The 72,089-nt window shown below is 36.5% G+C and overlaps 5 protein-coding genes and 1 pseudogene across 5 annotated transcripts; 1 reads left to right on the top strand and 5 right to left on the bottom strand.

The window, feature by feature from the left end:
- Positions 1 to 2,792: 2,792 nt before the first annotated feature.
- LOC147906675 (uncharacterized) lies at positions 2,793 to 7,224 on the bottom strand. The gene is made up of 2 exons (XM_087416210.1): positions 6,440 to 7,224; positions 2,793 to 6,380 (listed from the first exon to the last, which is right to left on the bottom strand). The coding sequence occupies exons 1-2, from the start codon at positions 6,688 to 6,690 to the stop codon at positions 5,828 to 5,830; spliced, it is 804 nt and encodes a 267-aa protein (XP_087272336.1). The 5' UTR covers positions 6,691 to 7,224; the 3' UTR covers positions 2,793 to 5,827.
- A 488-nt stretch (positions 7,225 to 7,712) lies between these two features.
- On the bottom strand, positions 7,713 to 8,359 carry LOC147906676 (uncharacterized; annotated as a pseudogene).
- On the bottom strand, positions 8,349 to 9,026 carry LOC147906677 (uncharacterized). Its single transcript, XM_087416015.1, has one exon. The coding sequence runs from the start codon at positions 8,971 to 8,973 to the stop codon at positions 8,359 to 8,361; it is 615 nt and encodes a 204-aa protein (XP_087272141.1). The 5' UTR covers positions 8,974 to 9,026; the 3' UTR covers positions 8,349 to 8,358.
- Positions 9,027 to 10,285: 1,259 nt separating this feature from the next.
- On the top strand, positions 10,286 to 13,256 carry LOC147906678 (uncharacterized). Its single transcript, XM_087416124.1, has one exon. It carries the CDS (start codon positions 12,446 to 12,448, stop codon positions 13,163 to 13,165), a length of 720 nt encoding a protein of 239 aa, XP_087272250.1. The 5' UTR covers positions 10,286 to 12,445; the 3' UTR covers positions 13,166 to 13,256.
- Positions 13,257 to 14,342: 1,086 nt separating this feature from the next.
- Positions 14,343 to 15,787, bottom strand: LOC147906679 (uncharacterized). Its single transcript, XM_087416081.1, has one exon. It carries the CDS (start codon positions 15,785 to 15,787, stop codon positions 14,582 to 14,584), a length of 1,206 nt encoding a protein of 401 aa, XP_087272207.1. The 3' UTR covers positions 14,343 to 14,581.
- A 1,428-nt stretch (positions 15,788 to 17,215) lies between these two features.
- On the bottom strand, positions 17,216 to 18,697 carry LOC147906680 (uncharacterized). The gene has a single exon (XM_087416082.1). It carries the CDS (start codon positions 18,336 to 18,338, stop codon positions 17,241 to 17,243), a length of 1,098 nt encoding a protein of 365 aa, XP_087272208.1. The 5' UTR covers positions 18,339 to 18,697; the 3' UTR covers positions 17,216 to 17,240.
- Positions 18,698 to 72,089: the final 53,392 nt, after the last annotated feature.

Here is a 72,089-nt window from a genome sequence, read left to right on the forward strand (position 1 = left end):
TGAGACGAATCCTTCATAACGAACTCCAATTTCATCCGTACAAACTGACTGTTGTGCAGGAGTTGACTGGGACCACGATTTCGTCCGCCAAACTGCATGTGAAGTTCTCCTTCAAAGCCTTCCCCACGACGCGGTAACGTTCTTCAGCGACGAGGCTCACTTTCACCTTTCCGACTGTGTCAACAAACAGAACATGCGCTACTGGAATGCTGAAAATCCACATGAACTTCACCAAACCCCTCTCCATTGTGAACGTGTGTTATCGTTTGGTGCGCAATTTCGTCGGTCGGGATCATTGGTCCTTATTTTTTTGAGGAAAACGAGCGCGCTGTCACGGTGAATGCAACTCGATACAGGGAGATGATCGAAGAATTTTTCCTTCCACATCTGGAAGAAATGGACGTTGGGGATGTGTGATTTCAACAAGACGGAGCCACGGCCCACACAGCACGGGCCTCGATGGAATTGTTGAGGGAACACTTCCCTGACCGCCTCATCTCTCTCAGAGGCGATCTCCCTTGGCCGGCGCGCTCTCCAGATTTGGCTCCATGCGACTTCTTCCTATAGGGTTATTTGAAGTCTATCGTTTACAACGATCGACCACAGACCCTAGCTCACCTGAAGACAAACATTCAGAACGCCATCGCCGAAATACCGATGGACATGCTTCAGAGAGTGACGCGAAACTTCAGAAATCGACTCAATCAGTGCATAGACAACGGCGACCGTCATTTGATAGAGGTAATTTTCAAAAGTGCATGAAAAAAAATTTGATGAGGTGATCTGTAAGAGGAAAAAAGAATTATACTGATATCTGCAATAATTTCGTTTTTATTAACCTTTAAAAAAAGTAAGTTTCTCTGCCGCACCCTGTAACAAGCGACTAGTAGAGAGAGCGAGAGAGAGAGAGAGAGAGAGAGAGAGAGAGAGAGAGAGCACTCTATTCGCTCTATTACTCGCTTGTGTTTACAAGTTATTAATGGAGCGAGAAGGATGGGTTCTCTCTCGCTATCTCGTTCGTTCTCGCGTAGCGGCGAAGTCGGCCGACTCGATGTCAGTAGATGTCTACCTAGTGGGAATGTCTAGAAATGGTGAGGCTGGTTTTTTGTGGTGTCGGGAGCTAAATATGCACCACTGCTTGGAGGAATCTGGACGGACGTTACTAGTCCTGGGGATCGTACGTTATTCTCCTTGGTAAATCAAAAAAAGACTTACCAAGGAAACTACGATACGTATGATTAATATGATAAAGATAAAATGTCTCGCTGAGAAATGGGGATCTAAAAGAGATCTAGAGGTCTCCATTGCCCGAGAGCGAATAGAAGCACCAAATTAATGATTATCCTTTCTAAAATAAATATTGTTGGTTATGGCAGAAACTGATTTTATCTAAAATTGTAACGAAGACGGAAAGATCTGAATGTCGCTGTCTCCCTGGTTATGGGATGGCTGTAGAATATTCGCAAATTAGTTGATTTCGAAAAGTTAAATCCGAAATGGATAGAGCTTGTTAACGTTTGTTAACTCTGACACCAGAAAGTCCAGAAGCTGTAGAATGTAAGATCCAAAGAAAAGTGCATGGTATTGACTATAAAATTCCAACCAACAACGCAGAGCGTTAGAACATTAATTATTGGATCTGTATAGTTAAATTTGATAAAGAGGCCAGTCCGGTTGGAGTCGCTGCTGATGGCATTAAATATCTCAGTCGACTGATAGAAGATACAAAAACAGTATTGCGGTTGTAACTAAAAGATGAGGTCATTAGTCTCTTTGCTGTCTCTACGTGAATGAATGGCAATATAGAATTGATCTTACAATGGTGTAACGACACTAGTTATAATAATATAACTCTTTAGCTTTACCTTTTGCCTCAGTACCCAATTTATCTTATTAATCTCGATGAAATGGGAAACTGGAAGGATTCGCATCTATTAATGTAGGGTAACGCTCTGATGTTGACAATTCTCATGATCTTACAATCGCACATGATCTTTATCTGAAATAGGTTCTCAACTGAAATTGCCTGCTTTAATTCTAATGGCTTGAATTAGAATCGGGGCAGGTTTGCATTATTTAAAATCCTGTTAGAGGTGAACGAAGATCCATGATCGCCGGCCAGACTTGTTAATCCTAATCAGGTGAAGCGGTTTTGTCTCTCACAAATGTTCCAGAGTATATGAAACCATATTGTATAGTAAGCATACTGAAAAGAGGGAACCGATTGCGAATGCTCGAAAACGACATCTTTGATTCACTCTATAGAGATTTAACGTATCCATTCAAATGAAGTAAAACGACTATTATTTGTAAATCATCCATCGGCAAGACGTATGGCCATCTTAGAACCCTCTTGGGATATAGTCAACGCTTGGGATGGTACAAACGCTTTGAAGCGTTTTTTAAGGTTTTTTGCAAAATTTTTTCTTTCAATTGATCCATTAAACACTTCATAGCGTTTGTAGCGAGACTTTGATCACAGCCTTGATGAGGTAATAAGTTATTTAATGTCGTATTATTGCATAAAAAAGAGTAGACTTTATTGGGGAATTCAGTTCTTTAAGCACAGGGATGCCGCCACTCTTGGAAATAGTTATCAAGCCCTGTCGATAATGCGATAATTTGCATGTCAGATATTTTTTTTATTCGGCCGGAGAGTATATTACAATATTTTAAGTATTTTAAAACTTATGAAAAGAAGATCTTAAAATAACCACCGCACAAGATATTATTTGTGATATTTAATTATCATTACATTAATAAAACATTAGACGTTTTCGGCCACAATCTAGCCATCTTCAGTAAATTCACAATATTCTTAAAACGCAAAATTACATATATCTAACATTAAATTTAACCGTCGTGTAATATAACTATGTATAAACGTGTTCTTTCATCATGTGAAGGTGCATCGTACAACAATGTTGCAGCGCCAATTGTCATATTACGAATTATGTAGAACAAGAATTTCCAGATTCTAATTTAAAAAATTAACTTCTCATTAATATCTTCTAGTCGAAATGTATGAGAATAAAATCGTTACCTGTTTTACAGCAAAAAATGATGAATCTCAAGTACATCCTTTACACAGATGGAAATTTGTCGTGACATTGTGTGTTATTATTTGTCATATCATACATATATGTTACCACTATTTATATATATGTGTCAAAAGTTTCGATTGTTCTAGAATTATTTATTAAGTGTGAGAGAGATTTTTCTTTAGAAAAGGCAGATAAATATCGAGCAAACCTTCAGTGACACTTTGCTTATTGATACTATTTATTTGGCTTTTTATGTATATCATTTCAGAAATTCTTCTTTTCATTAATGATTGTTCTGTGTTTAAAATTCTGATATTATCCCAATCCAATTCGTGCATCTCATTCAACTGGTGACGTGAAACCACTGACATCTCCGAGGTGGATCTTCTTATGTCCTATGTTCTTTTATTCGAGTTTTTAATTTCCTTTTTGTTTGGCCAACATAAAAAGACACAATTTAAACAATTTATTTTATAAACCACTTCACAATGGTCCTCTTTACGCAGAAGATTTTTTCCAGTTTTAATAAATCTATTCATTTTATTTATAGGTTTGTAAGCGATATTAAAGTCCTGAATATCTGATAGTTTTTTAAATTTTTCCGATACTTTACTTAAATATGATATTATAAAAAACTTTTTCTTTAAATTAAAATTAGAGTCGCTTTCGTTATTGTTGTGCTTACTATTTTTATCTAAAATCATTCTATTTTCTAAAGTTTTAATTCTATTTTTTATTGTTGGAAAGATAAAGATTTAAGAGGATAACCATTTATTAACAGAGTGTGAATTAAGTCAGAAATGTTTTTTTCCTGAAATTTTGGATGGGATAAAAGCAATATTCTATCTAATTGCCCGACGATTACACCCTTTAGTATTTTAATACCATTGTATACTTCCATTGAAAACTCCCTTAAGTATTTTATTACCATTGTATACTTCCATTGAAAATGATGATGAAATAGATGATGAACAAGTAGTTTTAAAGGAAATTTAGTGACAGATTTAATTAAGAAAAAATGTATCAAACTGAAAAATATTTGGTCTTTTTCTAATAAAAAAGACAGAAAATCCCATATTGTTAAAAAAATATCATTCCGAATTTTAAAAGTTAAAAAAATCTTGTTTTAAAATCTCTAAATGTTCCATTCTCTGCAATAAATTCAGACATGCTATTTACTGCGGGGAACGTTCATATAGAAAATCGAAACGGGGTGCTAATTTCACATCTAAAATTAGCATCGAATCGTTCTGAATAGTCTATTTGAGTATTTTTTGTTGTAATAAGAACTCTATTACTTGTTAAAAGACATCGAATGGATATCTTTTAACTAGTATTCAGAACTATTTGTTATGCTAATGTTGATGTGAAGTTAGCACCTCCAGTTTTTGAAGTCTCTTTTGTGGCAATTATTTTTTAATTGTTAAAAAAAAAATTTTAAAATTTAAAAAAATAATATTGATTTTTTTTCGGAAAATCGACGTTCTGACAAGAGTTCTGATAGCCTCATCAAGAGTTCTAAAGATTATCCTTAATAATCAATGCGCTCCCCCTTGTAGGGCACGGCCTTGCCGTGGCGAGGGGGCTCCCCTGGGGAAATCCTAGGGGTCTAACTGTATCCCGTGCGGATCCCCCTGTTATGGAGTGGACCCGCATATCGGGTTCGACACCCCAAGGGGGAGGGGTCCCTCAGTAATGAGGTGCCTCTGGTAGGCCTGCTCTTCGAAGCGGCGAAGAAGCTGCGATCATAGACTCCCCCTATCGCAGAGACTCAAGACACCCTCTTCCTCGACGAGATGGTGTCCTCTTCCCCACAAGGAGAGAGAAATCTCGAAGAGTGTTGACCCGCCCGAGGGATGGACCGAGGAGCTGGGCGTCACCAGGAGGGAGATGGCGAAAGCCTTCGCTCGCCTAAAGGGTAGACCTAGAGCCCCGGAGCCGGACGGCGTGCCCGACGGCGTACAGGCCGATATGGCTGCTGGACGATGTGGACAAACTGTTGGAGCGAGTAGTAGGTATACTAGGCGGGTTCTAACCCAGGGGCTAGAGGGGAATGCGGGGTGCGGGGAAGTACTTGTAGGCGCGGGGGATACCTAACGCGGGGGAAAGAGGGGGAAAGGTCTAGGCTCCTATACAATAGGGCTTCTTTTTTTGTTATCAAAATTTGATCATGTTTTTCTTTAAAAATGCATTGATAATAAAGGTTTGAATTTGACCATGACATATTTTTCTTTTCTTTAAAAATGTATCGATAATAAAGGCTTGCATGTTAGAGAAAGATAGAGCGCGCGTGCTATGAGTGAAGAAAGGATGGAAGAATTAATAGAGTACGAGTTTCTTTTGTATGATACAGTTTTTTCAATTTTTATGGTTTTTCCTGGCGCGTCAAGGCAAAGGATGGGAAGTAAAAGACAATACACATGAAATAAGGCTAACAAAAAATGTTTTATTTACATCTTATTACATCGGTTTTCGTACTTATTAAAAACTAAAGCTAATAGTTCGCAATCGATTAGTTGATGTCCATTGAAGATGTCGCTATCACATATAATGTTCTCAGATGCGATGTTGGAGAATCGCTTATAATAAAGGCTTGCATGTTAGAGAAAGATAGAGCGCGCGTGCTATGAGTGAAGAAAGGATGGAAGAATTAATTTATTTAGAGTACGAGTTTCTTTTGTATGATACAGTTTTTTCAATTTCTATGGTTTTTCCTGGTGCGTCGAGGCAAAGGATGGGAAGTAAAAGACAATACACATGAAATAAGGCTAACAAAAAATGTTTTATTTACATCTTATTACACCGTTTTCATACTTATTAAAAACTAAAGCTAATAATTCACAATCAATGAGCTGCTGTCCATTGAAGATGTCGCTATCACATATAGTGTTCTCAGATGCGATGTTGGAGAATCGCGTATACTTGGTATCTACCGTATCGACGAGTCGAGCTAATCGTTTGAACGTTACATCGATACACCCGTTAAAATCAAACATACGGCGTAGCGTCGTTTCGGTTATCATAATGCGTATGAATGAAGAATCGAGACGTACGACCGTAGCATAGTTCAGCATGAAAACACTGACGATTAGCGATCCAACGATTATAAAATTATCCTTGTATTCATTTCGAAACAGCTTGTAAATATTTCCTCGCTGCTCGTAGAGGCTCTTCCACGTTTCGAGAGATAGCGATAGTTCGTGTCCGCGATGATCTCCAAGGACGATCTCCATGTAACTCGGTGGGCCAACATTGATGCCAATTTCCAAAAATTTGTAGCCCGTATTCGTCAGATCGTAACGTCTGCTCAGTAAACGCACTGCACGATGCTCCGTACTGTGTACATACATAATGTTAAAAAATGTTTCTTTTATGTATAGAACGTTGGAACTTACATGTTATATTCCTTCTTCACATCGTACGATGCACTGTTCTCTTTAGCGTACATTTTTTCAACCGTTCGTACAAGCGGGTATCGTAAGACTGATTGCATCCGTGTAAATGGTAATACTTTTGGAATCGATGAGAGAAGATAGGTTCTCCCCTCCTCTTTTTCAAGAATTTCGAACATGTTTGCGAGATGTTTGAGATCGATAATTCGAAAGAAAAGAAAGAATTCTTTCAGTCGACCGACAGTAATTGTCATTGAACGCACGCATAAAGTGAGCTCGTGATGTCATCTCGAGCATGATCTTAATCCTCGTTAAAAATCAGCCATTTGGCGTTCTTTGTTCTTTTTAAAAACAATTCGTTACACGCAAACAGGCACCGGTAACGGACACTCGAAAGTTCTAGAACAATTCAATTCGCGCACGCGAGCGCCGCGCTCCGACGAATACGTCATGCGCTGTCACCAATCCCACGTACGGATTTTCTGCCGCGCATGACTGTTACGTTGAACGTCGTTAGAAAAGAATCCAAAGCGCCAATCAATTTTGTACACCTAATGCCACGTAATAATTACGATTGTGGCAAAATTTTATTGGATTTTTCCCAAGAAGAAAGCCCAGGCCGAAAGCAATAAATGCTTCGATCTCGCCGGCCTCCTTCTTAGAGTCAAAAAAGTTCTTAGAGTTCTTAGAGTTCTTAGAGTCATAGTCTCGCTACTATATCGCTTCGTAAAACCGCCGTGCTAACCGCTTAGTGAAAACCGCTATAAAACGAATCTTTTCGAGAAGTGCCGAGAAAATCGCCGAGATTTTCCATCACCGCGATTGCAACTACAATTTGGCAAAGGTGACCGCATGTAATATTCTGTTAATCTAATATTTAATTAATTATATATTTTGAATTTGTAACTGTGCATATTAGAGAAAATTCTTTTGTTAAATTACAAAGAAACGGAGTTCTCTTTACTGTCGTGTATCATATCAACCGTGTGCCGTTCTCTCACTCGAATCTTTCCGCGCGGTGCATTCCCGCACATTTTCTGGTCCTTCGAGCCGAATGTGATTCGCAAGAAATATCGTTAGACAAACGCCGCATCGCTTTAAAAATTTCACGTCAGCGCTCTCGCTCTGATTCGCTCTCGCACACGACACGTTTTATCAAGTCTATCTATGTATTTTCTTTGTCACAAATTTATACATACGTTTATACATACGTTTATACACACGTACATACATACATAAGTTTATACATGCGTTTATACATACGTACATACGTTTATACACACGTACGTATGTTTATACATACGTTTATACATTACAAAGGAATGGAAAAGAAATACATAATAAATACGTTAATGTATTTTTATTTAAAAAATTCTTTTGCAACCACCAGTTATATATTTTCAATACATTTTGTAACGCGCAATTCTTAACATGTTGTCCACATCGTATAATATTAGTAACATCTAGATTAGATAAAGATTCCATGTCTTCGTAAACTGCATCCAGGGTCTCAATGTAAATGTGTTCTCGCTCATCGTCCAGAAGCAAATTCCGCAGCCACGTTCGTTTCTCGCATCCCTTGACATACACGACAGCATCATCTTCAAATACAGCCATCGTAATTAGACGTTTTGCCTCGTTGTACGGGATCGTCCCGTCCTCCCATTGCAATCCATGGTGATAAGCAATCAACCAGGAGGCGCAAAATTTGTCGGATCTTGTCAAAAATTTCCATGGCACGGCACTCGTAAAAATGTAATGCGTGAGAACGGTCCCCTATTTCAGCACCGCCACTTCCTTTACGATAAATTTCTTATTAACGATGAGTCCTTGCAGATCCACGAACGTTGGCACGAGCATGTTGTCGAGAAGACTGCAGTCGATTGCGACGTATCGTAGATCTTATCATGTTAGAGGTACACTTAGGTGATTTTGCGCACAACGTTGGTCAATGGATTATATTGAATCACGCGATCGTGTATGATGAGACAATAGGCTGTTGTATTTGCAGGTACATCCTCTTTACATTCAAAGTCTAATCGCACGTCCACGGTGCCACTCTTGATTGATTCGTTCTGTCGAGAGCAATCGATGATCATGAATGGACCATAACGTAAAAAAGTTGTAAAGGTGAGACTCGGCTCGAGATACTCGTATCCGTAGTAGCCCTTGCAGAAACGCGCGTACAATTCGTACAGAATCGCACATCTGTTTTTGTCAAAATCCAGATTCAAGTCATCGTACGGATAACATTCCGAATTCAGGTAAAGTTTCGCATTGATTAATTTGCAGTCGTCGAATCGATTTACATCCTCGGACATGATGTTTTTTCGACCTGTTTGCATAGCGAAAATAACGTAGCGCGGCTTCTCGAGCTGAGTAGCCGTCTTGATGGCCCACGAATGCTTGGTTGTGCTCTGCAAGAGTGGAAATTCGTACAAATCCCACGAGCGAAAAGCCATGCTCAGATATCGTCCGCTCTCCAAAGCGCGCAGCATCGACAGCTTATTTATCTCGCTCAATAACACATGCGGCATTCGCCACTGTACTTTGAATAATTCGAGCGTTGGCTCTACCGCCGGATCTCCCTCAGACAATTGTTGTCGTTGCGCGCTCGTATTAAAATCAACTCGTGACGAGCGTTAATCACCACGCGTTTGTAATCTTCGTAAAATCCCAGCAGTACGTAGAGCGGTACACAGAAATTAAAATATCCGGCTGCAGTAGTCTGCGCATCCCAGCCGGCATTCCGTAGAATCACGCTTCTGTCGGATGACACTGTTACATAGTTTTTGAGCGTGCTAGTTATATCCACATTTCTATTATGATCAATCTCCACACCATTGAGTTCATATCGAATCTCATCGAATATGAAAGCGACACAGTTATTTCCCAATGCCACATGAGCATCCTGGACCGCTTTGTTCTTCGTCAGTTTTCCCTCGACATATAGAAAGCTTTCGTACGGCAGTGTGTACAGATCCTGTTGCTGTATGGGTATTCTTATTTCGACACTGTACCCGAATGTTGTATTAGCGAACGGATTGTACGTGTGAGTCTCAATCTTGACGATGCGATCGTCAAAGATCGGCTCATCTTTAATGTTTAAGATATCAGTCATCTTAAAAGCGCACCACGAATCCTAAAGATTGTAAAAATTTAACGTTCGACGCACTGAGCTTCTTCTTGCTGACGCAGTTGGATGAGCGAGCGTTATCGAGCGGTGATGTTACCAGCTTTGTAATGAATGAGTTATCTCTCTGCGTGCGTTCCGCTCCGTTCAATACGAGCATCTCACGCTCGCTGTCGCTGTCGCACGTGCAATTTGACGGTGATCTCCTCTCCGCGAAAATCGAGCAATCGTCCGTTCTGGTCGACGATGCGTATCGTTAGATCCGTAATGCTCCGTACCGTGATCGGCAGGTAAATGATCTGTGTCGGCCTCTCCGATATCTTATATCCTGGTTGCACGCTCGGCGAAAATTTGTGTATCGTGTGCGCGCTTTTGCTGTTGCTGTACGCGTCCGCAGTCACGTTACACTCTACGCGGATAACGTTTACATTCATTATGTTGATCGACATGTTCGATTCGTGCCATCTTCGCGGTCGCAGCAAACGCTTCGACGAGAATCCCAGCAGCAATCCAATGCTGTTGGGCTTGTCAAAGTTTATTCTGTATGCACATTTAATCTCGCATCTCATCGTGTTGTAGTTTGCGCGGAGCGTAATTGGGTATTCTCCACCATCACAATTATCATCATCAGTGTCATTGTTGATGTTGTTGTTGTTGTTGTTGTTGTTGTTGTTGTTGTCACCACGCACTATGTCAACGGTTTCAAGTGCGTTGCGGTGCAAACGTTTCCGTAAAATCATACGTTTCAAAAATTCATTTATGTCTCGCACTTCGTACGAACCCTCGGGAATTGTAATTTCTGCATCGTCTTTACCAAAATAAAATTTATTGTTCGATTCGTTTACATTCGGTATCGTGTGATAAATCTCAAAAATCGCCAGACCGAGCTCGTAATCGCCGTCACTCAAATCTATGAAGGGAAAGTAGTTCGCCGCGAGGACGGTGCTCTTCCCGCTCAGCGTAAGTATCAGCGACATGACGGAAAAAGCGTTCGACTAATACTGAGATTTTACAGCATCTCGCCGAGCTTCTTAAATTCACGCGCGTCTATCGTGCGTTTGTAGAAACCGCAGACACATTTGACCACAGAAGCTCTGATCGTACGTCTGATAGGACGTACGATTGTACTCTATCGTCGTAGCACCGTTCTCGAAATATCGCACCAGTTCCTCGGGCGGTCGAAGATCACCGAAATTGTCAAAGTATACGCTCTCTCGCTCAGAGCCGAATCTCTCGCGGTGACACGTTTCCGCGCCTCCTTGGCGAGTACTTTGTCTGCCGCGTGTCTATCGGTGAGATCGTTGCTCCGAGAATATGCGATGTCGTGTTCTCGGCACGCCGCGTCCAGCGGATTTATGCCCACGTCACCTCTGGCTAATCGCTTCGTAAGCCGAGTGCCCGGGCCGCAAAACTGGTAGCCCGGAATATGTAACTCGAAAGGAAGCGCGTTTATCGTTCGATTCTACAGACTGCCGCCCGACGCTGACATTCGTTACAGTCCTTTATCTTAAGTGCGGGACCGTCGATGTGCGTCCTCTGCCACGGCTGATTGTAGTGCTCGTCGCAGCGACGATACGTTTGAACCTCCGAATCCGCCTTCACGTGTTCCGGAAGCTTGTCCCACACGTAGTCAATATAGTCACCGTACACGCGTAAGAGTACAACCTTCGGTATATAATGCAGCTGCTCAGCGTTCAAGTCCTGAATGTCGAAAGGATGGACACAGCGCGAGATACATTTTGCTACTGCGCGACTCGTAAATTCGCGCGCCTTTAAATAGTCGTTCGAGAGCGCGTAGCCTTAGTGTGAGCATGAAATTCGTGCCGCAACCGTTGTCGATACGCGTTCACGAACTGCGACGCGAAATCGCAAATGATGGGAGGCAGCGTGGAGAAGCGCAAGCACGGCGAAATGCTGCCGAATACTATACGCGCGATAATTTGCGGCCCATCGAATTGTAAAACCAACGTTCTCATAAGCTTACTCGAGAGCCCGAACGGCGTGCGTTTCGAAAACGTGTACGTCTACTCGAAATCGTTGCAACAGCCAAAGTATCGATATCTCGAAAATTTGTTTACGTCTATCGACGAAATCGGCTACTTTACGTTCTCCAACAACAGCGACATCGTTCCACCGAGCGAGGCGCATCCAAATTCTATTTTTATCTTTGATGACGTGACAAGCAGGATGCGGTGAGAGAATACTTTTCGATGGGTCGCCACGCGAACGTCGACTGCTATCTCTGTCAGACATACGCGAGGATACCTAAACATCTGATACGTGACAACGCGAACCTGCTGATCCTGTTCACACAGGACGGTACCAACTTGAAACACGTTTACAACGATCATGTGAATACTGACATGTCGTATGATGAATTTTGCACGTTGTGCCGCGACTGTTGGCAACAAAAATATGGATTTCTAGTGATAGACAAAGACAGTGGGCTCACAAACGGACGATATAGTAAAGGATTTCGCGTGACCAGTCGTTACCGATACTTAGCCAGAAACGAACATGGCGGATGTGCGCGAGCGTGAAAAAATCGCGAGGGAGATCGAGAAGACGAGCGAGTCGATCCGCAAGAAACATCGCGCTCTGAAAACCGATAGAATCGAGGAGGGCATCGCGTTGGACAGACATTTTAAACCTCTTATCGAACCGCTGCGACTTTTCGTCGACAACCCCAGCATGCGCGCTACAAAAAGAGAGTTGCGCGAAGATGCAACGTCTGCCTCTAAACGTGAGAGGAAGGAGGAAGAGGAACAAGAGAAGGAGGAGGGAGAAGAAGCGAATGAGACGTTCGAGCGTTCCACGACTCTTCATAAATCCAATGATCGATCGCACGATCGCGCACAGCCGATAACCTCCACACCATGTGCCAAAATCGTACCGACGATAGATTCGTTGGAGAATGTTTTCGAAACGACGGAAGACTCGCTAGCGACGAAGATTCAAAATCAGCTGCAAACGTCGGAAGGTTGAGAGGCGTTACGAGCCGGCTTGGGCCACTGGGGCAAAAGTATGTCGAGGCTGTCCTGAGGGGAGTGCAAGATAAAGAGAGCGGTATAGATCACGTGTACGGCATTTACCTACACAAGGATGGACTGATGTTTGGCAATAAACGTTTCGACGTGGATGACGCGGACAACATAATTATCGATGGCGTACGATACGTCGGTACACCTGGTCTTTACGAGTTGATTTTCAAGAGAATTCCCGACGATACTCTCTACACGGAAGACGATATGCACAAGTACAAGAGCATGCTGTTGGTGACGAACGCGCACAAACACAAGTACCATTCGCAGGGTCGATTATTGAGCAACAGAGGATACAAGTACAAACACGTAATCGCACCGTTGATGTCGATCACACCCAAGAAACAGAAAAAGAAATTTGGAAAGGGATTACCTCATGCAATGATGACATTGAATGACAACGCGATCGATTACGAGCACTGGAATGATCCCAACGAGCTGGTGGATCGTCTAAGATTGCTCGACGCTTCGCACCGAGCAGGCAACAACGCTCACGACAACGAGATGCTGTCGATCATCGAGGAACTTCGCGAAGCTGGTCTTATTATAAATTAAATCGCGTAGCCATGAAACGATTCAGTTGAATAACATCAGTGAGAAAAAATACATTATTTTCTCGTACTCAGTGTATTACGCGTCGAATCATGAAAAAAAAATCTGAGAAAAAGAGAGAGAAAATTATCTCCGAGAGACGTCGACTCATTGAGGAATTGCACGCTCCTGCGAGAAGAAATTTTCCGCGAAGGCGCGTCATAGTTCGGGGATACGACAATCTGTGGCAGGTTGATGTCGTTGAGATGTGTCCGTACTCAGGTTTCAACAGAGGCCACCATTACATACTCACCGTCATCGATGTGTTGAGCAAATACGCGTGGGCCGTACCACTCAAGAGCAAGGGTGGAAGCGAGACGGCTAACGCTATCGCTGAGATCGTTCGAGAGAGTAGATGTTCAAAAAATTTACAAACGGATATGGGGAAAGAGTTTTACAACGCCGATGTGCAGAAAATCTTGAAAAAACACAATGTTAATCATTATTCCACGTATTCGACGTTGAAAGCGTCAGTAGTCGAGCGGTTCAATCGCACGCTCAAGAACGACATGTGGAAGATGTTTACGCTCAACGGCAATTATAAGTGGATCGACGAGCTGCCGCGTCTCCTGTCAGATTACAACGCGCGCAAGCATCGCACCATCGGCATGCGACCCGCCGAAGTAACTCCCGCGATCGCCGAAAGACTCTTGGACATGGTGTACAGCGCGATAAAGATCGCGGGTTCTGCAAAATTCAAAATAGGCGATTCGCGTGAGCAAGTACAAAACGATTTTTGAGAAGGGTTACACGTCAAATTGGACCACCGAAGTGTTTACGATCGTTAAGGTGCAGCGTACCAATCCTGTAACCTATTTACTCGAGGATTATTGCAGAAAATCCGTCGCTGGAGCGTTCTACGAGTATGAGTTGCATCGCGCTACTCATCCAGACGTGTATCTCGTGGAGAAAGTACTGCGCAGGAAGGGAGACAAGGTGTACGTCAAGTGGCTGGGATTTGATGAATCACACAATTCATGGAATCATTCACAAAAACAATGTTATTTGATAAAAATTTTGATTCATATTTTATTTCTACATATAAAAAATATATCAATATAAGTATATAAACTAAGTATATTTTTTATTATTTCCTATTCATCTTCGTTTTGCAGTATACAGATATAAAATACGTATATAAATGTATAATACATGAAATGAAAATAATAGTAATACATAATAAATGATACTACATAAAACGTAATAGTAATACTTATATAAATATAAAAAAATGTATTATGTGTAAATTATAATGATAATAGTAACATGTACACTGTATGAAAATGTAGAAAAAACATAATAGTGATATAAATGTTGATACACACACACACACACACACACACACACACACACACATACACACACACACATATACATATATTACAAAGGTATCCGCCAATGCCCCCACGGTAACGTCTCCGTCGAGTCTGGTACGACGTATCGTTTGTCATCGTATGGACTCAGAGCGATTTTCGATTCGGATATCGTGTACATATCGTGCAGTTTAGATCGTATACACGATTGACGACGAGTCATTTCGATCTCTTCATTCAAACACCGCGTGTAATCGTCGAACGTTATCGTTCGCGCTACGATATTACCCTTTACGCCTTTTGCTTTTTTAGTTTCTCTCTTGCCGTCCACCCTCATCGCGTACATCTTCGCTCTGAAACTAACGAATTCGGTCATTATCACACCGTTATTTTCGTCTTTCATCAGACCAGGTACTTTTTTGTTCGCGAGAGGCATACCGTACGCGTTGTCCATCGGATAATCACTCGTGTCGAATCTAGCGATATCACGTTTCATAGTCTCGTAAACGTTCTCGTACTCGACGCTGTATACAAGACTGTCCGTGTCGGTGTACATAATTTTACATTTGTCGCGAAACAGTGGTAACATATACTCGTGATGAAATTCGTACAAGCAGACTTTCGATATGTCGAGTATACACATACCCACGTAAATCGGCTTGTTGAACTTCATCTCGAGTTTGCGCAGTTCGACGGCGATCAAATTTTCTGCAAAGATACTACGGCTGTGGAAATTCGGTTTCGCGATCATTGCCTCCGCACCGTACCGTCCGTCCCATTTTGTTAATAATTTTACGTCAACGTGGTTGCGCACATTCTCCATAGTTTTACCGAATACCGCGTTGTTCATTAATTTATATAAATTTTTCTCGAAATCATTTTTAGCGCGAATTCTGAAATTTGTATTGAGTTCAATATAATCGCGAAGCCATGGAGATTGCGCGAATTGTAGTACTCGATGAATCTTTGTTACGCGAAGACCGTGACGAGTACATTGTTGCAGGTTGCGGTAGTGGATGACGTAACGCTGTTTATCATACAGCGTCGCTAAAAGTTTAGCCTCGCGCTTGCCGGGCGGCTTATCGCGCGTCGGACAGAACGGCATGTCTGTGTGCAGATCGTGTAGATGTTGTGGATACTCGAGATCGACTTCGAGAATGTAACCGATGGATGAATCCAGAGCGATCGCGCTCACATCAAAATTCGCAGAGTCTTCGACCCATCGAAATTCGGCGTATGGCAATGGTCGCCCATTCGTATAAATTGTTAACATCGTAGTACATCAAGTACGACGATGGTTTCGATGAGTCGTACGAACGCATGTACTTGTTATTAGCCTGTGCGTATCTACCGGAACATTGACTGAGACTACCGCATATACCGCGCTCGATGAACATGACCATATCGATGTCGGTGAGTAACTCGAATCTTATACGCGTATGTTTTAGCATCGCGTCCCACGTGAAACCAGGCAATGTATAGCGCGGGATCGAGACCGTAACTCGCGACATAACTTTCGAGGAAATTTTCGAAAATGTCGGCCAATAACAAGATATCGGTTTTCAAGTACAGATCACTGTACTCGCCGAGCGTTTGAATGGAGAATCGCTTCCAGACGTTCGCGGCGTGAGCGTAATCGCTCTCGGATACTATATCGCTTGTCAACGAACTTAAAAATAATTCGCGCGGTGGTAAGCGCGTGTCCTGCAATTTTTCGACGCGATCAATGTACTCGTACGGAAAGACATCTTTTCGTGTGAGTAATTCAAATTCTTCATCTGATAATGTTGAAAATTCGGAACGTATAATTTTTAATTTGTCTCTGCTTAAAAACGACGTCAATTTATCGAGACTTGCGTTTAGAAATTTTAAAGAATCGATAAATCGTAATTTTATGCAATTTTTCCGAAAATTCTTTTCATTTGTGTCTTTGGTGCTATCGACATTTTTAGTGAATGAAATATATTTTTCTTTAGTTATCCGTAGTATATTTACATGTCCTTCGAACGCGGTAGCAATTTCTTTAATTATAAAATGCGCGTCGTAGCCTGATAAATTGTGAAAAACGATCGGAATATAAAATGAATTTTTATAATTAAAATTACAATTTGCATGCGCTGGACCACGGAATCTACCGGTGAGATGACAATGATCGCGGACCCGCGTATCGTCCGGCGCGAACGGTTTCTCGCAAATGTGGCAACGCGTCGCGCTACGGTACGCCTCCAATTGTTCTTTCGACAACGTTTCCATGGATACGTTAGCGGATACTATATTTTTCACTTGATGCGCCAAATCGTTGAGTTGTCGCGCGAACCACGTTATGCAATCTTCATCGCGACGGAACCGATACAATGATAACGCGTCGTTGTACGAACATCGCACGTAGTATCCTATACTAAATACCTCGTGCTGTTGATGCGTGTACGACGATGACGATGCATTTTCTCTTTCAAGTTCAATCTTCCGTAGAACGCACTCCAAATCGTAGACGATGAATGGGGCGCTCTGCTTATTGCAGTGGTTCTCAAATTCGAGCCACTTGTCGTCCACGCTCGGCAGTTTGATAGCGAAGTCGTTCATCTTCTCGCAGTCCATTACGTGCGATTGCAATTTTTCGTTGGTATTGAAGTAGTGCAAGCATCTGAAAAAAAAGAAAAAAAATTATAACTATTACCATTATTTTATTAGTGAAACGAAAAATTATAATAATTTTTCATGTATATTTACCGATCGCAGAAAAATTTCTTGTTCTTTTTTCCACTAATCTGCGAACTCACAAGACGGGATAGGTTTTTTATCCACGCAAAATGTCCAATACCATCGTTGCGTGGATCTTGCACGTACAGCATGTTGACGTGTTTCTCCTTCTTTTCATTGGTGAGTCGCAGAGGAAGGATCTGTTTATTCTCGATGCCATACACGTTGATCGACACCGCGTTCAACCGTTCGAATTTATAAATATCTTTTAAAGTCATTGGAAATTCATTGTTTGCGAGATTTAGTACTGTTGTATAATGCGGATATGACGATTCCCGATTTACATGTCTTTCTGCGGGATACAGAGCGGCGACCACTGACCACGCGAAATATGCATTGTCTGCTGAATAAATACTGATCACCCGTTTCGTCACTATTTCTCGTGGCACTTCGATATGACATCCCGCGTGCATTGGATTATGCTTATTCACATTCATTATCAAATTGAGGATTCGCGATAATGCCCACCCGCTGTCGCGTTCCTGGAATTCTTCGAGCGATGCTAGGATAGGCTCGACGACGTGTCGCTCGTACCACTCGTGCATATCGGTGCAACGATATATCTCGCTGTTCTTTGTAATTATGTTCTTATTGGCACGTTTATCCTTCGTTGCAAATTCGCCATTGAACGCAGTATTCACTTTTGCGCTATCGTGTCTTTCTACTGCGTCTCGCACACGCTTGAACACTATTTCCTTCGCGTCTTCCAAAAACCGTCGCGGCTCAATGTGATTAGAGTTTATCACAGCACATGTCGATACACGGTTTTCAAACGCGACGTCGATCTCTCGCCAGATGAGAGATCTTTCGTCGCGATTCGCGTACTCGCCACCAATGTGCACGAAACGTTGCTCCAATTGCACTTTTGCACCCGCGAGTCGCGCGATCCTCGCCACCATGGATTGTCTGTGTCCAATGGCGAGACGCGGACGCTTGGCACGACAAAGTTCTTCAAGCTGCTCGATGCACTCGTCGCATCGTTGCAGCCACGCGAAATATTCCACCAGAGTAGCGACCTGGCCGCACTGTTCCAACAATTCGCGTACTCGCTCATGATTTTCCATGTCTTTTTTTTACAGTCAGATCACACTCTTCTACGGAGCACTTGCACGTGATTCATTCACAATGCTATTCGCAATAGTTTTTTCATTGTGTGCACTGTGGGCACTTGTTGCATGGAAATATAAGGTATGTTGGTAGTTTGCAATTTGTGCAAGACTGACCGCTTAGCGCGTAACCGAAAAACATTGGCGCTTCTATTAACATGTGGCGACATGTCACCGATCTGATAGTATGTATATATATATATATATATATATATATATATATATATATGCCTCGACGCGCCAGGAAAAACCATAAAAATTGAAAAAATCATACAAAAGAAACTCGTACTCTATTAAATCTTCCATCCTGTCTTCACTCATAGCACGCGCGCTCTATCTTTCTCTAACAGGCAAGCCTTTATTATCGATGGAATTTTAAAGAAAAACATGATCAAATTTTGATAACAAAAAAAGGAGCCCTATTGTGTAGGAGCCCTATTGTGTAGGAGCCTAGACCTTTCCCCCTCTTTCCCCCTCTTTCCCCCGCATTAGGTATCCCCCGCGCCTACAAGTACTTCCCCGCACCCCGCATTCCCCTCTAGCCTCTGGGTTAGAACCTGCCTAGTATACCTACTGCGAGTCATTGAGGCCCGCATCGTCTAGTATCTGTCCCGGGGTGATCCGAACTTGTCCTGCGGTCAATATGACTTCCGGCAGGGGCGATTCACTGCTATTAAGCAAGTCCGTGCCCTCTCAGAACAGTTGACCGCGGGCGGGGAAGTGGCATTGGCGGTGTAACTAGATATAGTTTGCCGTGGGCCGGGTGGAGCCGTTGAGGGAGCACCTCCCTCCTACCTGATCGAGGACTACTTCTGGGACAGACAGCTGGAGTTCCATGATAAAATGAGAGTCTAGCAGCAGAGAGACGTGTCGTGTGGCGTTCCGCAGGGATCCATCCTAGGCCCCCTGCTGTGGAACGTCGCATACGATGCCGTCCCTCCGCACAGCCCTGCCCCTCCACTGCTACGTCGTCTGCTACGCGGACGACACGCTCGTGGTGAGGGGCGCGATCTGGGAGAGAACCGTTGCGATGGCGAACATCGCGGCTTGCGTCGTCGGCGTGATAAGAGAACTGAGTCTGAGGGTGGCCCTCGCCAAGTCGGAAGCTATCTTCTTCCACGATAGGACAGGCGGGGCGCCCCCTCGGGCCTCGGTAGTGGACTACCGCATCCCGGTGGGACCCAACTTGAAGTATCTGGATCTTATCTTGGATGGTCATTGGAATTTTTTCGATCACTTCAACAAGATAGCGCTACGATTGAGCCGTCGGGCTGACGCTCTACTCGACCTGATGTCCAACCTTCGTGATCCGGGTGAGGCGGGCATACATGCACCCATAGCCATTCGCATGGCCAGCCGCTTCTGCACACTGCGCAAATTCTGCCTAATTCGGCGGTTGGCTCCCCAATCCAAACCGGGGCCCTGTAACAAGACCCGCCTCACTCCATCCCTCCCTTGCCTGGAAGAATGGATGGGTAGGGGGGTGGACTGTCGTTCCGCCTGACACACCGGCACTGTGCTCACCGGCCACGGGTGTTTCGGTAAGTACCTGTATAGTATCGGGAAGCAGCCGACGACGCAATGCCACCATTGCGACGCAGCTCGGGACACCGCACAGCACACGCTGGAATTTTGTCCGATGTGGGCTGGAGAGCGCGGTGTCCTCCCTGAGGGAGGAGGTTGGGGACGACCTCTCCCTGCCGGCAGTTGTCAAGGCAATGGTCGGCGGGGAGGGGTCGTGAAAGGCTGTCTCTTTCTTCTGCGAGCAGGTAATGCAGCATAAGAAGGAGGCAAAGAGGGAGAGAGAGGGGGCCAGAAGAGACGACCTTCCTCCGCCGCCGGGCGGTGGCGATAATAGTGACGGTAGACGGGGGTAGAGGAGGGAGACGAGCGGCGGGGGGCCGCGGGAGATCACGCGGGCGCCAGCCTCAGCCGGATCGCTCGTGGCCCCGGGCCCTCCCCGCATGCTCGCGTCGCCGGATGCTCTACTCGGGACGCAGACGGCGGCGGCCTCCCTCCCAAAAGAAGAGGAAGGCGAAGAGGAGGACGACGAGGATGCGCACGGGGGGAGGAGGGTCGATGGCCCCTCCTCACCATCGCGGACCCCGCGTCTAGGACGCAGGGGGTTGCGAAGTGGCGGCGGGTTGCGACTCCTCCGCTAATCAGGATATAATCCTCCGCGCGCACACAGGGTGGGGGCTCTGGAGTCGCCCCATTAAACGATTGACCAGGTCCGGGCGACCGCGTGCGGAAGACTCGTCGCGACAGCGTGGCGTTAAGAGATGGATGGCGTCCACTTCCGCGCCCGAATCAGGCAGTCTGCGCCCTGCGCTTCCCGGAACCATCCCTATCGACGACCCCGAGCGGGATCGATTCGGCAGCAGCCGATTGACCAGAGAGGTTCCCAAAAGTATGCTGCTTCCTGAGAGTCCCTTAGCTATGGCCCGGTTAGGATATCCGGAGGGGTTTTAGTGAATGCAAGCCCCACATAACCCCGGGTTCTTCCCCGAGGCCCGGGGTATGCATCAGGTATTTCCTCTCCATTACAAAAAAAAAATAATCAATGCCCTAAAATAAATAATTAAAAAGTAATAGAATTTTGAATTTTAAGTTTCTGAATTTTTCCAAGTGCACACAGGACAAAATTTTTTTTTGGAAATTCGACATTCTGAAAAAGTTTTGGTAACTTCGCTAAGAGTTCTAATGATTATTCTTAATAATTAATGCACTGAAATCAATAATTAGTCATAGAACTTTGAAGTTTTAGTTGTCCAATTTTTCTAAGTCCACACAGGTTAAAATTTTTTTTTAGAAATCTGTCAAGGCGTTCTGTCAAGAGTTCCGGCAGCCCCGCCAAAAGTTCTAACGATTATCCTTAATAATTGATGAGCTAAAATGAATAATTAAAAAAAAATAAAATTGTAGAACTTTAGAAAATGGTGAGTTTTTAAATTTTTTCAAGTCCACGCAAGTCAAAAATTTTTTTTGGAAATCTAGCATTCTGACAAGAGTTCTAATGATTTTATATGTTAATAGTATGTAGATCGGTATTAGAAAGAATCCATTTCTAAAATTGTAATTTTGTATAAGATCTATTTGTCATGTATATACCAAATGGATTTGATTGTAACCTTAAAAGGCCGATTCTGTAATTCTTAACGACAATCGTTGATGTCATTGCGCAACTTATTTATTCTATATAATGTCTATGCAACAATATCAACGATTATCGTTAAGAGTTTAGAGAATCGGCCCCTTACTATATTTTTTATAATCAATTTTAACCCTAGCAAGTCATTCATAAGTTCAACGTATGCTACATTTATACACGTACTCTATGCTAACATTTACATTGCTGTAACTTTTTTATAATATAATTTGAGATCCAGATTGAGACTGAAAAAATATTTTAACTGTCCATAAATATGATAAGTCTGCAAGGATATTGTTTTTTGCGTTATTCTCAACGTGAGAATGCATGAAAGTTCAAAGAGGATACTTGGGACCCACACGTGACCAGCTTGTAAGCTTTCAGCGTTTCGGGTATCCCTTAATTTTTTGTTAAATTTTATTGAGTTTCGGTAGTATAAAAGTAAGTACACGAAAATGTAAAATTTGAAAAAATTGTTTCAATATAATAAATAATAGAAATTTTATAATCTCTGTCAGTCTTCGAAAATCGCTTGGCCGTTATATTGCTTTAGAACGAGTGTTGCATCTTCTAAACTAAATCTTAATAAACTTAATTATATATACTAATTATATAAACTTAATTATATATAGTAATATTTATACATGTATAATCTTTTATCTATCATTTTATATTGTTCAAATAATAAAAAATTTTATTTATTAATTGTAAATTTCTAATATATAAATTTTTCAAAATGTCGATTTTTGATATTTCAAATAATTATTTTTTTTTAAACGATTTATATCACACTATTTTTTTTGTTAGTCCAAAAGGTCAACTAAAAAAATCCTACAGGTTTTTGCTTGAACATTAAATTTAAAAATTTGAGAATATTTTATCCAAAGTAATCATTTTTTGTGAATTTTTCCAATCAAATTTCTCTGAAGCATTGTAATAAATTAAAAATAAAATATTTATTTCATTCATATTTGTCTGTTTTTGTCTGATTTCGAGATATAAATTTCACACGTTTTGAGCTAAAAAAATACATACTCAGTCAAGATATAGCGTGACAAAGTTGCAAGGTTTCACAACTCTTATATGATCGGGAAGGTAATCAAAAATAACAATGACTTACTAGAGTTAATAGTAGCACTTAGTCATACACTAAGTTTCGATTCTGGCAAATCACTCCCACCGGAAAAACAATTTGAATACCTTAATAAAGAAATTTCGTTGTTAAAGAGATGCCAAATGATAAAATTTACAATGATAATGACAATGAAATAGAACAAGCGGAAAATAAGAAAATTGAGGAAGATAAGAGAATTTTCAACAGTAATGTCCTGAAGCATAGGTCTACAAATACTTACGAACAAGCTTCAAGCATTGCATCTCAATGTGTTTCTGGCGAAACATTAAATGCGTATTATAATGCTGAAGTTGCCGAAAATATAAAACGCTTATTGTACTATTCTTCCTCTTTGGATCGGTATACCATTTTTTGGCATAGAAAATCGCGTTGCTACATCTTCTGGCGTCGCCAGCGGATTCGCTAACATCAAAACACCAACTTTTGGAAACGAACTATCTCAAAGAGCCGAGAAGTTCATTTTTCGTCACAGAAGATTGCGTTTGCTATTTAATAGAATCGACCAATTGCGGTTGACAGTTAATCACGATGAAGCTTCATCGGCGTTAGTGAAACGGCCCTAGAAATCAGTTTGAGATCTCAGACAGAGAAGGAATTAACAAATCACATGACCATTGTTTCTTCATCCAAAGTCATAATTTTTAGCATCATGGACACAAGGCTATAGACAAAGACGGCGGAGATTTAGAGAGAAATATCAACTGAGCACACTATGGCTGATATTCATAGACTGATCTTACATTTAATCTTAAGTATAGTCTTAAAATGTCATGAACTAAATAGAAGGACGCATTAGTGATTTAAGACATTACTTAAAATTGGTTTTACATTAGTTGCAAGCTGATCGTAAGATTGTTGCGACAATCAATTTAAAGCTAGGGTTTTGGAATCAAAGTTTCATATTGGCTGTCATAACAAACTTGCGATCAGCATGCAACTAATATAGAATCGACTTAAGACGGTTAAAATAAGAACTATGAATACCGGTCCAAGGAGAGAATGGCAAATTGCATCATGTGAATGACAACGTCCAATCAGGATCACATGATTAGTTTTCTCCAATCTCTCCCACTTCCATGTCTATGAAGTTTTGATGACCGTGCCCAATTAGAGGATCAGAGGAGATGAATCACGTGATGCATTTTGTTACTCTCTCTTTGAGATTCTCTATTCGCCATTCTCTCTTTATTCTCCTCTCCGACTTCTCGTGTTTCTCGTTGGCGGGAATTCAATTTTTGGATTTTTGGATTTTGGAAAATGTAATCGAGTTTAAAAAAGCGCATTTACAATAATAAGTATATTATATTATATCTGGAGACGAAAATGACTCGGCATGTTATTTTTCATCGCATAAGCGGCATTTTGGTCATCTAGCTGGAGTTGCCACCATTATTACCATTACCAGTGGCGAGGTATCAATCTGTTAAACTGTTAAATCAGTTAATTAATCTGCGGGGCCAAAAGAAGAAAAAATTTTGATGAACTTGCTGCAAGTTAACCAAAAAATATAAGTATTTATTTATCATGGATATTCTTATATTCAACCCAATTAAAATAGTAGTTTTAATTTTTTTTCAAGGATATTCTTTGTTGAAGATCTTCTTATTCCAACCCAAGTAATGGCAACTTTATCTGCCAAAAATTATTACGCTTCGAAAAAAATTAATGTATGAAATGAAAAATTAAAACCTAGATGCTACAATCTTAACTAATCAAGTTAAATTCTATCAAATTAAAAAGTAAAACACAAATGGTACTGTCTCTTGTTATTTATACAAACTTATCTTTTCAAAAAAAGGTAAAGAAGCACTAAGCTTTTCGTAAAGAATCACTTGGATCGGTTTCATCGTTTGCTGTTTAGTAGATTTGACCACTTATGGTTGATAGTTAATCACCGATTCGGCTTACTCCAGTTGGTGAAACGGGTCCTTTGTATATGATATGAAATATCCAATCCAATTAATAGTAGTTTTAATTCTTTTTCCAGAATATTCTTATTGAAGATCTTATTCCAATCTAAGTAATGACAACTTTAATTTTCTGTCAAAAATTATTACTATTTAAAAAATTAATGTATCAAATAAAAAATTAAAACCCAGATGCTACAATCTTAGCCAATCAAATTAAATTCTATCAAATTAAAAAGTAAAATACAAATGATATTATCTCTTGTTAATCATTTAATTCTAATGATATGTATCATTCATATAAAAGATTTGATATCAATAAAATTGAGTCCATCAAGTCCATGTAATTCAGATATCAAATTAAATAAATAATATTGATTAAATTTAATGATATGTGTCATTCCTACGAAGGATTTGATATCAAAAACCGACGCCAAGTTAAATCTCATTTCTTTGTACCATGCCAAATTAAATAAATAATGAATTTTAATCTAATGATATGTATCATTTGTATAAAAAATTTGATATCAACAATTTGCGCCAAATTAAATTCTTCTTCTATCAAAATAAAAAATAAAACCCAAGTACTATCTTTATTATTTACTTAATCCAAATGATATTATCTTTAATTTGTATACAATAAAACATAAGTATACAAGTATATATATTTTATTGAAGGATATTCCTATTCCAATCCAAATGGTTTAAATTCCTTTTAAATGAAATTACACCACAATTTATTCAAAGACATTTTTTCTTCTAACTAAAGTAGTAGTTATTTAATTCTCCTTCAAAATAATATATAAAGCATTATCACAAAATTACGTTACCTCGCTTAATTTAAATATTATCATAAAAAATTAAAGATTTAACTGTATAAAATAAAAAAATTTAATTTAAGTAAAAAAATTTTTCTTGTTAGAACACTTGGCGCTGCTAAATCGTGTAAGAAAAACTATAAAAACAATTTAAAATTAGAATGGTAATTAATAAAAATAAATATATAATAAAGGGTAACTATAATTTGAAAGTAATAATAAAGGTAATAATACATTTATTACATATGTGAAACAAATAAATCATTACATATTACATATGTGGTTTATAAAATTTGTTGTAAAGATTGCGATGCATCGTATGTGGGACAAACATGCAAGAACTTTCCAGCAGAATATCTGAACATCATAGATATATAAATTGGAACACTGATACTCATTTTGTAATTACTAAACATCGTATTGAATTTTCACAAGACTTCGATTGGAAGAACGTCCAAATTTTAGACAAGGAGAAATTTGTGAACAAAAAATTGATTTCAGAAATTGCATTCATACACATGCAAAGGAATCCTTAATTTACGTTCAGATACAGAAAGTCTGCATCATACTTATGCAGCGATGCTTGAAAATTTCTTCTGGCTGATGTTAGAAACCTTTTTAGATTTATAGTTTATTAATTTATTTTGACAAAGTTTTATTGATTGATGAATATGTAACAATTTTAATGAGATATATTTTATATTGAATTTTTTCTTTTTATTATGTAATTCTTTATTTTACAATTTTAATAATTTTGACAGTTTTTAATTCTTATACAATAATTTATTGCGGTTTTTATTTTATTTGCGTTTGACTTAACAATTATATACATGTGTTTTTCGTCATTTTGTTCGTTATATTTACAAATTTACCTTAATGTTTACTGTGTGACTTCTTACTTCGAGAATAGTTCATATGAATGACACATCGTCGTACACAGACATGCGTTCTAAAAATATGTGATCTTTATATTGATTTTAACAATTCTACTTTTTAAGTTTTAATATGTTCAACAAAACTTTAGTGCAGTGCTTCATGTTCTGTAATGGTAAGTTATTTGAATTGTTTATGCATGTATCACTGTAATAAGATTTGTAATAAGATTTGTTTTTAAAAAAATGTCAGATTAACAACGCCGCATTTTTGTCAATTTGCGAGTGACTTATACATTATGGACATGTGAGCTAATTATACTTGAGCTAATCATTCTTGCTGAGGAGGATTCCAAAGAGAGTCGAAACGTTCAAAATAAAGAAGACATCAATCCAATATTGATTGTTCACTAAATAATTGCGCCGTTTATCTGCATTGTTACTGACTCTCATTAGTCTATTATATTTATCTTTTTGTATTGATGAAAGTTAATATTATTTATTTAATTTGGTATCTGAACATTACAGTAGAGTCTCTCTAAATTTGACTTCTGTAATCTTTGCAATCTTTCCTCACACGTACTTTTACAAACACTAATGTTATGCCCCTTTCATGCCATAGTAGGTTGGATATGTGTGCGCGCGCATCTGCACCATTGTACTAGGTTCTCACAGTGTATGCAATGTAATTCCATAGGCAGATTATATATAACTATTTGTGTAATGTATTCTTTTGTGATACATAATATGTGATACATATGGACATATGACTGCTAAGATTATATACACTGTAGTGCACTTTGACAGGTTAGCATGCGCAATTGCGTTCGCACAAATACGCAATGATTGGTAGACTCGTGCTGTAGAGAGGGTATTCTATAATTTTGGCATTCCACTTATTGCCCCATAGGCTAAATTTAGAGAGACTCTGTATATGGAATTTAACTTGGCGCCAATTGTTGATATCAAATTTTTTATACAAATGATACATATCATTAGAGTTCAGTAAATAACAAGAGATATCATTTGTGTTTTACTTTTTAATTTGATAGAATTTAACTTAATTAGTTAAGATTGTAGCATCTGGGTTTTAATTTTTCATTTCATACATTAATTTTTTTCGAAGAGTAATAATTTTTGACAGAGAATTAAAGTTGCCATTACTTGGATTGGAATAAGAAGACCTTCAACAAAGAGTATCCTTGAAGAAAAATTAAAACTACTATTTTAATTAGTTTGAATATAAGAATATCCATGATAAATAAATACTTACATTTTTTGGTTAACTTGCAGCAAGTTCATCAAAATTTTTTCTTCTTTTGACCCCGTAGTTTAACTGATTAATTAACTAATTTAACAGTTTACCAGATTGATACGTCGCCACTGGTAATGGTAATAGTGGCGACAATCAGAGGACCAAAATGCCACTTATGCGTGAAAAATAACATGCCGAACCACTATCGTCTCCAGATATAATTTAATATATTGGGTCATCTAAAAAGTATCCGCGGTTTTTGTCACTAGATGGTGTTGACCATCAATACCATCCCAATACTTATTATTGTAAATGCGTGTTGAAACTGGTCACACTTTCCAAAATCAAAAAATTCAAAAATTTAATTCCCACCCACGAGAAACACGAGAGGTCGAAGAGGAGAATAAAGAGAGAATGGCGAATAGAGAATCTCAAAGAGAGAGTAGCAAACTGCATCACGTGATTCGTCTCCTCTGATCCTCTAATTAGGTCGATTCTTATTTTAATCGTCTTAAGCCGGTTCTACATTAGTTGCAAACTAATCGCAAGTTTGCGACAGCCAATATGAAACGTTGATTTCATAATCCAAGTTTCAGATTGGCTGTCACAACAAACTTGCGATCAGCTTGCAACTAATGTAGAACCGGCTTTAAGTAGTCTTAAGTCGCTAATGCGGCTAATTCATGATATCTTAAGATTACAAGATTAAATATAAGACTTAAGATTAAATATAAGATCCGTCTATAAATACCGGCCATGGGACCTTTGAACCAATTGCATATACGCAAGTAACAAGTTGCGAATGCTCGCAAAGAAAAATCCCTAGGTCTCTGTTCTTGAAATAGTGGCGTATACGCAAATATCAAATTGCGAATAATCGCAACAGAAAATGTCTAGAGCAGTATTCTTGACATTCGTAAATACTGTCGTACATGCAATTTATCATTTGTAATGCAACGAATGTGTTACTCCATACTCTATACTTTTCTCTCGAATCATATACGTTAATTACGTTATATTTAATTTGGTCCAGTTTCAGCTTTTGGGCTGACTAATATTTTGGAAGAAGAAGAAGAAGAAGAGAGACTGCATTGGAGACGAAGTGAGTAATGTTAATGTATGTGCACATCTTCATAGTTGATAAATAAATAAATAAATATATATATATATATATATATATATATACTGAAATAAAATTTAAAAAAAATTAATTTATAAATATGTAATAATTTATTTGTTTCACGCCGTTTCACATGTATTCACGCCGTAAATAGAAGAGAAAGCGGAGAATAAAAGATTTAATATAAAAAAAAGATTTATATAAAAAATGGATCTCGATGATATAGTACTAAATGTGCCAATCATAAATGCATTACAAAATGCAGAAATAGCAGAACAATGGAAGAGAATTTTTCATATCAGGGATGAATTCCCTTTGAATTACCTAATGAACAATTTATTACATTGTTTCATTTAAGTAAAGCCGCAGCAAGATATCTTATTGATCTTGTTGAACCACATTTAACTCTTCAAACAAGAATATCCTCAATCGATCCTACGACTAAGATAATTATTCCAAAATTCATAGCATACGTATATGCTGAATATAAACAATAAATAACGATTTTTCCATAGGACAAACATAAATAATAAACAACTATTTTTCCATAGGTTATTATAGCATTGCGATTTTTTGCGAGTGTTCTTATCAGATGGATATCAAAAAAATATTTATATGACTGTCAGTCAATCGACAGTTTCCCGTTGTATTCATGAAGTATTAGATGTAATAACGAGACAGAAAATCATGAATCATTGGATTAAATTTCCTTCTCTCACAGAACTGAATTGTGAATAGAGTAAGAATACAAATTTTCTGTAATATATAAAATATATAAAAATAAACATGAAATGTGTATATAGATATATATATAATTATTTTGTAAAAGATTTATACAAGATTTTTTATACAAGATTTTTTAGCCAATCAATAATGCAAATTTAATAAAAAAAATTATAAAAAATATATATTGGATCATCTAAAAAATATCCGCGGTTTTTTGTTCAATTTTTGAATGAAATTTTTCTTTATTGAAAATCAATTTTAATCAAGTATATATTGGCCATTATTATCTATAACCTTTTGCCATTTTTCGGGTAATTTCATAATTCCATCCGTGTAGAACTTTTATGGTTTATCGGCGAAAAACTTTTTTAAATGATTTTCGACAGCTCTTTTGTCGGTCAATATTTTTCTATCAAGAGAGTTCTGCAGAGATCGAAATAAATGGTAGTCAGATGGTGCAAGGTCCGGGCTATACGGTGGATGCATCAAAACTTCCCAACCAAGCTCTCTCAATTTTTGGCGCGTCATCAAAGATGTGTGTGGTCTGGCGTTGTTATGATGGAAGACAACACCTTTTCTGTTAATCAATTCTGGTCGTTTTTCCTTAATCGTTTCCTGAAATCTATCCAGTTGTGAACAGTAGAGCTCTGAATTAATCGTTAGGCCATGTGGTAATACCTCATGATGGACAACTCCCTTTCAATCCCACCATACACACAGCATCACCTTATTTGCCATCAATCCAGGCTTTGAAGTCGTTTGTGGTGGTTCGCCGCGCTTATTCTTTTACGAACAATATTCTTGTATTTCACCCATTTTTCATCGCCTGTGATGATTTGCTTCAGAAATGGGTCGATTTCGTTGCGTTTTAGTAGTGTTTCGCTGATGGAAATTCGATCAATCAAATTTCTTTACGTTAATTCATGTGGCACCCAAACATCGAGTTTCTTTGCGTAGCCAGCCTTTTTCAAATGATTCCAAACTGTCATATGGTTGATTCTTAGTGCATTGGCTATCTCCTGACAGCTCACATACCGGTCTTGCTTGACCAGTTGCAAAATTTCATTGACTTTTTCAGTGACTGGCCGACCAGAGCGAGATCGATCTTTGACATCAAAATTTTCAGAACGAAATCGAACAAACCATTCCTGCGTCCTGCGTTCACTTACAGCATCCGCGCCGTAAACTTCACAAATTTGTTTGCATGTTTGTGCTGCGTTTTTGCCTTTTTTGTAGTAAAAAAGCATTACATAGTGTATTTCTTCAGATATTTCACTCATTTTCAAACCAATATAACTTTTGACACGATTGATGAATCATCAAACTTTGTTTACAAAAAATGTAACCTAAAATGTCATCTTTCAGACGCGCATTCGTTTGACACAATCGGATTAGTGTTGCCCGATATATGACCATCAATACCATCTAGTGACAAAAAACCGCGGATACTTTTTAGATGACCCAATATAATTAAAAAAATAAAATAAAATATAAATATATATAATTAAAAAAGAAAATTATATTGGGTCATCTAAAAAGTATCCGCTTTGTCACTAGATATATGACCATCAACACACATCTAGTGACAAAAAAAACCGCGGATACTTTTTAGATGACCCAATATATATATTTTTAAGGTTATGGAAACATATATTTTTTTAGTGGTATTAGCTGAATAGAAGAAAACTAATGATTTAAATATGATTCAATAACTTTAATATGATTCAATTATCTCATCAACGTAATAACTTTTGCCAGTATGAATTATTATTTTGCTGTTAGCTGTACGCTTTTGGATCTAATGTTTGTAGAATGCTAATATATTTTACAACGTTGCCAAGCGTGCTTCCGCACATTAGAAAACGTTTCCCATTACGAGTGCTACAAAACAGTACTCAAGAATATAACACCAATAGCGTATACGCTTTTTCGTCAATCGCAACGTGCATATACATAAAGTTGCATACAGATTCAAGAGTAGAATTCAAGAATATGATGTGCTCAGTTGGACGATATCTCTCTCTAAATCTCCACCGTCTTTGTCTATAACCTTGTGTCCACAATACTAAAAATCGAAAAACCCCAAATGAAGAAAGAATTAACCAATCACAATGGTCATGTGATCAAATGATTTGTTAATTCCTTCTCTGTCTGAAATATCGAACCGATTTCTAGACGTTTTATCAAGCTTAATCGTGATTAACTGTCAATTGCAATTAGTCGATTCTACTAAACAGCAAACGTAATTGGTCAGTCAACGGCCGATTAAGCTAACTGGCGTTGGTGAAACTTGCCATTAGCATCGTAAACATCGAACTTAAGGATAGAAATTGATGAATATTAAAACATTTGATTTTGATACTGAAAATGAGCATCAAGCATCAGCATGAAAAGGCCTTTATGAATGTCACATAAGAGACAAAGGCTGCTAACTGTGAAATATATTTCGAGAAGTTGGTTATACTCAAGGCAAGTTTCACCAACGCCAGTTAGCTTATTGATTGGTTCAGCCCTTATTGAATTTCCGATAACCTCGATCTGACTCGCCGATTCGCGTAAAGGAGACACATCCGTGTCTCGCGCCATAGTTTAGCATCGAAACACTACCAATGTTTCCAGATTATTTAGATGGACGCATGAAAGACGCTTCAGCAAAATCTACATTTTCGAAAATTGCTCCAATTAGAGAAGAAGTAAAGACTTTTTTTGAAAGAGCCTGTGAACCAAAAAGATGAAATTGATAGTATTTCGATTAACACCGATCTATCACAAACCAACTGTGTCGATCTAATAATAAAGATAATAAAGATGATATTTATAATATAATAATATATAAGATAGTGTAGAAAATGTAGATAACGTACTCGAAGAGAGTATGAAAATAGATAAAGCAATAGATGATAGGAATTCAGAAGAGACACAAAGAAGTTCGATTGCAATAATGTAGAATAGTAACAGTATGGAAAATTTAGACAATTGATTTATGATAGAAGAAGATATCTCTGCTGCAATTTCTCATGGGTTTTTTTTCATATTCTTATAGAGAACTATAAGATTCTGTAGGAGTTTGTGTAGTTACCTATGGAATTTGTGTAGTTATCTATAGAATTTGTGCAGCATGCATAGGTATACATAGGACATTCATAGAAATACAAATAGGGTAATAGAGATACAGGAATGTGGACAGATTCTCCATGAGAATTAAAAGATCTCATAAAATACCAATTTGATGTATAGTAACATATGTAGGCGTAAGACAAAAGAAAGGTGCCCCTTGGGGACTGAAAATGCCTATAGGCTACCATAGGACGTATGCACATCTTCTATGTCCTAACTCCTGTAAACCTACATGTTTCTATACATCAAAGTGAAGTATTCTGTAGGTCTTTAGTTCTCATGAGGCATCTTCCGTATTCTTATGGATACTTATTGGGTCATCTAAAAAGTATCCGCGGTTTTTTGTCACTAGATTGTGTTGATGGTCAACACCATCTAGTGACAAAAAACTGCGAATACTTTTTAGATGACCCAATATATACGGTTACCGTACATATCTATTATATAATTTAAGAGAATAATTCGTAACTCCTAAAAACTGCAAGCCACGATAATAGTTAATAAACGAGGTACGTTCCAAGTCGGGTAAAAAAATCCTGATTGCCATAAAGGAAAATATGTATATATTCATGACTTTTTGAGTCACCAAACACACCTTGTTTATCACGTGACTTTCAGTTTTTGGAGTTATGGAAAAATTATCTTAGATTTTCACATGGAATTACATCAGTCAGTTGTTATAGCGTTTTGACCACACACTCTAATATGTATATTATAGGGATTATACAGAGTGTCTCAGAATATTTGTGACTATTTTAGGACTATTATATATGTACATATATGAATATCTCAAAATATTTGGAACTATTTTTGTGTGCAGATAAAGGATTAAATTGAATCAAAAGGTCCTCTATCATTTTAATTTTTGCAATTATTACTTAATAAACAGAATGTCTAAAATCGATATTTTTTAGAATTCTTTATGACATATTTTTAAAATGTTTTTCAAATAATTCTTAAAGATATTTTAAAGTTGTCTCATGCGTCGATTTTATCTGCTTATTCGGCAATTTTTAGAAATTAACTATTGCAAAAATTGCAAAATGATACAGAACTTTTCGACTTAGTTTAATCTACTTTATTTGCTCATGAACATAATCCCAAATACGGAACATCCTGTATATCATTTAAATCTGATTGCATCAACATCATTCTTTTTGCCATATGATCCTACAGGAGCCTCTTTTCATGGACTGGATGCCATAGGTTCTTATGTAAAACCTTGTAGAAAATTTTTTTATGTTATCCTATATACATGCTGGGTAAATCCTATAGGTACCTATTGTAAGAAATTTAGAGAAAATAAGCACAACAGAAAAGCTGTCAGCGTTAGGGCTGTGTGGTTCAGTGGCAGGACGGAAGTCTATTAACTCAGAGAAGAGATCAGGCTTGGGTTCGAAACGAGGAACGCCCTGATATTTTTCTCTGTTGTCATCAATTGTTACACAATTGTATACCAGCTCCTACAGAGACTGTGTTCCAAAATTTACTATTAGTACTGAAAATCTATAGTGCACATAACGTAAACTATAAATTTTCAGTACTGGCAGTAAATTTTGGAACACACAGCCAAAATCTTATAATCCTCTATAGGAACCTATGAAAAAATCCTTGGGAATTTATAGCAAGATAGGCATCCTTCTTCTATGGGGATTTGTCGAATTTTCCATAGGTACCTATGGTTAGGCAATTCATAGGAAAATTCCCCATAGGAATTTGCAGCAGGGATAACAAGGGATACAGGGATAGAACATAAAAACTTAGAAGAGGACATGAACAAAATCGATTATAATTATGTACATGATGTTAGTATTGAATAAGCAGGTAAAAACATTGAAATGAATATGAAAATAAATAGCGCGATAAAATACGAACAGATAGGTAATATTTTAGAAAAAGATGCGAATAAATCTGAATTAGAGTCGAAATATAATCCCTTTAAATATTAATGAAAATTTGGGCGGAAAATTACACCAAATAAAAGAACGAAACGTCCAACTTATATGGATCTCTTCTCAGATCCCTTCTGAGATTTTGTGTAATCGAATAAATTTGTGTCTATACCTATATTAAGAAATGGCAGCTTATGCAATATCATTAAACAATAAAAATTAATATGTGGTCAAATATTAAAACGAGTGAATCTCTTAACGATATATACCACAACGCAAGATGTTCGTAGCGAAAATTTTTATATTTTAATTATGTAACAATTGGAAAAATAAACATTTCGACCTTAAATTAGGTCATCTTCAGTATTACAAAATTATAGATTCGGAATAACACATATGATACAATATCGCATATGATACAATATCGCAGAATAATATAAAGAGTTTAAAATGCCAAGTTATAAATTGTAAGAAATTTTTTTTTTTTTTTTCAAAATGATAATGTTCACAACAAGTTATCTTTGCTGAGTTAAATCTTCAAAGAGAAGACATAATATCCGACTACCTTCTCTTTTGAAAAAACCATTTTGAAAAAAAAAAATTTTCTTATAATTTATAACTCGGCATTTTAAACTCTTTATATTATTCTGCGATATTATATTATATGCGTTATTCCGAATTTGTAATTTTGTAATATTGAAGATGACTTAATTTAAGATCGAAATGTTTATTTTTCCAATTGTTACATAATTAAAATATAAAAATTTTCGCTACCAATCTTGCGTTGTGGTAGATAACATTAAAGTTAAGGATAAACATGTATGTGTAAGAAATACATATACAATTGATTCTTTAATACAATTGTTAGTACATGCAATAGATAAAAAAAAGTTTTATAAAAATTTCATTCAAGACTTTCAATATCCAATATTCAATTTGGCGCAACAGATTTAATCCGTGGAAAAATTATAGCAAATGATTATAAAACGCTAGAAATCTTATAAGAAACAAATTTAAAATTTTAGGTACTAAATATGTACAATTTGTCGATGCTAGTTGCAATGTTGATTATATGATACAAATATTATTTACAGATTTACTAAGCGTAATTATATTTAAAGTGTTCTAGCTGTAATTACACTCAACACAGAAATTTACCCACTTTATGTATTTTTATTCGCATCTTTTTTTGCTATCGATCCTGTAGTGTCAATTGTCATAAATTATGACTTGTCTGTTTTCGAGTTTAACTTATAAAATAATTTTTGCTTCTTCGTTCAATAATGACAAAAGAATGGTGATGCTCTTTTTTATAATTTCTGCTATTCATTTTATCTGTGCAATATAATATCATTTTTATGAAGAATAGCGAACATACTTAAGAAAAGTATTTGTATACATTCAGAATTAGCATAAGTTTATAAATATTAAAGCAATTTAATAATTTCCATTCATTTTAAAAATTTTAATATTTGTATGTCACTGTAGTTTATAGCATTTTTTATTAAAAATTAAATTAATATATACATATGCAAAAATTAATAAAATACTTGTGATGCCTAGGCGTTTTTCTTGTATTTCATTTTTTGCTTTATATAAGACATCAGTTTTTGGTAAAACGGAAGGATAAGAATTGTCAAACTAAATCAGAGATTTTGCCTTATTTTGTACATATACAGGTACAATCGCATCTGTCTTTAAATCAATGAGATTGATTGCTTGCAACTAATCTTCGATTTCTTGCCAACTGTCGTCTTTTTTTATGAAAAAAATCGAGCTGGTAGTTATTTATTATGATTTTTAATAAAATATTACTCTTAATTGAAATTTATTACCCTTAATTTGAATAATTTTCAATAGATCCTATTATTTTAGCATCACATTCTTTACATATTCTTAATTTTAATAGATGGATGTTCTTTTTTAGTTGATCCATTGGCACTCTTGAATGACCAAGCACAAGGAATTTTTGACTTCATCCAAATTTTATCAGCAAATAAATCTGTTCATTCGGACTTTAAAGTTACATACTTTTTCCCGTCATTATAAATTATTTCTTGTGGTCTTATTAAACGCCATTCTCTGCTCTTGATTATTATGTCAAATTTCACTTCTGAAGTTGACATTCCTGACATATCAGGATTGAAAGTCAATATCAATATTATTCAGAGTGATCGAGAATGCACTCAAAAGACGATCGTAGATCCTATTCCGATTACATAGATATAAGGTGTACAACTTTGCTTTCGCCATTTTTTTTCCGAAATTCGAGGCTTTATTGTAAAAAACTGATTATACATTTATGATTCAAAGTATTGCCCATCGCTGGCCATTACTTTCTCCTATCTTTCGGGCAGCGTACGAATCCCGCGTCGAAAAAACTGGTCATCTGATGACATCCTCAAATTGATTTTGAGGCGATCCATGAATCGATCCAATTTTTTACTTCTTCATAAGATCGGAAGTGCTGGTCAGCCAGGCCGTGTGCCATTGATCGAAACAAGTGATAGTCAGAGGGATGTCTGAAGAATACGGCGGGTGGAGTAGGACTTCTCATTTCAACGTTTCCAAGTATGTCTTGACCACTTTCGCAACATGGGATCGAGCATTGTCATGCTGCAAAATCACTTTATCGTGTCTCTCGTTGTATTGCGGCCGTCTTTCAATGCTCGGCTCAAATGCATCAATTGCGTTCGATACCGATCTGTGATTCAGTCGGTTTTAACAGCTCATAATACACTGCGCCGAACTGGTCCCACCAAATACACAGCATGACCTTGAAGCCATGAATATTCGATTTGGCCGTCGACATGGAAGCATGGCCGGGAACTCCCCATGATTTTCTGCACTTGGGATTATCGTAATGAATTCATTTTTCGTCCCCAGTCACAGTACGGTGCAGAAATCCCTTCCATCTTTGCCTTTCAAGCAGCTGTTCATAAGCAAACAAACGCCGGCTTCAATATCTCTCGGCTTCAACTCATACGGCACCCAATATCCTTGCTTCTGAATCATTCCCATGACTTTGAAGCGTTTTGAAATGACTTGTTGAGTCACTCCCAATAATCGTGCCAATTCTTCTTGATTTTGACACGAGTCTTAATAAAGTAATGCCTCCAATTTAGCATCTTCGAAAACCTTCTCTTTTCCACCGCTATGCTGGTCTTCGACGTCAAAATCACCGTTCTTGAAGCGTTGAAATCACTCATGACACGTTCTTTCAATAATAGCGGTCTCACCATAAGTATTTGAGAGCATTCGATGAGCCTCAGCGGCAGATTTCTTCATATTGAAGCAGAAAATTAAAACCTCCCGCAAATGACGAGAATTTGGCTCGTAAACTGACATTTTCAATCGAGAATAACTTTATGATGCAGACACAAATCGACTAATATTTCTATAGGGTTATGTTGACAGATGCCCAAGTTTATTATATGACGTCTATGATCTATTCATTTCGACCACCACTTATCGCTAAAGCCATCTATAGAAAAACGGCAGAAACAAAATTGTACATCTAATATGTTTTGCTTTAGGATTACCATCCATGGCTGTTTCGTTAGATATAAACGTTCCATTAGAAGAAGAAAAACGTTTCTATTTTTATCGATCACTCTGTAAGAGGGATCAATATTTTTAATAATTTTTCGATGTACATCTTTTATACCTCTCATAAATACCAATAAAGTATTGAAATAATTATTTGACATTATATTAATTGTAACTTCTATAGCTGTATGATATTTGCAAGTAAAATCAAACAATTATCTTACATCTTTTTCTATAGTTTGCCTTAAATTATTTCTGTAAAATCTAAACATTTTCATCTCGACTTAACAGATCTTTTAAAATTTTTTGTATCTTATAAAGTTCCTAAAATTCTTTAATTATACTTAAATTGTTAATAGCAAATACATTCGCTTTTCATTTAATTTATAATTAGGTCATTTTAATAAAATTGTAGAAAACAGATTATTTTTTTTAATTCATTAATGTTTCCTATAAGGTAGTAAAAGCTTTTTTATTTTAAAAGTATATCTGCTAGTATTTAAACAAATGCAATTTTTTTTAGACGAACATACATTGAAAAAATAAATAATATGAACAACAAATGCGAATTTTGGGACATTCTTCATTTGTTACGTATTTTTATTACGTATCTCTGTGAAGCTAGCCCCCAAAAAAAATATTGGGAGTACAAATAAATTTCCGCCGTTTGACAAAAGACAGTGCCACTAGCAAGCTATGGTTAAAATTGTCTGATGTAAAACGTTATATCGTAAGGTTGGACATCTGTTAACAACATAACCTTGAAATACTAGCGATTTTGTATCAGCATCATATATTTTTTTTTGTGCGAAAATGCCGAGTTTTGAGCCGAATAAGCGTCATTTGCGGGAACTTTTTGATTTACTTCTTTAATTTGAAAAAATTTGCAGCTGAGGTTCATCGATTGCTTGTAGAAGCATAGGTGAGGCTGCCTTAAGTGAGAGAAGTTGTCGTGAGTGGTTTCAAAAGTTTAAGAACGGTGAATTTGACGTCGAAGACAAAGAACGTAGCGGCAGGCCGAAAGTGTACGAAGACGTGGAATTAGAAGCATTATTGGATGAAGATTCGTGCCAAACACAAAAAGAATTTGCACTTATATTGAGCGACTCAACAAGCAATTTCATATCGTTTGAAATCATTGGGAATGATTCAAAAGCAAGGGAATTGGGTTTCATATGAACTGAAGCCGAGAACCATTGAACACCGATTTTCCATATGTGAAATGCTGCTTGTCAGGCATAAACGAAAGGGTTTTTTGCATCGTATAGTCACTGGTGATGAAAAATGGATCCACTACGATAATTCAAAGAAGAGGAAATCATAGGGATCACCTGGCCATGCTTCAACATCGACAGCCAAGTCGAATATTCATGGAAAAAAACTCATGTTGTGTATTTGGTGGGATCAACTTGGTGTCGTGTATTATGAGTTGCTCAAACCGAACGAAACCGTTACTGGGGCTCTCTACCGAACACAATTGATGAGATTGAGCCGAGCACTCAAGAAAAAATGCGCCCACTACTATTCCAGGCATGACAAAATTATTCTCCTGCATGATAATGCTCGACCACATGTTGCTGCGCCGGTCAAAACCTACATGGAAACACTCAATTGGGAAGTTCTATCCCATCCATCGTATTCCACCAGACATTGCCCTCTCCGATTACCATCTATTTCGATCGATGACACATGGCTTGTCTGAGCAGCACTTTACATCATATGAAGATATCAAAAATTGGATCGATAATTGGATAGCCTTAAAAGATGAAGCGTTCTTCCAACGCGGTATCCATATGCTATCAGAAAGATGGGAAAAAGTAGTGGCTAGCGATGGACAATACTTTCACAATAAATGTTTAATTTTTGATAAAAACTGGAAACTTATTTGTACTCTCAATAATATAATATTTCTGAATAGCTTTCCAATAGTTCTAGAATAGAACTGATAGGTTTAAGTTCCTGATAGGTTTAAGAAATAGTTATGGTCATTAAAGCCGTAAAAAAATCTAATTTTACGGATTTTTGTCACTAGAATTTTCGACAGAACTCTGCAGAAGTTATCCAGAACTCTCACACAGAATTGTCAGAATTTTTCAAAAAAACTTTTTGCAAATTTTTCTAAATTAGAAAATGGACACCTATAATCGCTCGTAATTTCTTGAGTTCAAATTTTACGGATTTTTGTCATTAGAATTTTCGACAGAACTCTGCAGAGGCTATTCAGAACTCTCGACAGAATTGTCAGAACTTTTCAAAAAATATTTTTGCTTTTTTAAATTAGAAAATAGACATCTATAATTGCTTATAACTGCTTCAGTTCAAATTCTACGGATTTTTGTCATAAGAATTTTCGGCATTTTGCGATTTTTGTATTTGCCCTTTACGGGAATAACACACCTTCAAAGTAAATTGGTTTTTCGACAGATACTTCTGAATTGTAAGAAATAGTAAAAAGTGTTTGAAATGATAGTTGCATGGTTTAGAAATATTTTACAATAAAAGATAAAAAAATAAAAGATAAAAATTTTTTTTAAATTTATTTGTTTATTCTCACCATTTAACTCTGCTTTTTTAATTTCAATTTAAAAATTTTTTAAATTTTGATTTTCTTTTATTTTGAATTAATCCTGCCAGTTTAATGTTAAACTAGCAACGCAACGTTTTTTTTTTTTTTTTTTTAAACGGACACACAGGATACAAAATTTTATTGAGAGTATAAATTAATATAAAATGAGTACCAATAGGTCCGAAAAAGTTTAACAAGTCCGATTTGATTTTGCTGATTTGGTCTTGCCAGCTTTATACAGATAAAAACCCCGAGTATTTAATGCTGGATCTCATTCGGCTCAGGAATATTAATTAAAAAATGTAGCTGTATTTGTAATTTTTGACATATTTCGCGGTCTGTTATATATAAAATATTGTTATATATAAAAAAATGTACGTATATTAATAAATTTATATTCAACAATTATATAAGGCGTATAATTTTGCTTATACCGTTTTTTTCCGAAATTCGAGGCTTTATTGTAAAAAACTGGTTATACATTTATGATTCAAAGTATTGTCCATCGCTGGCCACTACTTTCTCCCATCTTTCGGGCAGCATACGAATCCCACGTCGAAAAAACTGGTCATCTTTTGAGGCGATCCACGAATCGATCCAATTTTTTACTTCTTCATAAGACCGGAAGTGCTGGTCAGCCAAGTCGTGTGCCATTGATCGAAACAAGTGATAGTCAGAGGGAGCAACGTCTGGAGAATACGGCGGGTGGAGTAGGACTTCCCATTTCAACGTTTCCAAGGATGTTTGACCACTTTCGCAACATGGGGTCGAGCATTGTCATGCTGCAAAATCACTTTATCGTATCTCTCGTTGTATTGCGGCCATTTGTTTTTCAATGCTCGGCTCAAACGCATCAATTGCGTTCGATACTGATCGCCTGTGATTGTTTCAGTCGGTTTTAGTAGCTCATAATATACTACGCCGAGCTGGTCCCACCAAATACAGAGCCATGATCTTGGAGCCATGAATATTCGGTTTGACCGTCGACGTGGAAGCATGGCCGGGAACTCCCCATGATTTTCTGCGCTTGGGATTATCGTAATGAACTCATCTTTCGTCCCCAGTCACAATGCGATGCAGAAACCCCTTCCGTCTTTGCCTTTCAAGCAGCTGTTCACAAACAAACAAACGCCGTTCAACATCTCTCGGCTTCAACTCGTGCGGCACTCAATTTCCTTGCTTCTGAATCATTCCCATGGGTTTGAGACGTTTTGAAATGGCTGGTTGAGTCACTCCTAATGATCGTGCCAATTCTTTTTAATTTTGACAAGAGTCTTGATCAAGTAATGCCTTCAATTCTGCATCTTCGAAAACCTTCTCTCTTCCACCTGATGGTCTTCGACGTGAAAATCACCGTTCTTGAAGCGTTGAAACCACTTACGACACATTCTTTCACTAATAGTGGTTTCACCATAAATATTTGAGAGCATTCGATGAGCTTCAGCCGCAGATTTCTTCATATTGAAGCAGAAAATTAAAACCTCCCGCAAATGACAAGAATTTGGCTCGTAAACTGACATTTTCAATCGAGAATAACTTTATGATGCAGACACAAATCGACTAATGTTTCTATGGGGTTATGTTGACAGATGCCCAAGATTATTGTGTGACGTCTATGATCTATTTATTTCGATCACCACTTATCGCTAAAGCCATCTATACGAAAAAGGTATAAGCAAAGTTACACTTAATATATAACAGTTCTGTCGATAGTTCTGGATAACCTCCCTCTCCCCAGAGTTCCGTTGAAAATTCTGATGACAAAAATCCATAAAATTAAACTGAAGAAGTTACAACGATTATAGGTGTCCATTTTCTTATTTAGAAAAGCAAAAAATATTTTGAAGAGTTCTGACAATTCTGTTGACAGTTCTGGGTAGCTCCCGCAGAGTTCTGACAAAAATCCTAATTTCAAAAATGCATAAAATTTAAACTGAAAAAGTTACGAGCGATTATCGGTGTCCATTTTCTAATTTAGAAAAGCAAAAAATTTTTTTAAAAGTTCTGATAGTTCTATCGACAGTTCTGAGTAGTCCCCACAAAGTTCTGTTAAAATTCCTAATCAAAAATCCGTAGAATTTGAACTGAAGAAATAAATAAAAAGTAATTCAATGCTCAATTAAATAAATTAAAATAATCCGATAAAGAACTCAGAGCACAAACAAGATATTCTTCGCTATTGTTATAAATTACTAAACATTATATTTAACTAAAATACATATTATATTTCAAATTCATTATATTTTAAAATACAGACGTTTCAACCTTCCATCCGGTCATTTTCAATGTTACAACTACCTGTAACTTCATAAAAACAATTACAATGACATAATAAAAATTCCAGAAAAGTCTAGCGCTTTTAATATTAAAAATCTCAATCTTGAAGCAACAACGTGTACAATCTGAAAAACTTTAATATGACTGCAAGAAGTTACAGGATCTTGTCTTACACCTGTCCATGGTGTCATTTCAGGAATGAATCCCTTCTTATTACAAAGTATCAGTTAGCAATAATAATTTGCCATCGTATACAGTTATTAGGTCTCTTCTCAAACGCTTACAGATACAAATTGTCCATAAAAACGTGATGATGTATTGCTATATAAAATAATAATTAAAACTATTGAGAATTTACGCAAATTAAAATGTCGCAAGATTTATTAATATCTGCATTACCAGAATTCAAAGTTAACTCATTTTAAAATAAGTTATCAAGAAGCACGGAAGAAAATGACATTTATAATCACATTTTATATCTTTTGAGTTCTGGTCTTAATACTGCTTGCTGTACATATTATTATACGTTGTAATTTTGATCTTTGTTGGTAATAATACTGATATTAATATAAATCTTATGACATTTTAATTTGTGTAAATTTTTAATAGTTTTCACATTTTTCATGAACAATTTGTATCTATAAGAGTTTGAAAAGAGAGACTCAATAACCGATGGCAAATTATTATTGCTAACTGATATTTTATAATAAGATGAGATTCATTTCTAATGAAATGATACTATAGACTGGTGTAAGACAAGATCCTGTAACTTCTCGCGGTCATGTCAAAATTTTTTGGATTGCGCACGTTGTTGCTTCAAGATTGAGGCATTTTTTAATATTATAAGCGCTAGACTTTTCTGGAATTTTTATTATGTCATTGTAATTATTTTATGTAGACGATAGTTGTAACATTGAAAATGACCGGATGGAAGGTCGAAACGTCTATTTTGATTAGTTAAATATAATGTTCAGTAACTTATTAACAATAGTGAAGAATATCTTGCTTGTGCTCTGAGCCCTTTAACGCATTATTTGAACTGAAGAAGTTACGAACGATTATAGTTATGTCCATTTTCTAATTTAGAAGAGTAAAAAATTTTTTGAAGAGTTCTGTTGACAGTTCTGGGTAGCACTCGCAGAGTTCTATAAAATATCTTAATGAGAAAATTGTGTAAACATAACTTTCAAAATTGTGACTGTTTTTTAGATATTTTCAAATTTTTCGACGTTTTTTTTCTCGAAACTTTATTTCTTGAATCTATCAGAAACTCTGGAACTATTCAACATTAACCGGAATTCTAAAAAAAATTACTTTTTTCGAAAAAGGGGGGGGGCTGCGTAAAATTAGCCTCCCATTCTTTTAATCGCGTTTTATGGTTTTAATGGACAAAACTATTTCTTAAACCTATCAGGAACTCTGGAATTATTGGAAATCTATTCAGAACTTTAAAAAAAAATTATTTTTTTAAATAATGGGGTTAGCTTCACAGTGGTAAAACATTGGTCAACTGAAACTTCAAAATTCTATAACTTTTTAATTATTGATTTCAGTGCATTGATTATTAAGAATAATCGTTAGAACTCTTGATGGGACTAGAATTCTTGTGAGAACGTCGGATTTCCGAAAAAAATTAATATTATTTTTTTTAATTTTTAATTTTTCTTTAACGATTAAAAAATAATTTTGATGTAATGGGAACTCTATCTATTACTTATCAAAAGACATCAAATGAGTTATTCAGAACTATTCGGTGCTATGTGTAAAATGTGCTAATGTTTGGTATAAAATTAGCACTCCCAGTTTTTGAAGTCTCTTTTATGGCGATTTTTTAAACAATTATAAAGATTTGAATTTTTTTATTTATCAGGAACTATTCTAGAAATCTCGTCGAAAGAAATCTAATGCTATTCAGAACTATTCGGATTTAATATTAATTTAAAAAATTTTTATTTTTTTAAAAAAAGTTAAAAATGATTTTTTTATGTCAGGAAACTCTAATACTTGTCAACATATTATACATCAAATAGACTATTCAGAACTAATTCAGTGCTAATTTTAGATGTGAAGTAGCACCCCATTTTCCGAAGTTCATTTTTTTTATGTTAATGAGCGGAATTCGTTCTAAAAACCATCAGAAACTCTTCCTCTTGTTAGAAGGAATCCAATACTCTTATCAGAATTCCGATTTCGTCATGGGGGTCAACTTCACACATCTTCTAGATGTATTCCTTTGTTATTCGCTTTATAGGAAATATTTTGGTTGGAAATATTATGGGATTCGGATAATGGTTATATGTGGCTAGTGCTAATGATTTACTCAAGGTATGCAAATGTTAAAGTCTTTTATTACTGAGCGCGTTAATAGACACGACTTCACGCGGCAAAAGCCAGAGGATAAGTAAGTGTCACTCTTTTCTTTTGATTGTTCATTCGATCCGGAAAAAACGATTTACTTACTCGAATATTCTAAATGATTTCAAATATACTATTTAAAATATACGCAATCTAGTGGTTTAATTTTCTTAACAGGATGCAATAATTGCATCTTATTTTCTTAACGGGTTATAGCATGTGCAGTATTGCGCTCGACTGCATTGTCGGATTATTTGATACCTGTTCCGATAAAGATAGATGCAGTTTATATCGCGTCTCTAATTATTAGAGATTTTCATTGTCACTGTTTACGCTTATCAGTATATAGTCTTGTGACTGTCTGTCTGTGTGTTGTCCTTTTTTTTCTCTCGCTCGAAAAACTGAGAAGCCTTCGCACGAACTAATATTCGGTGTCTCTTGCGAATTCCGTATATGCTCTTTTACTTGAGATAAGAAACTATCATTTATATATTTGATGCAGCTACAGTAGTGATAAATTCGCCACAATATTAATAGGAAGAAGCAAGATTTCACAAGCTTTTATAATTTAGAACAATATGTATTTATTCAGACATTTCATTATGTACAAATCAAAAAGATAAACAAAACAAAAAGATAAACGGGTTATAATCCGTCGGTATATTTAATGAACGAGGCTGCACGGTTCCTCTTCGCGATTTACGTTCGCGGTTGTATATTAATTTATTATTCGCGCTGGCTCAAACTATGCGTTTTATTTTATTTACCAATATTTGCGTTCAACCGTATAATCATGTACGGATTATAATGAGCATTGAACTGGGCTTGCGGCGTGTATCCTTGCGTTCGTGATCCGTAATGGCGCGATATGACGCAACACTTTCACGATGTATCGAATCTACCGATTTTACTTTTATTTTGACGTGTTTGCGTCTTTCCGGACGCTTTGTATGTTCACGATACTTGCGCGCATTGATATTTGATATACGAGACAATTAAGGACGTAATTGTTAATTACTCTTGGAAAATCTCTTGTTTTTTTATTTCGGCTATGTGTCCCGTTTTATGGCTGGCAAGAGACTCCTCGCGTCTTCACATTCCGCCTCTTTCTCTGATTGGCAGAAACAGGTCATGTGGCTTTTTGCGTCCCGATCCGTATATTGTTACTCCAAACCCCGGTATTCTTACGCCATGGCGTCTGGCCCAAATCCTATCTTTATTATCTATGCTAGTCTAAACATAAAATAAAATAAATTATTCATCAAAATTATTCGTTATAGCTTATTTTCCTTTTCACTGTCTAGAAATAGATGTTTGAATGTTGTTTGAGATCGGTAATTCGGAAAAAAAGTAAGAACTCCTTCGATCGACCGACAGGAATTGTTATTGAACGCACGCACAAGGCGAGATCGTGATTTCATCTCGAGCCTGACATTAAGCCTCGTCAAAGTCAGGGATTCATCGTTCTTTAGTATTTTCAAAACAATTCGGTACACGCAAACGGGCACCGGCAACGGACAATCGAAAGTTCTAGAACAATTCAATTCGCGCACGCGAGCGCCGCGCTCCGACGAATACGTCACGCGCTGTCACCAATCCCACGTACGGATTTTCTGTCGCGCATGACTGTTACGTTGAACGTCGTTAGAAAAGAATCGAAATCGCCAATCAATTTTGTACAACCAATGCCACGTGATAATTACGATTGTGGCAAAGATTTCTCCCAAGAAGAAAGCCCAGACCGAAAGCAATAAATGCTTCGATCTCGCCATTCCTCCCGGGGAGATTGCTTAGACCGCTTAGATTGCTTACTTCTTAGAGTTTTGGACTTCTCAAAGTTCTTAGAGTCATAGTCTCGCTACTATATCGCTTTGTAAAACCGCCGTGCTAACCGCTTAGTGAAAACTGCTATAAAACGAATCTTTTCGAGAAGTGCCGAGAAAATCGCCGAGATTTTCCCTCACCGCGATTCCAAATACAATTTGGAAAACGTGACCGCATTTAATATTCTGTTAATCTAATATTTAATTAATTATATTTTCTGAATTTGTAACTGAGCATATTAAAGAAAATTCTTTTGTTAAATTACAAAGAAACGGAGTTCTCTTTACTGTCGTGTATCATATCAACCGTGTGCCGTTCTCTCACTCGAATCTTTCCGCGCAGTGCATTCCCGCACATTTCTGGTCCTTCGAGCTGGATTTGAACCAGCGAGAAATATTGTTAGACAAACGCCGCATCACTTTAAAAATTCACGTCATCGCTCTCGCTCTGATTCGCTCTCACACAAATGTTTATAATAAGTAATTTTTTTCTAATAAAGGGTGTTTTTTTATGCCCGATAGAACTTAAAATTGTAAAAACTAACACAAAAATTAAATTATAATAAAAAAATTTTTTTTAGTCGAAAAATCAATGCATGGCATTAACATTTGAAAATGATTTCGGGCATATGGCCACCGCGGCAGTTCTTGACGAAGCGCATTCTGGACGTCCAATTTTGAGTCACTTTTTCGAGCAGTGCTGGCCGTATGTCACGAATAACACGAACAATGTTGTCCTCCAAGGCGTCAATTGTTGCTGGTTTATCAGTATAAACCAGTGATTTGACGTAGCCCCACAGGAAATAATCGGGAGGTGTCAAATCGCACGACCAATTTTGGAGGCCAATTGACAGGTCCATTTTTCGAAATCAACTTATCGCCAAATTTTGATTTCAATAAGTCGATGGTTGCGGTCGACGTATGGCACGTAGCGCCATCCTGTTGAAACCACATCTCGTCCGGATCAATGTCATCCATATTTTCAAACAAAAAATCATTCATCATGATGCGGTAACGATCTCCATTGACCGTAACGCGAGCTCCGGCCTCATTTTTGAAGAAATAAGGTCCGATGATGCCACCAGCGTGTAAACAGCACCAAACGGTGCATTTTTCGGGATGTAATGGAGTCTGTAGGGTCTCTTGTGGATTAGTCTCACTCCATATGCGGCAATTTTGCTTATTAACAAATCCGTTAAGCCAAAAATAAAAGAAATCACGAAGTCGTCTATAAGTTGCTCGAATCGACGATTTTCAAAGTAAATTTGGATAATTTGGTAGCGTTGTTCAAGCGTGAGTCTATTCATGATGATTTGCCAGAATATACTGAAAGAAATAAAAAAAATTTTTTGATTAAAATTTAATTTTTTGTTTTATTTTTTACAATTTCAAGTTCTATCGGGCTTAAAAAAACACCCTTTATGTAATTTAAATCAATATTAAAATAAATTAATAAATATAAAGCTGCTATTAAATAACGCAAGAATCTTTATTATAATAATGGAAAATATTATCTTTACTTTAAGTACATGGAGAATATAACCTCCACTTTGAAAGAATTATATATATGTATATTATATCAAAAGAAAACTTAGCATTAATTGATATTAATTGCATTAAATTATGAGACATATATTTGTTATAGTATAGTTCTAACTCTTTAATTCTAAGGTAAGTATAAGGTAAGTATAAGAATATCTACAAAACAATTATTATATTTTATTAAAAGTATTAGAAGTCAAAATCAAAGGTAAGTATAATAAAATGTGTTAGAATATCATAATAGATATTGATCAAAAGTAAATATAGTATTTAGAGTAAGTAAAATTGAATTGATAAAGTAAGTAATTAGGTAAATATAATGACTGTGAAATTAATCTACTTGTGCGAGAGCGAATCAGAGCGAGAGCGCTGACGTGAAATTTTTAAAGTGATGCGGCGTTTGTCTAACAATATTTCTTGCGACTCAGATCCGGCTCGAAGGACCAGAAAATGTGCGGGAATGCACCGCGCGGAAAGATTCGAGTGAGAGAACGGCACAAGGTTGATATGATACACGACAGTAAAGAGAACTCCGTTTCTTTGTAATTTAACAAAAGAATTTTCTTTAATATGCTCAGTTACAAAGTCAGAAAATATAATTAATTGAATATTAGATTAACAGAATATTAAATGCGGTCACTTTTTCAAATTGTAGTTGAAATCGCGGTGATGGAAAATCTCGGCGATTTTCTCGGCACTTCTCGAAAAGATTCGTTTTATAGCGGTTTTCACTAAGCGGTAGCACGGCGGTTTTACGAAGCGATATAACATAGTAGCGAGACTATGACTCTAAGAACTCTAAGAACTTTTTTGACTCTAAGAAGAAGGCCGGCGAAAGATCGAAGCATTTATTGCTTTCGGCCTGGGCTTTCTTCTTGGGAAAAATCCAATAAAATTTTGCCACAATCGTAATTATTACGTGGCATTAGGTGTACAAAATTGATTGGCGCTTTGGATTCTTTTCTAACGACGTTCAACGTAACAGTCATGCGCGACAGAAAATCCGTACGTGGGATTGGTGACAGCGCGTGACGTATTCGTCGGAGCGCGGCGTTCGCGTGCGCGAATTGAATTGTTCTGTTTCTAGAACTTTCGAGTGTCCGTTACCGGTGCCTGTTTGCGTGTAACGAATTGTTTTTAAAAAGAACAAAGAACGCCAAATGGCTGATTTTTAACGAGGATTAAGATCATGCTCGAGATGACATCACGAGCTCACTTCATGCGTGCGTTCAATGACAATTACTGTCGGTCGACTGAAAGAATTCTTTCTTTTCTTTTGAATTACCGATCTCAAACACTACTGTATTTATAAAATTTAGAGTACATTAATTCGTATCGTTTTTTAATGAAAGAATGTTATTTATTTCACATGAGCATTAAAAAATACATTAATGAAAGTACTTCCCATCACTTGTAAAACGCTACGAATTAATTCCAACACCTAATATTAAAAGTAATATTATTCTGTTTTATCAAAATAAGTATTAATTATTAATTATTGTGTAGGATCGTTAATAGATAAGTATATATATATATATATATATATATAATATATATATATATATATATATATATATATATATATATAGGTAGGTATTATAGTACTAGTTTTAAGTATTTTATACAAAAGTTATATTGAAGATAAGTACAACTTTGCTAATGACTAATTGTAAGCTTCAATATATTACAATAAGGAATGTGAGTAAGGTAAATTCATTAAAGAAAATATTTTTGTAAAAATAATATTTTATATTTAGTTTAGACTAAATGTTGTATTAGTTAAAGTTTATTTATCTGAAGTCTAATATAAAATCATATATTTATTATACGTTTATCAAAGAGTAAATAAAATACTTAATAAAATTATAAAATTGCCCCTTGGTCCTGTTATGGTTCATACATGTTATATTAAAAAAAAACGAATTTGTAGAATTATATAAAATAAAGTCTTTGCATAATTGCATCTTGAAATATGTTATGTAAAATCAAATAATAATTTGAGAGAAACGCTAAATAATATAGTAAGTATCTAATAAAATGATACACTCTCAATGTTATAATCTAACTTATAAAGTTTGTAAAACTTAAATATAAAAAGACAGTATCAAATATAAAAACGAATTATTTCGCTCGCTGTATGTTTGTAATAGCTTCTTCAATAATGGCAACGGCTAATTGTTTTAATTCTGGATTCTTGTGTTTTACGAGCTGCCCTTGCTCTGCTTGCTCGGTGATAATTTGCGAAGCCTGACATAATGCCATCTACGGATTTCTCCTGAGAATCTGACTCATCCGTAGATGAAAATTGCCTGTCATCTCCTTGTGTATGCTGTGAATGCTTTGCAACTGCCCTTAATTTTGCAATCTGCTATGTCAAGGGCTCTGACATCTGGAGATCATTTTATCTGGAATTTTGTAGAATTAAATGCGAGCATGAGAACAAATTTACATTCGGTTTTACACTTACATAACACTTTCGAAATTATACGAAAAATTTTCTGAAAAAAAAAACACACTGTTATCTCTACGAACGAACCGAATATTAGATCAATCAGAAAGTTCTGTCCGGTTTTTTGCAGAAAGTATATATTTATTTAAGAAACAAAATGAAAAAGTACATCGATCAAAATATTGTCCATCGTTTGCGATGACTTTTTCTCATTTTTCGGGCAGCAAGCGAATTCCGCAGCGAAAGAATGACTCATCTTTGGAGGCTATCCAGTCAGAGACTCATTTTTCGACGTCTTCATAAGAATTGAAGCGTTTCTCAGCAGGTGCATGTGCCATCGACCGAAACAAGTGGTAGTCGGAAGGGGCACAGTCTGGTATAAGTCGCTAGCACTTTTCAGCGAAATGCTTCTGTTGTAACTCAAATTTGGAATTACAAAAGTGGTTTATTAAATTTTGGATAAAGTACAATTAATGAACTGAAACCAAGCGATACGTCTATTAACTATAACGCATGAACAGAAAGTAAAGTGATGGGAATAGGGATCAAAAGTAAACGGAATCAAGGTAACAAAAAACAGTAAAAAAAAAAGAAACTTCAGTGAAAATCTTATTGCGTAATCTTGTGTCGAATATGCAAAGCTTGAAGATAACTTTTCTATTGTTCCAACAGCTTCTAACATTTTCTTGACAAGTTTTGTAACGTGAGGCCGAGCGTTGTCATGAAGCAAAATCACTTTATGCTGTCTTGTTTCGTATTTTGGTAATATTTTTCGTGCAATGATCGGCCCAAACAAATAATTTGTTCTCGGTAGAGATCCCCTATGACTGTTTGATCAGATTTCAACTGCTGGTACTCTACACTCTTCTGATCCTAGTAAATACAGAGTATTGCCATCTTTTCATGGATATTCCGCTTTTGCGTCGAGATTGAGGATTGACCGGAGTCGCAAATGGTTTTTCGACGTTTGTCAAAATAAATCCATTTTTCATCCCCAGTGACGATACGATGCAAAAACCCCATTCTTTATTGCCTAGCAAGCAGAATTTCGCTGATGGTTTTTCGCCTTTCAATGTCTCTTAGCTTCAGTTCATATGAGACCCATTTTCCTTTCTTATAGACCTTTCCTAAGGCTTCCAAATGATCGGAAATAACAGATTGAACATAATTTAATGTTTCTGTAAGTTGTTTTTGCGTTTGACATGGGTCTTCATCCATCAATACCTGCAATTCTTTGTCTTCGAATGCTCTTGGCTGTCCAGAACGCTCTTTGTCCTCCACATCAAAATCACCACTTTTAAAACGTCGAAACCATTCTCTGCATGTTTTATCAGAAGGAGCACTATCATCATAAGCATCTATAAGCATTCGATGAGCTTCAACTGCAGTTTTCTTCCATATGAAGCAAAAGATTAATACTTCGCGCAAATGACGCTTATTTGGCTTAAATTTCGACATTTTGATACAGTAAGAAGCTATATTATTGATGTGAACGTATATCTTTATAAACTGAATTTTATTGACAGATGATAAAACTGAAAAATTAAGCTTCCCTACTTTCCAATGGGGAATTTTCCTATGAATTTGCCTAATTATGGTAAATATGGATATTCATGATAAATTCGACAGGTCCCCAGGGGGAGGTTCCTATCTTGCTATAAATTCCCATTTTTTCATGGGTTCCTATAGAGGACTATAAGGGGCTGTGTACAATGAAAGAAATAGGAAATAGGAAACAGAGAATAAGAATTTCAACCAATCAGAAACTGTGTATTCTATAATACATGATTTCTAAGATTGATTTCTTAGATTGAAATACTTCTTCTCTGTTCCCTGTTCCCTATCTTTTCTGTAAGAGCTTATATAAATAATTATGTAAATAATTGATGACAACAGAGAAAAATATCAGGACGATCTTTGTCTCAAACTCACTCTGGTCTCTCCTCTGAATTAGTAAACTTGTCCTGCCACTGAGCCACATAGCTCTGATGCTAATAGCTTCTCCGTTATGCCTATTTTCTCTAAATTTCTTACAACAGGTACTTATAGGATTTACTCAGCATATATATATATGTATATATATATATAGGATAACATAGGAAATTTTTCTACAAAGTTTTACATAGGAATCTATGGCATCAGTCCATGAAGAGAGGCCTCTATAGGATCGCATGGAAAAAAAGAATAATGTGCACGTAGATACAATCAAACCTAAATGATAAACAGTATGTCTTGTATTGGGTCATCTAAAAAGTATCCGCGGTTTTTTGTCACTAGATGTGTGTTGATGGTCATATATCTAGTGACAAAGTACCGCGGATACTTTTTAGATGACCCAATATTTGGGACTATTTTTGTATGTAAGTACAGTAGACTAAACGAGTCGAAAAGTCTTGTATTATTTTGCAATTTTCGCAATAGTTAGTTTCTAAAAATTGCCGAATAAGCGGGTAAAATCGACGCATAAGACAACTTTAAGATATTTTTCAGAGTTCTTTATGACATATTTTGAAGATGTTTTTTCAAAGAATTCTTAAAGATATCTTAAAGTTGTCTCATGTGATTTTAAACATTGTGCTCATGGGTGATTATTGCAAAAATTGCAAAATGATAGAGAACCTTCCGGTTCAGGTTAATCCGTTCTATCTGCACATGAAAATAGTTCCAAATATTTTGAGATACCCCGTATAGTTCCAAAATAGTCACAAATATTTGAGTTCCTATAACATATATATTACAGTGTGTACACAAAATGCTGTAAGCCGATTGATGTAATTTCACATGAAAATCTAAGATAATTTTTCCATAACTCCAAAAATTGAAAGTCACGTGATAAATAAGGTGTGTTTAGTGACTCAAAAAAGTCATAAGTATATATTTTCCTTATGGCAGGCAGAATTTTGTTTACCTGACATGGAACGTACCTCGTTTATTAACAAATATCGTGGCTTTCAGTTTTTAGGAATTACGAATTATTCTCTCAAGTTGATATAGATACTAGGAATACGGAAGAAATGCCTCATAAGAACTAAAGACCTAGGATACTATATTTTGACGTATAGGACATGTAGGTTTACATAGGAATTAAAGCCATAGGAGATATGTATACGTCATCCTATGGTACCTTATAGGCATTTTCAGTCTCCATGGGGGGCATTTTCATCCCCAACACCTCTCCTTTGCCTTATGTATGCCCACATGTTGCTATATCAAACTAGTATCCTATAGACCCTTTAGTTCTCATGAGGCATCTGTCCACATTCCTGTGGTACTTCTATCTGTGGTACTATTACCCTATTTGCATTCCTATGAATGTCTTACGTATATCTATGTATACTGCGCAAATCCTATAGATAACTACACAAATTTCTACAGAATCTTATAGTCCTGTATAAGAATCCATGAAAAAACCCATGGGAATTTGCAGCAGGGGTTTTAGATATTAGAATCATCGACAGTTCTGGATACAGCTACTCGCATCTAAATGAACTTTCCGATTGACCTAATATAATAAGATGGCACGGGAATGAAGCGTCGGAACTAGGTCCACGTAGAGTCCCTAGAAAAACAGAATCTAACCATCAGACCATGTTTTCGATTGGCTCATGTTAGTTTGCCCTTACTATGGCACGAATCACAATGTAAGAAAATGGCATGCTTATTGAAAAACTTGTAGACATGAAATAACACAAACATTCTTTATTTATGTATTTCATATTATAATTATAAGGAAATATTATAATTATAAAGAAATAATATATTTATGAAGAAATATCATCTGTTTAACAAAAATATAAAATTTTAAATAAAAACGTAGTTTCAAATAACAATATCAAATGTGCTCCGCACACCTTTAAAAGAAAGGCGCCAGTGAGAGAGTAATAGAAACAAAAAGTGAAATCAAAATAACCCCTACAAAGTTGCACAAAAGTTACAACACTGCTGTAACATTGCAGCAACATTACATGTTGCAGAGATTTTGCAACGATATTGCAAATTCTGTACTGTATAAAAAACTGTATAGTAAAAAAAACCTGGCAGGTTTAACAAAAATTAGGGATGGCGCAACACCCAAGCCGAGACAAGATAAATACATCTATCCTGATTCACGCTTGTTGGAACTAACTTCTAAGTATGAAAGTGTAAAGTGCAAGTATTAAGAACATATCCCCTCTACTTTTATTTGAGGGCATGACCAGACTCGATTTTTCTAGGAACTCTAGGTCCATGAAATGGCGCGCAAAGCGGGCACGCCAAACGCTTTGGTTTTTGGTGATACTTTAAAAACTATTGTCGAAGTGTGCGTAGGCGCAAACTATTACATAGTTACATCCATCCGGACGAGACTTTAAGGTGATGCTGGAGTGGCCGAATTGTCGGGATTTTGCAGATAGATATAAATCTCCAAATTTACTTGAATTAAATGGAATAAAAAATCCTTTTTTACATGATTAAAATAGATGTAAAATTTAGAAGTGCTATAATAGACTTTATACTAAAATCGGGAAAAAAAGTTCAAAATTTTTTCAACTTGTAGAGCTGTCACTTGATATAAATGTTTTCTTAATATAAAAATTTTATAGCTCGTGGACCAAACGATAGTGCAGCACATTACGTCCACAAACAATATTGAGTTTATGAAACTAAGCTTAAAAATTTCAAAAGAAAGATTTATATCGATCTGCAAGTAACGTGTATACGAATGCTGAGCGAAGGCTCAGAATGGTAAACAAAGCAATAATTGTATCTAGCAATAGGTGTTCAATTTTAAAAGATGGCGTTGCAATATTTAAATAAGGGCGGATGAATGCATTTGAGCAAGACACAACAATATAAGTATAAGAAATGAATGAAAGATGTCACTATTATCGAATTTGAAATTAAAAAAGTCTGTATTATCGATCAAGTTCGGTCGTCGATCCAGCATTCCTTTAAAGAGATTATAAAGAATTAGTTATCCATTTGCAAGAAAGAATATTGCCGGGTCTACAATGAGTCGGTAGTTGGAAGTCTTAGTCTTAATCGGTGAAGTTTGCCAATCAGCCTTAGTCATACAATTTGGCTATTGGTCAACTTTATTGATAAGACTTAGGACTATCGACTACCGACTCACTGTAGATCCGGCATAAGACTTATGTACCCATACAGCACACTAACGTTGAATCAATATCTCAGAAACATTGAATTGCAACATTGTGAACATTGCAGAATTGCGAAATGTAGATTCAATGTCGAAGAAATGTTGCAGAATTTAATGTCTGTTGAATTACAATGTCTGTGAGACGTTACAATTCATGCGTTATATTAATTAAATGATATTCATAAAAAAACAAATTAATGGAATAAACAAACAAAGTGATGCTAAAGAGTTATGCTTTCTTTTACTTAATATAACTTCTCTCACATAATTCCTGAGTTATCCTCTCTTTGTCTTTTTTACAGAATTTGTTTTATAAGCAGTCTGTCATGATTACAATTGAACAATATGTCTGGGAGAATTGTTATCACATGTTATAACCAATTATAACAAGTTATCCATGTCTTGATAATAAGCATGGAAGTTCACTGTAACACAGATATTTTATTATTTGATTTTACTTGATTCTAGAATTGTTATAAATTGTCAATTAAAAAATATTTATGATCATTAAGAAATTGTTCAATAATTGTGTTCAATAATTAAGGACAAACCTTGGGATTATCGGATTAATCGTAATAATTGACAAATTCTTCTGGAGCATATGATTAGACAATTTTTGACTATTTTCACTTTTATTGTCATACTCTCTTTGATAACAAATTTAGTCGTAAGTTCGTCGAGCGTTCTAGTGTAATTAAGTTTACAATGTATAACGTGGAAAAAAATTCAAATCTGTGTCTTTTGCGTTAATATATACGAATGCATAAGATATACACAGTGCGACAAATATGTTCCCGGATAGGGCCTGAAAATCATAATTGAAACAACAATATGCATATTTTTTGGTTTTATTATTCAAAATATTCTCCTCTGGCTTCAATACACTTGTTACAGCGATTCAATAGTGATTCAAATGCATGTTCTAGCTCAGTTTGCGGAATTGCCTTTAGTGCCTGTGTAGAAGCTGATTGGATGGTAGGAATGTTATCAAAAAAGCATCCTTTCAATTTCAATTTCAATTTTGGGAATAATGAGAAGTCGCAGGGGGCCAAATCAGGTGAATACGGTGGATGGTTTAACACAGAGACACGATTTCGAGCCAAATATTGACGGACAATCAATGAAGTGTGACTCGGTGCATTATCATGCAACAAAGACCAATTTTCTGGATCACGATATTCGGAGCAAATACGATGAATTCTGCCCATCAATCGCTTTAAAACTTCGAGATAATATGCACCAGTAATTGTTTGGTCAGTTGGAACAAACTCTTTGTAGATAATACCTTTGCTATCAAAGAATGTGATGAGCATTGTCTTGATTTTTGATGGAACTTTTCGTATTTTTTTTGCTTGTGGTGAATTTTTTGACTTCCATTCCGCACTTTGACGCTTAGTTTCTGGATCATATTGAAAGCACCATGTTTCATCACCCGTAACAATTGATTTTAGGAAGTTTGGATTATTTTCTGCGGCTGCAATGATGTCTCTGGAATAATTGATTCTCGCTGATTTTTGATCGCTTCTTAATGTGTGTGGAACAAATTTCGCACAAACCTTCGTTTTACCCAAATCTTCATGTAATATGGTTCGAATCGTTTCTCTACTGATATTTAAAGCCTTCTCCATCATTTTTAGTGATGCATTGTGATCGTTTGCAACAAAATCACGTACTTTTTCGATCATTTCGGGTGTTCGAACCAAAATTGGCCGTCCTGATTTTTTGTCATCTTTAAGGGTCTCTCTGCCTTCCAAAAAAACTCTTATGCCACTCAAAAACAGCTATACGACCTAGACATTGCCGTAAACTTGTTGCATCGATCGGAATGTTTCTGATGCACTTTTATCAAGTTTTGCGTTAAATTTAATCACTGCTCTTTGTTCCATATTAAAATTTCTACCTCGACCAAAATTTTGTTTAACATGAACTGTCATATCTTCGTTATATGTCAACCAAAATGAATGAAACTTTGACAGAGGATAGCAAAATGTTCAATCTTTAAAATGCATGTTTGAACGCACAGATGTCGCCCCTGGTTGCTGAGATGTGGTTCGTGTCCGGGAACATATTTGTCGCACTGTGTATGAAGAATTTTTGTAATATTGAAGATGGCCTAATTAAGACCGAAACATTTATTGAATTGTTAATCGATTGAAATATAAAATACTAGCTACCAAAATCTTGCATTGTAATGTATGCCTTTGAAAAAAATTTTTTGTTTTATATTAATTCAATTTTATTATTAAAATAAGTTATTGATTAACATTATATTCTGGAATACACATGACAAAATTATTGAAAAATAATTAAACGAAAAACGCTTTCCACCTTATTTGGGAATTAATTTCCTTATTTTTCTAATCGGTCATCCATCCGAATCTGTATCTCCACATGGCATGCTTGACTTTTGCGATCGTACAGGAATTGTTACTTTGATCTATAAATACTAAATATTAGTGGATGTATAATTGTAACATGTAACTATATGTACTGAGACGTGACGTTTACACTGTCCGTTATAAGGGTCGTTTGACCTGACCGAAAATAGCGCGGCATTTTTGTCCTGTGTCCTCTCGTCGCGGAGGACGGGTATGCCGGCGCTTATCACGGTTTTTGGACGATTTTTGTTATTGCGTTTCGCCAGATATTATTTTTTTTAAGCGTTTCTTTAGAATTTTATTTATAGTCGGCGACTGCGAAAAACAGTGTTAGGATGAAGCTGCGTGTCATCACTCCCCAACGGACGTCGAGGAAGAGGATCAGAGACGCACCGGGGCACGAGGTTATTATGGGAAAGGAGAACGCTCAGGTGTTTTACTTTCTACTATAAAATTCTGTTGCTAGCGTGTGATTCTCTTGCCGGATTTTTTCTAGGAAATTATCTAAAAAAAGGCACGAGACATGCTGCATGAGGGAATGGTATCATCCCTTGCCATCAACAGAGCATGGGGACATGGGGACCCTGCTGCCGCGAGGAGGACTCTGCTGACAAAGTCTCCTCGCCGCGGAAGAGAGAATCGTACGGCGGAGGATCTTATATCCGAGAGGCCCTTGAGCTCGGATGAAGCAGAGAAAGGTCCTGTGAACAGCCGCAAAAGATATCCACTATCAATTATATCCCGCGCGCCGAATCCAGAGCGCGCGACGCGACAGCGACTCGCGAGGGCGCACGGAATCCGCTCCCAGAAGGACCCCGGACCGGCACTTGTCCTGTGATACGTGAGGGCACAGGACGGAGATTCGAGAGCGATATCGAGGTTGAGGGAGAGAGCGAGAGTCGCCAAAAGGAGGATCCTGTGACAAGCGCAGCGTACGTCGATATTGTAAAGCCGCCGATTTCTCGATCGGAAAGATTGCACGAATTCGTGAATAGATTATTTAATTTCGCCGAGTCGGAGATGCCGCCGGAGAGGCCGCCATAACAGGCGCACAGCGCGTGATCGTGACCATCCCGCCCGATACCATTTGAATCTCGTTAATTCCGATTTAGTTTTTCTACACGCCTGCCGTGGCCACAGTCAGGTCATTTCATTTGTGTTATTGCGTCATATTTTATATCGCGTTTGAGTGCCGAAATTGTGTTAGATTTCGGATAGTATTCTTATGTCTTTGTATCGTATCGTTCGTCGTGCTTTTGTATCGCGCTTTATTGTTCCGAGAGTGTGAGATCCCAGATAATATTCGTGTATGCTCGATAATTCCGTCATTTTTCGTCGGGAAAAGATATCGTCATTTTCACAGTCGAAGTTAGAGCTCGAAGTTAGAATTGTGTATGCGTTAGGCACGGTCAAGTGCCCCTGCGATTGCCGCTGCCCGGCTATTTTATATCGTTACGACATCAACGATTCATAGAGTGGTTCGGAAACTTAGAGTTCGCCCCATCGAGAAGAATTTCTTATATCTAAAATCGCGAGTCAGGAATGCCGCTTACAAGGACAATTCAGCCCCTCTCCACACTTTGTGTAATGCATGAGCGGCCATTTAACATCTAGCTTGTACAACATCATATAAATAAATGACCGAATATATTTGTTATCTTTTCTTATTATAAATTCTGCATATTTTATTGTGTATTGTCCTGCTCGTTCTCCAAGACATCCTCTGTTCTCGGCCACAAACCACTCCCTCTATCAATCTCGTGGCTGAGCAGTCAGTTATTCGGACCGTCCATGTTCGTGATCTTGTAGAGATCTTTGTGATTCGAGTAAAATCTTCGAGCTAATTTCGAAAAGAATGGCACGCTCTCTCGTGCCTGGCGCCTAGCCTAATATTCGGTGTGTTGAAAGTAAGAATAATTGGAGTCTGCTGGATTAATTGATATTACCAGCTCTAAGTGGAGAGTAGTAACTACCGGAGAAACGATAAAGAATTACGATCACGAATGTGCGACAAAGATTTTGCATCACGCTCATGTGGTCGCTGTACAAAGATCACGAGTCGACATCGCGCATCCGACAAACAAACAATATTATATACACGAGCACTCTGCACGCGCGGTCGGTTCTCGCATAAACATATAGATATCATTTAGAAATGAATTTCGTCAAAAGATTAATTTGAATAATTTAAATTTTCTGTTTACATGACATTTTGTTTTTTTACTCATTTTTTACAAAATAGATGTTGATATGGTATATAATTTATTTAATGTTATTTCAATGTTGCAGTAACATTAACAATAAATGTCAAAAAAATCACTAAAAATTTAACTTGTGGTCCAATTTTTTTCAATACTATTTCGTTGTAGCAACATTAACAATCAATGTTGAAGAATAAATATAGATACAACATTGATAAAACATTGATACTTCAACATTCAACAATATCTTAGTAATTTTTTCAACATTCTGTGCTGTATGGGGTAATTGTATATAATTTTGGCAAATGTGGTACAATTATTCTCCTCTACTGTTACAATCGTCTACGAGACGGTACGAGACGATGTAACAAAATTCCTCATCTTTAAACAAACATAATTTTTTCTAGTTACATAAAAAAATTAAACCATACAAAATTTTGTAGCTAAATAAATTCTACATCTAAAGATACTTGTATATTTTTAAAATATAAATATTATATTTTACTTTAAATACGAAGGCGCCACTACGGTCTGAATGTTAAGATGTTGAACTATTATATATATTCATATAAATGAATTAAAGATATGATAATTGAGTGCCGATATGATTGTCGGACTTTCAACGCAATCAATCTGAAATATTTATAATCCCCCAAATAATCCCTCAAATTTTCCAAATTTTTATATAATCTCAAAAAACTATAATAAACTTATTGCGAAAAATATTGCTTCAGTCGGAAGTCGAACCCGGATCTCTTGTATTCCGTGCGAGATTGCGTTCAGTCTCGGTAATCTAAAGGCTTAGAATACTGTTTAGTCTTATTAATTATATTTTAACTGTTATAACACTTCAAAGTCAAAATGTTATTTTTATTCTCGATCTTCCCTATTTTAATTATATAATGCTCAAACATTCTTTCTTTTTTAATTGAACTTTACTGATTATGTAGTGCCAAATATGCCACTGGCTAATCAGTGACTATCCACTGATTCAGATTTAGAAAGAAGGAAGATTTCAATTAAATGTCTCATCAATAATCAAGAGCGTAAACACAAAGATCACCGTAACTGAGTGAAACATAAGTCGTAGGTTGACCAAAACATTGTGCGTTGACCTACGACCTACTGACTCACGTTTCACAACTTACAATCAGTTACGACCATCTTTGTACTGAAACCATAAGGGAGCATTTATATTAGTCGTATGCCGTATGCCGTATGCCATAATCTGAAAAAATTGACCAATCATCTTATAATATTCTCTTCTTACCGTCGAATGAGAGGAAAATATTTTACTACGATTAGTCAATTCTTACAGATTATGGTATACGGTATACGGTTATAGCCAATATAAACGCTCCCTAGGGGTGAAATCACACGGTGCGGAATAGCATTGCGGAATAGAGAATGCGTCATTAAAGCAACTAATTAGTGCTATTCTGCACTTTTCCATCACGCAAGTTTCGTGTACTATGTTCACATAATGCGTCAAAGATGCATCCAGGATAAATATAATTTAAACACTATTAATTTTCATTCTACTTCACACTAAACTTCACATTATTAAATACTATTAATTTGTCATTTTACTTCATTCGTCTCAACATTATGCGATTCCATCATATCAATCAACATCAAATTATTTTTACCTCTCAAAATTCGATGGTTTATTACAAAAATATAATTTAGATGACTTTACAGTTTAGGACGCGCATTACAACGATGCACTTTCTATTCCGCAACATCAAATGCGGAATAGCGCTGATTAGTTGTTTCAATGATGCATTCTTTATTCCGCAATCTTATTTCGCACTGTGTGATTTTATCCTAACTCTTCGCTTTGTGCTATCACGTTCACCAATGATTCCTATCTTCTCGCGCCGAATACTTGTTCGCACCGCCATGATGTAAGAATGAAAAGAAATGCTTTCCATTTGATGGAACACAAGCGACGTTCTATCCTTGTTGACATTCAGAGAGTGACAAAGATAGAATGACATTTGTGTTGATTTATATCGATTTGTGTCATTAAATGGAAAGCACTCAAGATGTATCATTCTCAAGGATGTGCAGTAGGAAAATGAATTATGGCCAAAATTTGATTGGCTATTCCAATATGCCAGCGCTATTATACTCAGGAAAGTGCATAGAGTGCAAAATTTAATTGATTTTCAATATTGCTATCGTCATTATGCGCAATGGTACACTTTGTATTCTTACATCATGAGCATTGCTATATCACTGTCTTTTAGTAGCGAACGGTACACAAGTTAATATCACGAAGAATTATTTTTACTATGAGATGCATAGGCTTTTATACTTTTTTTTTTATTATATAGATTGATTCTCAAAGTCTTTCTTCACTATATGAAGTATATAAAAATTTTTTTACGACTTTTGCGACATGAGGCCGAGCGTTATCATGAAGAAAAATAACTTTATCATGTCTTTGCTCGTATTCCGGCCGTTTTTCTCGCAATGCACGGCTCAAACGAATCAATTGTAGCCGATCGCCCGTAATGGAATCGCCAGGATTCAGCAGTTCATAGTAAACAACACCCTTTTGGTCCCACCAGATACAGAGCATGATCTTCGAACCATGAATGTTCGGCTTTGGTGTTGATGTTGAGATCGATGGCACGATTGATTGGATTTAGCGTAGTATTTTTTCTTCTTGGGATTGTCGTAGAATATCCACTTCTCATCTCCAGTCACAATTCGATGAAAAAAACCTTTTCTTTGTTATCTTTGAATCAGCTGTTCGCAAGTGAAAAATCGCCTTTCAACATTTCTCGGTTTCAGTTCATAAGGCACCCAATTTTCTTGTTTTTGAATTATTCCCATGGCTCTCAATCGTGCAGAAATGGCTTATTGAGTTACTCCCAATGATTCTGCAAGCTCCTCTTGCGTTTGACTCTGATCTTCTTTGAGTAATGCTTCTAATTCTTTGTCTTCGAATTTTTTTGGCTGTCCAGAGCGAGGCTTGTCTTTAACGCTGAAATTTCCATCCTTGAAACATCGAAACCATTCCCTACATGATTTATCAGTTGGAGCAGTGTCACCATAAATTTCGACAAGCATTCGATGGGCTTCAGCTGCACTTTTCTTCCAATTAAAGCAGAAAATTAGAACCTCCCGCAAATGCTGCTTGGTTAACACAAAATTCGACATTTCAAACACAATAAAAATCAAGGTTTTTGTATGAAATTCAAAGCGATATAAACTGAATATCATTAGCAGATGTCTAACCTCTCTGAAAACGCCATAATCAGCTGTCACTATGAACCATTCATAACAGCCGGAGCCATCTTTTGGAAAACGGACCGAAAAATTAATTTGTACTCCCAATAATATTAAATTTAATCGTTTGTTAATTTATTAATTTGAAAAACCTCTCCTTGTATTCATTGTAAGCTCTCATGCGATTGCACTTTACCCTCTCCCCAGTCACTTGGATTAAATTCTATGACTGAAAGCCAGGACATACGGACGTACTGGCATATCTGGTGTTAAAGTGCGTCCTCATGGTACACTGACTCAGTTTGGACCCTTTAAAACTATAAGTACGTTTGACTCGTGAGTCCGCTTAGCAGAGCACGAGTTGAGGTTTCCATTTCGTCCTTCATTCGACCTCCGGTTCGTTAGAAGCATTAGGATGAAGATAAGTGCCTCCCGATTTGCGTCGGTCCTTCCCCACAGCTCTCTTGCGGTTCGGAGCCTAGACACGACCAAATTAGTCTAATAATTCGGTTCCTGTTGAGTTCTCCCTTAGTTCTATGCATGCGGAGCTTGAACAATTGTAACAATTCACTTTCTTAAAAGGTGGATTATTCACTAATCACTAATCACCTCCACGAAATTTTCGCGAACAGCGAAAACAAGAAAGAATGTTTCGAAGTGTACATGATTGATGCGCTGGACGTAGCTTCGAACATAGTTCGAAGGAAAAAAGACCGTGCATTCCAAAAAAATACGCAAAGAATGCTGAAAACTATAGGATCTATTGCATATAGAAAGTAGCTCGCAAGGTGATCAGCAACTTATACAATTGCATTATGTTTGAGATCGTTAATTCGGGAAAAGCAAGAATTCTTTCAGTCGACCGACAGTAATTGTCATTGAACGCACGCATAAAGTGAGCTCGTGATTTCATCTCGAGCATGATCTTAATCCTCGTTAAAATCAGCGATTTGGCGTTCTTTGTTCTTTTTAAAACAATTCGGTACACGCAAACAGGCACCGGTAACGGACAATCGAAAGTTCTAGAACAATTCAATTTGCGCACGCAAGCGCCGCGCTCCGACGAATACGTCACGCGCTGTCATCAATCCCACGTACGGATTTTCTGTCGCGCATGACTGTTACGTTGAACGTCGTTAGAAAAGAATCCAAAGCGCCAATTAATTTTGTACACCTAATGCCACGCAATAATTACGATTGTGGCAAAATTTTATTGGATTTCTCCCAAGAAGAAAGCCCAGGCCGAAAGCAATAAATGCTTCGATCTCGCCGTTTCTCCTTCTTAGTAAAAAAAGTTCTTACTTCTTAAAGTTCTTAGACTTCTTAGAGTTCTTAGAGTCATAGTCTCGCTACTATATCGCTTCGTAAAACCGCCGTGCTAACCGCTTAGTGAAAACCGCTATAAAATGAATCTTTTCGAGAAGTGCCGAGAAAATCGCCGAGATTTTCCATCACCGCGATTCCAAATACAATTTGGAAAAGGTGACCGCATTTAATATTCTGTTAATCTAATATTTAATTAATTATATTTTCTGAATTTGTAACTGAGCATATTAAAGAAAATTCTTTTGTTAAATTACAAAGAAACGGAGTTCTCTTTACTGTCGCGTATCATATCAACCTTGTACCGTTCTCTCACTCGAATCTTTCCGCGCGGTGCATTCCCGCACACATTAATATCGATAATTTTTAATGTTTCGTAAATTGAAAAAAATATCTTTTTATTTAAATACACATACCTTTATTTACCATTATTACACTCAATATTTTTACATAAAGTAGTTTTACAAATGTTACTAAAAGAAAACAGAATACTATTATTGACATATATTTGAATCTTTGGCTATCCTGTGATAGAAACGAGAACATCCAAGCATCGTCAAGCATCTTCCAGTTTCGAAGTTTCAAAGTCGATTAGCTGCTCTTGAAGTGGCAAACATTAAAGTAGATATTGCCAGACGATTGTCAAATCATTCGCGCGTTTTATCTCTGTAAGACAAGAAGTATTTAGATATTTCTATATGTCTCAAAAAATTGAAACGCGCGAATTCTCATTTAGCAGAAAATAAACTGAATGTTACAATTTTCAACCTCAATCATTTGTTTCTAGATAAATTAATGCATTTAATTCTTAGAAATTAATAAAATATTTATTCAGAAAACAAAATTATTTCATATCAAGAAATAATTCCGATTATTTCAGAAAATTAAAACTACATTTCCATATATCTTCAGCAATTAAAGCGCATTTACATGTTATTGTTTTTATAAATTAAATCTGTGCAATGAATAGAGCTATTGTTTGGCTAACAAACTCTAATATGGAAAACTATCTATGGATAGAAAAAGTTATATTTTGAATGCTTTCACAATTAAGCAGTTAATTAAATGATTAAGTTATTATAAAATTCATTTTTTTTTCTTATCCTTTTTAAAAAATTAGAAAATAATTTTTATAAAAGTTATTTTCTTATTTTGTTTAAATAATAATTTTTTTGCCTACTAAATTAAGTTACACATCTTTTTAAATCAGAAAATGACTTTTTGACATTTTTAAGAAGTTACAAACAATTGTTTAATTTTGTTACTGCATACACATATACGCCTCAGAAAATATAAAAATAAAACTTCTGTATGTCGATTTTCGTCAAATTCGTTATAAGCAAGACTCGGGAATTTACACAACACACTTACGATCTTCGTTACATTGCATGTTGCTTGTGCAAAAAAAACAGTTTGTGCAGCGCAACGATCTACTTGTGTAAATGTGCGAGGTGGATCCGATTAAACTTCTCTCTCTTTTCCTCTCTCTTCGCATTTTGTTAACGTTGAGAACAAAAAACATTTCGGCAGTAACGGCATTGTAACGAGATGCGGAAAGCTTCTCGAGATGCGGCGCGATGTAGCACGGCGATGTAACCCGAAGCCTAAGAGAATTGAACCTCTCGCAACTTACTACCCCATCGCAGTTGCAATCGCTGATCAATCGCCGTAATGAACTGTCTCGACATTGTCGATTAAGAATTCCGTCTCCGTCATCATCGTCGATGCCGATGATGATGATCTTCGGGATTCATACGCGAGATGAATGCTCCTTCGTGCGCAAAAAGATTGGATTTAAGCGAGGTAACTTTCTTTCTATAAGTTCCCTTTAGCGACCATTAAAGGGCTCTTAAAGCGAAAGTACCGAGTGAACTTTTCCGCAGCCTGTTTTATCGAGATGTTGCCTCGTGAAAGGAGAGCTGCGATCGACACAACTTGACGTGAAGTCCCGTCGCGTCTCATCTCGTCTCGTTCACGGGAAGTTGAAGAAAATATAATTATGCTCCGAGTAAAAGGAACTTGATTATTACTGATAAAAAAGAAAGAGAGAGGAAAGCATGGGTGTTTTATTAATTGATATGAGCGATGACGTATTTTTTTCTCATCGTTTTTATCGAACACGCATATTCGCATATCAATTTTTGAATTTTTTTTTTTTTTTTAAGAATATTTAGAATTGATGACAAAATCGCCGATTACAACATTAAATATAATTATTTTTTGTTAATAGAAAGAAGAAATATTAGTTACATAATATTAGTTAAATAAAAAGAGAAATTATGTAATGCAGGAAAGGAAAGCTTGTGAGTCTGAAATCTCCATATTGTTCTAGATGCGTTAATTTTCGCATAAATACGGGCTAAATGAACACGGAATTATTTCGCGAAGAAATAGGAAATGTTAAAAGTAAACAAAAATGACGTTAAGGCTAATTCTACAATATGCTCTTTGTTTCCTGTTTCTTGCTATTTGTCTCTGTTTTGCTCTTGCCTTTTTGATCAGTAAGACAAGAGACAAATAGCAAGAAACAGAAAACAAACAGCACATTGTAGAATTAGCCTAAATCATACTCGATTCGATTGCGTGAAAAGGCTTTTATATTGACCGAAATTGGGAAGGCACATAGGTTTAGATGGTTTTTAGCGAGTGACGTAATATGCGAGCGGGAAATCGCGAATTCCTCGGAAATCTTCTTCGATCTGTACGCGCGAGAACGGACTGCAATTTTCATAAAATACTTGGAGTATGTGGTGACTGGAAAAATTCCAGGAATCGGACTAGCTACAAAAATACTGAAAATTCAATGGCAGCGAGGCAACTGCGTTGAGTGTATATAACTGTGATAGAAACGACTGAAGGGAACTCCGAGTTATAAGCATTTGCATATTATCACCAATTCCAGTAGTCGAGCACCGTCAATCGTCGAAATGGCAGTTCACTAGTTCGAGAGAAAAATTGTAAGAAACGGAATACGGATAATTGAGTTCAATATCGAGTCTGACTAGAAATAATTGTAATGCTCGTAACAATATATGTACCTTTAAATCTTTTTGCAATAAAGCGAAATAATTTTTTTCTAAAAAAGGAAACTTGTCTGATAAAGATCTAACAAATAAATTTCATGCACATTTTAAAATTTTATCGTCGACTTCGAACATGAAATGAATCAGCCGCTTACGAACTATAAATCGATGCGATCCTTCAACCGTCACGCTTCACAAAACTTTTAAGACAGTTTCACGAAGCTTCAAGATGCGGACGCGGTTAATAAGACGATCAATCCGGCGAAGGTGACGAAGGAGAGGGTCGATGTCGGAGGGTGAGTGCTTTGAATAGGAGGTTACCAACGGCATAACAATGTTCCGGGCTTATGTACCTCTCGTCCGATATATTATACATGTATACGTGTATATAAATGCTGTATATACATATATGTATGCATGTCGTCTCTTTCTTGTCGCTGCAGTTCGACATAACGACCCCCGAGGAACGGAGTAACTAGCGGGCCTCGGCCTTATCTACAAGCTACGGTTGAGATTAACGAAACAAAGGCCAGCGCTCGCGATGGAATGCGTTGTTTCTTGTCGAGAGATTGGTCCCAGAACGGTCGTATCAGGCTTTACATGCGCGCCCATCAGGATACGGAAGCTGTGCCGACAACGTCATTCGCTAATCGCGCCGCGTCATTTAGGGTTCTCGCCATGGTTAAACGGTCGTGAAGCGTATATCGTCCTGTCCTTGCATTATTTCCCACGTTCCCGAATTGAAAAGGAAACGTCGCCAGGGACTGCGACGCGCGACAGAAGGAGGAAAACTTGGAGATTCTCGCAAGATTCATAAAGATGTATATTAGACTTCTGGAAGAAACAATTATAATTATAATGAATTAAACAGATTTAGCATACCGTTAAAAAGAAATTTACTAGACTTGTGCACTAATACAGATATTTAAAACATATAATATTTGTTTAATAAAGAAATATGTTAAAATCTACATGGATAAAACAATTTTGCTGAAGTCTAAAAATCTCTCTAGCAAAATAAAAATTTAGCAAAATAAAACCTAAAAATAACTTTATAATTTTATTAGATCATCGAAATAATTATATATATATATATATATATATATTGTTAAATTCACTGTCTAAATCTCAGGAGTGAGATCTCACTCGAAGAAACTAAAAATTTAGCCTGCCTTGAAAAAAAAATGAAAATACTCGAGGTTCAAGAGGCAGATTTTCACTCTTTTTTTAAGACAGGTTAAATTTTCACTTTTGAGTAAACTGATTTCACTCCACGAGATTTAAAGAGTATAATTACATTCAATTTAAATTATTTTTTATTGTTCCATAAATTGTCACTGCTTTTATTTAATACGTTAATTTAATTAAGATAATACAGTTATATAATTTGACACGAGAAAATATATTGAATATCAAATTTAATTTATTATTTACTAAATATATGCGTATGAACGTTATTTACGTTGAAATTAATTATAGAAATAGATTGATTTACATTTTGATGTACATGAAAGTTAAAAAGAATAAAAAATATTTTTAACTAAGGAATTGGGTTACCTCATTACTCTTTTGAATCTAATAGTAGTAGGATGCTTAAACTGATTGCTGTCAAAATTTTTGCAGGATCATGCTTTAAATTTCATTTTATGTAATTATTTAATAAAATTGTTTTCAGATCTGAATGTAACTGAATTTTTAGATATTTCAGTGAAATCGTTTTTTCCGTGTAGTATAAAAAAAAGATATAAAAAACCTCTTTGAAGTATGCGTGACATAATTAGATTAAAAGCCGGTTCAATCGGATATAAATCTGAGATCCTCAGTCGCTATCATATTTTTCGATAAACTTGCTGCCGAATCTGATTTCACCGGCGACGATTTATAGTCCGTGACATTAGTCAGCGGATCGCTGAGCGGTTTCTCGCTCCATAGAATGAAACTCTTAACCGGACACTGTGGGCGGTTCAGAAAGGTGGTTCACAGTTGCATCCGATTGTACTGTAGTTCCTGCAGATACTGGCTTGTAATTTTCGAACAGATGCACGTTATTATAACGGTTTACCGACTTGTAATGCAACGCGAAGTAGAGAATATATCTACACAGTAAGCGCGAAGAGCATGGATGAAGTAAATACCGCCCTATTCTCTCGTCTACCTTCGTCGTCCTTGTCCATTGTCCTGCCTTTGACGTCGAAGACGATGGGAACTTCATTAAAGGTACTTTGTAGATTTTCAAACGACTTAAAGTACCGGGTCTGGCGAATCGTGCTGAGCGTCTCACGGAACTGCGTACTAATTACGAACGCTTCGGACAGAGTAATCATTTTTCAAAGAGGAAGCTTTCGAGAGAAGCTCCTCTCGCCGAGGAATCATGATACTTTTACGCGCGTGCTTAATTGAATGCGTTATATCCCGCTAGAGTCGCTTCGCCTTTAAAAGCGGAAAGAATAAGCACTCTTGACGTAATAGCAAGAAAAAAAGCAACCAAAAAAATTAAATTGAAATTTATTCTGTAAAGAAAATTTTGCAAAGAGTGCATATTGGCGCGATATTGAAACCGCTTCTGTATTATATAAAATAATCTAAAAAGAAGTAAAAGGATTAAGTATTTTATATCATTAAATCTTTGAACTTTTTTTTGAATCCATGTATATATACACAGCTAACAAATTTATTAAAATTATATTATTTTTCTAATTAAAACCGATATAGTTATTTCTGATTAACTTTCTTTCTTTTCTCACATTTCTTGAAATTACGATACCTCAAGAGAATTCGAAAATATGGGGGTAAGATCATCGCTCTTACTTACTATATATCTGCATTTATATCATTAAATTTCTCAACTTTCTTTTACATTGATTATATTTAAACAATATTTTTATCAAGTTATTTGTTATAAAAATATATTTAAACATTATTTCTACATGACAATTGAAATGATTAATTTTATGTAAAATAAATATTAATACATATTAATATATTTTACCAGTTTAGAATATTTTTTATTTTTCCTAGTTTAAAATTAAACGCAATGTATTAAATTCCAACAAATAAAATTCAAACAATTAAATTATAAAAAGATAAAGAAACCACGCTTGATGTGTTCGTGCTGTACAATATTTATGTATTTATAATATCTAAAATATCCCTTTAAAATTAAATTAAAATCGATAAATTATCGAATAATTTTTCTTGTTTCCTTGTATTTTTTTAAATTATATTAAAGCAAATAAAATTAAAAAGTATGGATTATTGCACTTATTTATTATCTTTGCAACTTGCATATAACTGATTTTGCAAAATCGTCATTATACATTCGTGGTACTTCTATATCTTGACTGATTTTCCATGTTTACAGAGCGTATCTCGGTTTTCGTAGTTGAATTTTAATCTGATCAATGTCGTATATCGAAGACGGACCACTGAGCAACGAGCTTATACAAAGCTTTCCGTTAGTACAGCAGTGTAAAAAATCTCAATTTCACGGTTCACTTGCCAAGAGCCAGTAAGAGTTTTCCTATACATGTTGCGGTGTGCTCTAAAAAGAAGTGGCTTCTTCTTTTATTTTCCTTCGAGAGCGTACGTCTACATGAGTGCCGCGCGGCATTCTCGTCAAGATGAACCGCGTAGTCAAATTCAACAATACACATTTGTGCAGCGTCGGTATGCCTTTCATAAGCCAATTTGCGCAGCTGCAATTCGAGGTACAAGTAGAACTGAGGGAAATGAGGAGGTGGTACAAATGCAAACGTCTTGCATTCAATCTGAGTGAATCTGGGGACACGGTAGTTTCTCGGCGCTAAGACATAACGCGATATAGAAACGTCTCAATCATGAAACCGATAAT

Source organism: Acromyrmex echinatior, chromosome 19 (assembly GCF_024713525.1).
Source record: "Acromyrmex echinatior isolate Ae372 chromosome 19, ASM2471352v2, whole genome shotgun sequence".
NCBI lineage: Eukaryota > Metazoa > Arthropoda > Insecta > Hymenoptera > Formicidae > Acromyrmex > Acromyrmex echinatior.

Coding starts and splice junctions, on each gene's coding strand:
- LOC147906675 (XM_087416210.1), bottom strand. CDS start 6,690: ATGACAATTACTGTCGGTCGACTGAAAGAATTCTTTCTTTTCTTTCGA. Junction 6,381..6,439: donor GTGAAGAAGGAATATAACAT/GTAAGTTCCAAC, acceptor GTATGTACACAG/TACGGAGCATCGTGCAGTGC.
- LOC147906678 (XM_087416124.1), top strand. CDS start 12,446: ATGTGCCAAAATCGTACCGACGATAGATTCGTTGGAGAATGTTTTCGA.
- LOC147906679 (XM_087416081.1), bottom strand. CDS start 15,787: ATGTTAACAATTTATACGAATGGGCGACCATTGCCATACGCCGAATTT.
- LOC147906680 (XM_087416082.1), bottom strand. CDS start 18,338: ATGGAAAATCATGAGCGAGTACGCGAATTGTTGGAACAGTGCGGCCAG.
- LOC147906677 (XM_087416015.1), bottom strand. CDS start 8,973: ATGCCGCATGTGTTATTGAGCGAGATAAATAAGCTGTCGATGCTGCGC.